This window comes from Carcharodon carcharias, chromosome 2 (assembly GCF_017639515.1).
Source record: "Carcharodon carcharias isolate sCarCar2 chromosome 2, sCarCar2.pri, whole genome shotgun sequence".
Classification (NCBI taxonomy): domain Eukaryota; kingdom Metazoa; phylum Chordata; class Chondrichthyes; order Lamniformes; family Lamnidae; genus Carcharodon; species Carcharodon carcharias.
Genome location: NC_054468.1, coordinates 191,765,204 through 191,837,292, shown reverse-complemented (window position 1 = coordinate 191,837,292; position 72,089 = coordinate 191,765,204). Strand labels below are relative to the sequence as shown.

The 72,089-nt window shown below is 41.9% G+C and overlaps 1 protein-coding gene across 1 annotated transcript; it reads right to left on the bottom strand.

Annotated features, from left to right (window-relative positions):
• Positions 1 to 16,766: 16,766 nt before the first annotated feature.
• Positions 16,767 to 69,523, bottom strand: lyplal1 (lysophospholipase like 1). The gene is made up of 5 exons (XM_041209196.1): positions 69,369 to 69,523; positions 39,525 to 39,624; positions 38,715 to 38,884; positions 18,433 to 18,548; positions 16,767 to 17,240 (listed from the first exon to the last, which is right to left on the bottom strand). The coding sequence occupies exons 1-5, from the start codon at positions 69,445 to 69,447 to the stop codon at positions 17,013 to 17,015; spliced, it is 693 nt and encodes a 230-aa protein (XP_041065130.1). The 5' UTR covers positions 69,448 to 69,523; the 3' UTR covers positions 16,767 to 17,012.
• Between the last annotated feature and the right edge of the window lie 2,566 nt (positions 69,524 to 72,089).

Sequence of the window (72,089 nt, the reverse complement as noted above, 5' to 3'; positions counted from 1 at the left end):
ACAGAAATGGGATAGGGACCTATCTTGGAGCTTCCTTAAAAGTGCTGACCTGGGCCTACACCATCAAAATAGACTTCCTAATCATTTAAAGCAATGCTGTTTCTGGGATCTTACTCTGTGCAAATTGATTACCATAGAGTATTTGTCTAAAACATGACTGTGACTACACTTTAAAAGTAATTTATTGGCTGTGAAATGCCTTGGAACATACTGAGGATGTGAATGGCACAGTATCAATGCAGGCTTTTTATTTTTCTTTACATAAGCACTGTTTATCATTGTTGCCAGGTCAAAATCCTAGAACTCTCTACCCGACAATACTGAGGGTGCACCATCACCACAAGAAGTGCAACAATTTAAGGATATGTCCTCCCAAATCTTCTCAAGTTCACTAGGTATGGTAAATATATTGGTCCTGTGAGTATTACCACGTCATCGAAAAGAGAAAAAAATGAAGCTTATGGAGCTGAGTGATGGAGGAGTGGCATGGAGGATAGCATAGTCAAGCATATTGCTTGCTGTGGCAAGAGAGAGGAGGGGTTAAATATCCATGATTACAGTAACAGAAGATATCATTCATGACTTTGGATAGGGCTGTTTCTGTGCTTTAATGAAGGTGCAAATGGATGGGAGGGATGCAAAAGAGTTTTCAGAGAAGTGCCAAGGAACTGGGAAACAAGAACGCACTTGAAAACCTTAAAGAAAAGTGATTGAATGTGTGTTTGTAGAAGGGAGAAAGATAGAGATTTATAAGGGGAGAGGATTAATACCAGAGAGAAAAGATTCAGAAGACTTTAAATTGAACCACATTAGCTCAGATTTTGTGGTTGTAATGGTGAAAAAATTATCAGTTTTTGTTGTCATTACAACTTGAAGCTGACAGAAACTTCTGGCATTCACTTTTGCACAATTAAACACAGGAATCCAGAAATTGCTGACAGTGATTCCCTATTTTTCCACATGGTTCACCGTGGAGGTTTCCATGGGTGGAATGATTAAAAATCATTTGAATTGATGTGAACTTCCATTTTCACACGATTAAATTCACTGTAAAAATCCTTGAAAAGTTACACCTTATTCAAGAAAGTGTAACTGTATTTTTGATGTCATTATAAATCCATTATCATTGTGAACAACCTCTCTGACCATGATAAGCTCATTTTATATTTGCAGTTTATTAAATTTCTTCATAATGATAATAAATTCTATGTATTTTTCAAATAATTTTTTTTTAATTCATTCACGGGTTGTGGGCTTTGCTGGCTGGGCCAGCATTTATTGCATATCCCTAATTGCCCTTGAGAAGGTGCTGATGAGCTGCATTCTTGAACCGCTGCAGTCCATGTGCTGTAGGTACACACATAGTGTTGCTAGGAATGGAGTTCCAAGATTTTGACCCAGAGACAGTGAAGGAACGGCGATATATTTCCAAGTCAGGTTGGTGAGTGCCTTGGAGGGGAACTTCCAGGTGGTGGTGTTCCCATGTATCTGCTGCCCTCATCCTTCTAGATGGTAGCAGTCGTGGGTTTGGAAGGTGCTGTCTAAGGAGCCTTGGTGAATTCCTGCAGTGCATCTTGTAGATGGTACACACTGCTGCTACTGTGTGTCAGTGGTGAAGGGAGTGAATGTTTGTGGATTTGGTGCCAATCAAGTGGGCTGCTTCGTCCTGGACAGTGTCAAGCTTCTTGAGTATTGTAGAAGCTCCACTGATCCAGGCAAGTGGGGAATATTCCATCACACTCCTGAATTGGGCTTTGTATATGGGCTTTGGGGAGTCAGGAGGTGAGTTACTCATCGTAGGATACCTAGCGTCTGACCTGCTCTTGTGGCCACAGTATATATATGGCTTTTCCAGTTCAGTTTCTGGTCATAGGTAACCCCCAGGATGTTGATAGTGGGGAGATTCAGTGACAGTAATGCCTTTGAACATCAAGGGGTGATGGTTAGATTCTTTCAAGTTGGAGATGGTCATTGCCTGGCACTTGTGTGGTGCGAATGTTACTTGCCACTTGTCAGCCCAAGCACAGATTTTGTCCAGGTCTTGCTGCATTTGGACATGGACTGCTTCAGTATCTGAGGATTCAAGAATGTTGCTGAACATTGTGCAATCATCAGCAAACATCCCCATTTCTGACCTTAGGATGGAAGGAAGGTTGTTGATGAAGCAGCTGAAGATGGTTGGGCTGAGGACTCTACCCTGAGGAACTCCTGCAGTGAGGTCCTGGAGCTGAGGTGACTGACCTCCAACAACCACAACCATCTTTCTTTGTGTTAGGTATTACTCCAACCAGCGGAGAGTTTTCCTCCTGATTCCAGCTTTGCTTGGGCTCCTTGATGCCACACTCGGTCAAATTTGGCCTTGATGTTGAGGGCAATCACTTTCACCTCACCTCGGGAGTTCAGCTCTTTTGTCCATGCTTGAACCAATTCTGTAATGAGGTCAGGAACTGAGTGGCCCTGGCAGAACCCAAACTGAATTTCAGTGAGCAGGTTACTGCTAAGCAAGTGCTGCTTGATAGCAAAGCTGATGACCCCTTCCATCACTTTACTGATGATTGATGATGGGTCGGTAATTGGTCGGGTTGGATTTGTCCTGCTTTTTATGTACAGGACAAACCTGGGCAATTTTCCACATAGCTGGGTAGATGCCAGTGTTGTAGCTGCACTGGAACAGCTTGGCCAGGGGTGTGGCAAGTTCTGGAACACAAGTCTTCAGTACTATTGCCAAAATATTTTCAGGGCCCATAGCCTTTGCACTATCCAGTGCCTTCAGCCATTTCCTCATATCATGTGGACTGAATTGAATTGGCTGAAGACTGGCATCTGTGATGCTGGGGACCTCCGGAGGAGGCCAAGATGGATCGTTCACTCGACATTTCTGGCTGAAGGTTGTAGCAAATGCCTCAGCCTTATCTTTTGCACTGATGTGCTGGTCTCCTCCATCATTGAGGATGGAGATATTTGTGGAGCCTCCTCCTCCAATGAGTTGTTTAATTGTCCACCATGATTCACGACTGGATGTGGCAGGACTGCAAAGCTTAGATTTGATCCATTGGTTGTGAGGTTGCTTAGATCTATCACTTGCTACTCTTGCTGTTTGGTACACAAGTAGTCCTGTGTTTTTTCTTCACCAGGTTGACACCTCATTTTTAGATATGTCTGATGCTGTTCCTGGCATGCCCTCCTGCACTCTTCATTCAATGTCTATGATATTTCAGCATCTACCTTAATCCCATGTGGATGTCCAAATTTGTACTGTCTATAAAATGATTAAAAAGTAAGTAGTAATTTTTCTTTATTGATTTGCTGTCTGTGAGAATTCTGCAATGAGATTGGCTACTCAGCCTGTTTGTTGACATCATTATGGTTGCATGCTGGAATTCCCTTTGAACTGGCGCAGGAATAAAAGTAATGCTGGGAAAGGTGAAATCCATGCTACAGAGATTGCTAGGACTTTGTGGGCAGCTTTCTTCATAGTCAAAGGTGACCATTGTCACTTCACCGTTGACTACAAAATGTAGGACATTATGACCAATAGAGGTTGAGATAGAGGAAACCTTGTAAAAAGGTAATAAATAAGAAACACAATGACTGATGAAAGGGCAAGTAAGATGATATGAATAACCTTGTCCACTAGTAAGTAAAGGAAACCCTAAGGCTAACAGCATCCTTAATGAATATCTTGAATGTCCCTTATTTTAGTACAACTTACCTGTGATGTGCATATGAAAATACATTTATTCAGTGCGGAAATAAATACCATCAATTAATCTCCTGGGATTTAGATCTGAATATTTGAAAGTAAAAGAAGCCCGTTATCTAATAATTTTGAAAATTATAAATTATGGAGACCATGAATTGTCTCTCTGGATTTTCTAAAACACAGAATCTTTACATTAACACTGATACATAACTTCTCATAACAATATTTGTGTTTGATGTCACACACAAAACTATTTCCATTTGTTTTAAAAGATAAAACCTGCACATTATGTTTAAATTATATAGGGCAACTTTCAAGTAGATACGGTAAAAAGACAACAACATATCTATGCTTCGACAGATTAAAATAAACTGCTCAATTTTCAGAATAGTATACCTACATCATACATTTTTGCACCTGTGTGTATTTCCTGTCCGCACCATTTGACTGCATGTTTTGCCACAGTTTTTTGGTCAATTTTTCCTCTTTATAAAGATCACGTCAATTTTTAGAAAACACCTATTTAACTTTTCATGCTTATTGCACAACCACGGGTGACTGTGAAACAGCTTTCTGAGCATCTGTGTCAGGTCAGCTTCTGTCTTGAATTTCTGCTTGCAGTTAAACAAGTTTCCAAGTAATTTTATGTGTGTAAACTTTAAAATTCTTTTCTCTCAAAACTTAAATTTGCACATTTTTAATCTTTTAGTCTTAAAATGAGCAACTCATCATTTTAAATTACTTGGTCGTTGTTTTTAGGTTTATAGATGGATAAATTTTTAATTTCATCTTTCCTGGCATAGAGTTGTCCAGCTACACCTTCATAATGCCTGTTTTACACCTACTTGGGAACCTGCTGTCATTTAACAACTGCACATTAGACCCGTATTGCTACATATTAATTTTTATACAACACATTCCTATTAATACTTATTTGACTCCGGGGGATATCTTGAAAGTTTTCTTTATTTTTAAATTGTAATTTTTCAGCCATCAGATAGTTACAATGTGCCTTTGTGATATTTGATGTTGATGCATTCATGAGCTTTCTTTCATGGTGGATGCTAAAGTAGGCTTGTAGTTGCATATATAAAATTTAAATTTTGAGCCTCTGAAGGACATCCCAATTCATTTTCTTCCCCTCTCCATGCACCTGCCTTTCCTTGTCTGCATTTACCCCCCCATCCTCATTTACTAATTGCCCCTCTTCCCATCTGCACATTCCTCCCCTTTTCCAGTAAGTTCCTTTCCCTCCTTCTCTCGCTCCACCTGCTCCTCTTCTACAAATGTTCTCCCTCCTTCTCCTGTAGACATAGCAAATCATGATGGAAAACAGAAATAAGAGCAGAATATACGAGTTTAAAATAGGAACTGATTTAGGTCTTTGCCTCCCAGTCCAAATATACCTCAGCTCCTTACACTGTTACAATAGAAGGCTTTTTTTGGCCTGGGATTTCCCAGTCCCGCTGAGGGCGATGTGGCAGGTCAACCAAAAGTCCATTGACTTTGGCCGGGCCGGATGACCCCGGCGGTGGGCAGGGCTGAATTTGGTCTTCACTCTTTTTGCATGATGCCATGAAAAACTGACTAGTAGTTTTTAAAATTAAAGTTACCAGCTTAGAAAAATAATTCCTCTGGGGAAAAAACGAATGCTAAACAATATTACTTTTTCCCATGTGGAATATTCAAATAGCTTCTGAAGTTCAGTACCTCAGATCTGGTTTGACTTTGGCAATTTTGGGAAAGGGATTAAAATCATATTTCAATAAGAAATCTAACATTCAATATGGCACGAGAAAGTCATTCACTCTTTATTTAAAAACCCCAAGGGTGAAACATTAGGTGGAAGCTCAAAAATGTAGTATGTAATTAAGATAATACCTGTCTGAGCTCTTGCCATTGTTGTACTTAACTTTAAGGCATCATTTAACATATCACTTCTTTCTGTCCCACCTGTATCTAATTTATGTAATAATAATTCCACTCATCTGGAGAGGTGTCTGGAATTGTTAAAATAAAGATAATTTGATATTTAAAACGCAAACTAATGGACTCACTGGTGAGCTAAAGACCTTATAAAAACTACTGTATTCTTCAAAGAGAACACTAGAAAAACAGTTGCTGCATAGATCTGATGACAAAGTCGATCGCCATGTGCAGCACACAAGTCCAAGAATACAAAGTGAAATATTGCATACAAAAGCTGTTTATATAATGAAACTGCTGGTATGTAGAAATATGTGCAGATACAAACTGTATTTTAACATGAAGCATTAGCTCAATCACATAAAAATGTTTCAAGGGCAGATCAAATTTTAAAACAATCTTTTCCTTTCTGAAGAAGTTTGAACAATTACTCACTTTTGCAATCATTTTGAGGCAAACCTGATCTTTAGTGGTAAATGTGGGGGGCAAAAAGCTGTTGCTTTGATGATACACTGAATACAATGACAAATTGGCACTTGGGATTTTTAGGTAATGATGAAAAAATGATAGAGCCGGCATACAAAAAAACCACATCACCACCAGTAATCCAATTTGACCCAGACCCAAAAGCAAATGTCAAAATGTTGAAATAGCATGACATAGAAGCTGTGTAATGTGCTTCATACACTGAAATCATTATTGGCACTACTGTTCTGGCTCCTTGGCAAAACTATGGGGGAAAACTATTTTAAAATGTTCACTTTTAGTAACTGTTAACTATAAAATGTAAAAGTCACAGTCAGTAAATCTTAAGAGATCACAATGCCATAATGCAAAGTAAGTTTCTGCATTATTAAAAAAAAACTCAGAAAAAATGTAAAAAGCTTTAAACAAAACTAAAAATGGATCAAAAAGCCGCACGGTACAGTTCTTGAACACAGGTGAAAAATGCTCCACATAATGGCAAGTTTTTGCTTTCAATAACCTAGTTACTCAACTTGAGTGGTACTACTGATCAGTTCCACAGGACTTCAGTTGGGTAGTCCATCAAGTCCTAGTTAGCCAATTCTATTTTGACAGTATGATGTGTGGTCTAGTGATGTCTCTGCCTATTACTAGTGCTCTCAGGCTATTTATTTAGATGTGCATTCATTCTGTGATTGATGGCTAAAAAATTATAAGCCAGGCGAAGCAAGTTGGACAGTCTAGATCTGGACCTGGTTGCTAGACTATGGAACAATGGCCTAGAAGTTCCTCCATAGGCACTATAGGGAAGTTATACCCCAAAATAGGCCCATACAGCTAATCTTATGACTTCAAATTTCTCTTGAATCTCATTAAAATATACCTGAATGTAAAATGAGTGTAAATCAGCATAAACAATTGGGGCCCAAGGAAATTGCTGAACTCACAATATGTTCCTTCTGTTAAACATGAAAATTAAGGTTTCAACTCATTCAACCACCATTCATGCATATAAGTACAATATTACATGTTTAAGAACCTCCATTTGAGGCTGTTTTTTTATTTTAATTTTAATATGATTTATAATCATTTCAAAGAAACAGAAAATAGAATGCCGGTGTCTGAGGATAATTTCCTTCCAAATGCTTAAAAAAGGTCAATAAAACACACAAAAAAAATGACTATTTCTGCTGTGACTGAAAATCTGGTCATAATTTGAAAAGCGCCTGTGAGCGAATGCAATTGTAGGGAACACCCATAGAAGTCTCTCTAAAATGAGAGTGGGGGCTATTATTTTGGACGGAGATGTGTTTGGACTGTGGCCTCAATAAAAGATCATAAAACATCAAGGAGGTTTTGGCCTATTAGAGTTGCACACAAATCACATCCAATATTCTGCAATTTTTTCAATCATATGGTTGATTTTACCCAGATTGACCTATATCTGGGTGCACATATGAAGGAAATTCCAGGCCTCCATCTACAAGTACACTTCTCCCTTCGGCATCCTCTAACTTTCACCTTTTCTTTCATCTTGACTTTTTGAAGAGCTTTGGTGTTCATTCAATTCTCAGTCAGTCATAGGACGGCTGACCTATATGGCTTATTAAGGTTTGCTGGGATATTGACCTTCACCTTCAGAAACATGTCCTTTGATCTGAAAAGTATATGGATAATTTAAGACCTTCCTTAGGTAATAGTTGCTTCTCAACCCTCCTTTGATCTGGGAAATCGCATGAATAATTTAAAGCACTAATAGGGACAATTGTAATCTTACCAGATTCCTAGGTTCCATTACGAAGCAAAGAGAGAACCATTTATTGTTTATTGTTTTTGTACCTCTAACTCTAACCTTTCTAAGTAAACATGGATCATCTTTTGAAAGGTAATTATTTTAGGAGTGCTTACCAATTTCTGAAACATTAATTTTTACCATTTATCTTACATTTAAAAATTCAATTCCCAAAACATATGAAACATGAAATTAGACATTTTTGCAACACATTGTATTACATTTCCAGAAAATGTCTCATTGTACAACACCTGGAATGGAGTAACTGTTATTGGAAAAAAAATGGTAGTCACATAACACAAAGCAGCCATGAGATGAATGACTAGGTAATGGGCTTTAGGTTCTGTTAATTGAAGGATTAATGTTGGTAAGGACTCCACTGTGAATTTCCTTCTCTTCACATTGGGCCAAGGGGTTTTGAATACCTGCCTGAACAGGCAGACCAGGGACTGGATTATAGCTACACAGATGGGTAGCTCAAATCGGAAAATTTACTGACTCGTAAGACCTGCTTCAGTAAAAAATGCCCTGAAACGCATGACTTTCGCTCCAGGGGAGGGGGAATGTTTGGGTGGGTGCCGGATAGAGTCCGACCTGGTGAACCTAGAAGCGTAAGCATCTATGGGAATGGGCAAGTATTGAGGTGGGCTGGTTAGAAGGCCCACCTTGGTCCTCTGGAACTTTATCCTAGCTGTTTGAGTAGTTGGGCCCTCCAGCCCTCAGCCACCTCCTATGGGCCCTCACACCCTCCAAGCCAACTCATCCAGTATCCACCATGGGCAAACCTCAAGAACCATTTTGAGATGAAAAAAATAAACTGTTAACAATCTAATAGAGATCTCACCCCTTCCTTCACACTTGAGAGTGAATACATAGAACCCATCCAAAGCTTTTAAATCTCAAGTGGTTACTCTCTTATAAAAACAAACAACTCAGACTCCACATCAAAGATAGCTAATCCTTTAATAAACTCTTTAACTGCCAAATCATGAACTCAGAACCCACTGCTGAGATAACTGTAGCTTTTGAAACTCAGCCAAGCACTCATAATAACATGATTACCCTTGGGGAAATGTCAACAAAGAGTTTTATTGAACTTTCTTGGCTGAGTATCTAGAATTGTTTAGTCTTTATTAGTCTTTACTGCAATGTGGAATTGGCAGCAATGGTGTTCTGTTAAATCTCTTCCGGATTTAACTAGTTTAGGATTCAATGGGCTGTCATTTTACTGCAATACATGCTCAGATGATCTGCACAGAATGCTCCTATCTTGCTGCAGTTAATTTCATGCAGGGTGGGAGGATTTGGGCCAGCACAACCTGATAAAATTGGAATTACTTGATAAGATTCACCCATAAGACAACGTTTCACCATACTACACAACATAAACACTGATAATTCGGAGTGGATCTCGAGTCAAGGTGACCAAATTACTATTGGAGGTGCTACTTAGATTGGACTCAAAGGGCGGAATTTTACCATCCCATCTGTGGGGGAGTTTCATGGTGGGCAGGGGCGGAGAATATAGTTGCAAGCAAAAAGTCAGAAAAGCCAGCATAAAAACAGCTTGCAATTCTCCCAATGGTGGGTTTATGGCGGGTCTGACTAGTGGTGTGAGTGCCATTTGCATTCATTAACATCTCATGAATGCTCATTAAACCAGCTGCCCACTGGAATCTTGTCACATCTTCCAACCTTGCGTCGTCAGCGGGAAATTAAGTTGGCCTCAAACTGTTTGAAAAGGGATGGCGTGCACAAGTCAGACCTCAATTCGCTGGTAATTTTGAGGTGAGTGCAACATACATGCCATCGCGCTGCGTCGGTCTTGTTGCGACGAACGCCACACTACTGGGGCTGTAGGGTCAGTCTGCTCCTGCTCTTTGCCTACATTGTCCCGAAGAACATCGCTGTGCTGTGGAACTCATGCAGGCCTCCACTTTCAGAAACTAGTATTTGAACTGGGGTGGGCTGTGAGGCGAGCGTGGGGTTGATGAACACAAGGGGGCCAATGGGGAGGGAAGGGTTGGAATGGCAGTGAGGGGGAAGGGTGAACACGAGAGGGGCAAAGGGGAGGGAAGGGTGTGGAATGGCAGTGAGGGGGAAGGGCAAGCACAAGGGGGGCAATGGGGAGGAAAGGGTGTGGGATGGCAATGAGGGGAAAGGGCAAACATGAGAGGGCCTTTCTGGGTCATCCTCTAACCTCTTGTTGCCACCTGAGTGAACAGGAGTCTACTTAGAAAGAAAGAAGGAGGATTTCCTTGTGATGAAAACCACTAAAAGTCAATGGCTTCTTTAACACAGTTAAGAGGCTACTCAGAACTCAGTGGCTTCACATCACAGTCACTGCATCTCAAGTATAACATGCAGGAATTTAGAATTTGGGAATGCAGGCAATCGTGAAGGAGGCACAGCTGTATCATAAATGGCATTCCATCAATGACGGCCTGTCATCTGTTCACCAGATTTGACCCTCCGAACAATCCAAAGGGCACCCACTCACAGCAGACACATGGGAACACCACCACCTGGAAGTTTCCCTCCAAGCCACTCACTATCCTTACTTGGGAATATATCGCCATTCCTTCAATGTTACTGGGTCAAAATCCTGGAACTCCCTTCCTAACAGCACTGTGGGTGTAACTACACCACAGGGACTTATCATGGTTCAAGGAGGCAGCTCACCATCAACTTCTCAAGGGCAATTAGTGATGGGCAATAAATGCTGCCCTAGCCAGTGACACCCAGATCCCATAAATGAATTAAAAAAAAAACTGGTCGTTAATATGCCATATCAGAGATTAGAGCACAGGGCTAGGTCGGGTCACTCATCTCAATTAAATTTTAGAAACTCACGCAGGGCTTAAGATGTTACATATCTGCGATGCCATCTTAGTCATCTTGATGTGTGTGCTAGTGTTTCAAGTACAAGGTGGCATCAGCCACCATGCAAGTAGGGCACAAAAAGCTATGAACCTTTACAGCTTCTATATGTTTCATCTTTGAGCTTCTCTTTCTTTCTCCTTGAAATATTAATGTCTTCAATGTTTCCTTTCAGAGAGAAGGCAAAGGCAGATATGGATCCAGGGCTCAATGTTGCCTTTGTCAGGCTAATGCAATGGGGGAGGTGAAGAAGGGAGAGGCAACTCTGCATACAGCTCCAGCAGCAGGGACATGGTCAAGCAGAGCCAGAGCATGAACAGGGAGGTCAGGAGGAGAGACCAACACAACAGGGGTGACTTGCCAGACATAGCATTTATCACCGAAGAGTTTCCTATTTACAAATAAGTGAGAGGCAATGCCGTGCATGTCTGTGCTTGCCCCAAGCTCTGGTACATCACATATACCACATTCTTCATGAAGACCTGACGCCATGTGGAGTTGCAGGGTATTCCCTGCCAGTGACTTTGAAGGAGACAGCAGTGCTAAATTTCTTTGCCTCTGGTTCTTTCCAAGGATCAAGAGGGACCCTGTGCGGCATCTCGCAGTCCACAACACATCAATGCATAAAGGAGATCACAGATGCCCTTTACAGGAAGGCTCATCATTATGTCAGGTTTGCTCTGGATGAAGATAGCCAGGCTGTGAGATTCACCGGCTTCACTGCCATCTCAGGCTTACCAAGACTGCAGGGTGCAATAGACTGCACCCACGTGGCCATATGGGCTCCATGGCAGCAGGCCCTAATGTTTATAAACTGGAAGGGCTGTCATTCCATTAAGGTGCAACTGGTGTGATCACTGGAAGCACATGCTGCACATTTATGCATGGTAACCTGGGAATTATGGCTCCTATATCTTGAGTCACTTCCAGGTGCCTGAGATTTTTCAGGGGCCATTACGTCTGCAGGAATGGCTGCTTGGGGATAAGGGGTACCCAATGAAGCACTGGCTGATGACACCGATGCGTTGCCCTCAGAGTTCTTCCGAGGCAAGGTACAACACTGCTTACAGCTCCTTATAGAGCAGACCATAGGGCTTCTGAAGATGCGCTTCAGATGCTTGGATGCTCAGGTGGCTCACTACAATACACTCCCAGTAGGGTTTCCCACAACATCACAGTGTGTTGTGCCCTTCACAATCTGACAATGCAAAGAGGTGAACCCCTGCTAGAGAATGAACTGGAGGAGGATGAGAGCTCATCAGAGGATGAAGATCAGGAGGCCCAGGAACCTCACGAGGCTGCTGAGGGTCAGCATGAGCACAAACACACCATAGAGGAAGGAAGATGTGGAAGACATGTCCATGGTACATTAATTGCTGACAAGTTCCAGGAAGAGTAAAGTTAAGTGAGGGAATATGGCCACATCTCTCTAGCCCTCAATGCCATTTACTTCTATTTCAGGGGATGTCCACCCACTTGCAGCGAGAATGAGTCTCACATTCACACTTGTGCATTCTGGCCTCATGAATCACCAGGCCATGATCTTTGCTTTGGTCCGTGGGGCCCTGTGATGGAGCTCATTGTGGGAACCGAGTTTCCTCTACACTGGAGAGACCAAACGCAGACTGGGTGACCGCTTTGCAGAACACCTTCGGTCTGTCCGCAAGCATTACCCAGACCTCCCTGTCGCTTGCCATTTCAACACTCCACCCTGCTCTCATGCCCACATGTCCGACTTTGGCCTGCTGCATTGTTCCAGTGAAGCTCAATGCAAACTGGAGGAACAGCACCTCATCTTCCTAGGCACTTTACAGCCTTCCGGACTGAACATTGAGTTCAACAATTTTAGATCATGAACTCTCTCCTTCATCCCCACCCCCTTTCCACCCCCCCCCCTTTTTCCCAATAATTTATATAGATTTTTCTTTCCCACCTATTTCCATTATTTTTAAATGTATTTCCATCCATTGTTTTATCTCTACCTTTTAGCCTTTTTCGATTCCTTCCCTTCACCCCACCCCCTCTAGGGCCATCTGTACCTTACTTGTCCTGCTTTCTACCCTTAATTAGCACATTCCTTAGGAAAAACACCACCTTCAACACCTCTTTGTCCCTTTGTCTGTGACATCTTTTGGTTATCTCCACCTATCACTGGCCCTCTATCCAGCTCTACTTGTCTCACCCCCCTTTAAAACCAGCTTATATTTCACCTCTTCTATTTTTACTTAGTTCGTTGAAGGATCATTCGGACTCGAAATGTTAACTGTGTCCCTCTCCGCAGATGCTGTCAGACCTGCTAAGTTTTTCCAGGTATTTTTGTTTTTGTTAAAGATTTAAACATATCTCCTTGACATCACACAACTGTGCGGAGATTGGTTCAACTGAGGTTGACGTCACAGGAATGTGAATCTCACAGTGGAACATTATCACTGAATGGGAGGAAGGCTAATCTTTGAAATAAGAGGATTTCAAAGAACAAAATCACAATGCCTTCAGCTGCCCAAAATGCAAAAAGAGAACACCTCATTGACATGTCCCCACAGCAGTCGGAGGCAGGGACAGCCCAGGTCTCCGGCACTCGAATGGCTGTTGGAGTTCAGCGGCCTGCTCAATGTCAGATGACGAATCTCTGAAAGTGGCCGCCAACTCAATGCTTGAGGTGCAACAACAGGCGGCAGGTGGAATATCAGGCAGAGATGTCCCTCAGCAAACTAGAGCGAATGATGGAGGAATCCGTCCGTTCTGTCTGATGTCATGGCTCCAACATGCGAGCACCTCATTGTCACCATGGAAAGGTATTTACAAAAGTGCAATTTCTTTATGTGCACAGCACACCATGACCCAAAAGCTATATTAATTTTTCTTAACTTTCCCAACTCTACCACTACACCTAGGTGCAGCTCTGACATCCGCAGCAGAGGTGGAGGCAGCCTGCTGAGGGCTACATCCTGATGTCTGTGATGACCTTAGCGGATGTCCTCTGGTGGCCCGAGGCCTGGAGGGCCCTGGCCTGAAAAGGGTAAATTGTGCAGGGGCAGAAGCACCCTCAGCGGCCTGAGAAGCTGTAGTGGATGGGGGCACAGGCAGAGAGGGCTGTGAGCTGCTGCACACCCTTAAGAGTGTCCTGAGAGGAGGCCCCAAGGTGCCTGAGAGTCCCACCTTTCACCTGCAGGAGATAATGCACCTGGAGGGAGGTCAAGATGCCTCGTCGCCATGTCACCTACATCTCGAAGGTGCCCATCAGGGTGTGTGGCCATGGAGTGCAAGGCTGAGCGCAAATCTAGCAAGACCTTCTGGACCAAGGCCTCCATGATGGTTGCCAGCCTTCCCATGGTGACCTCGAGGCGCTCGCATGTTAGAGCCGCGATGTCAGGCAGAATGGGTGGACTCCTCCATCATTCGCTCTCGACTGTTAAGTGACTGTTGAATTTCTGCCTGATGTTCCACCTGCCACCTGTCGCTGCGCCTCAAGCATTGAGCTGGCAGCCACTTTTAGAGACTCATCATCTGACTAAGACTGAGCGGATGGCTGGTCTCCAGCAGCCCTCTGAGTGCCAGAGACCTGGGCTGTCCCTGCCTCCGACTGCTGAGGAGACCTGTCAGTGGTGTCCCCCAGAAAGTGAGCTCAAGCCCAATCTACAGCTGTGTCCCACTGATGTGTGCATCCCTGAGCTGCTGGAGGGTGCGTGTGAGCACCGTGATAGTTCTTCCAGAGGTTCCTCTTCAGATGTGGTCTAGGGTTCGCACTGGTGCTCCACTGGCTTTGGGGCCTCGATCTGCTGGTGCCTAGAAAGTAGTAATTAATAAACACGAGCTATTAAGACTGCATGTGACTCACTGTGATTGTTAGGATTTGATGAAGTGATGGAGCTGTGATCCATACAAGGTTGCCGGGGGATGCCGATCTCCCCTTCCCCACAGGAGCGATCTTTGTCCTCCCCAGCCGGCTCGGCTGCAGCCTCCTCAAACTCAGTGAGGGCAATGATGTTGGCCATCCCTTCCCCAGTCTGTAATCTCTCGTGCCTGTTGTGTGCCAGCCTGGCCTGTAGAAAGGCATGTGATAGGAAGGGATGGAGCAGAGGGTGGGTGAGATGCATATTCTGTGTGTGTGGTGAGCCCTCCCCAGAAGGACTAGAGGATGGAGTGTGAGCAACATGATAGATAGGATGGTGGTGATACGCAAGTCTTGGTGAGAATGATTGTTGATATGTATCCTGTGCTAATGGTTGTGTGAGATCCCTGAAGAGAGTAGCCATTTCTATGGTGCCATGATGAGGGTTTGATATTGGAGGGAGTTGAAGGATGGCCTACCCTGGTGGAGTGGATGAGATCGTTCATCCTTTTCCTGGGTGGCATTTTGGGTGTGGTTGCAAGTAGCGCTGACCTGCTCTGTGACAGCCTCCCAGGCCAGAAAGCTGCTGCACTTCCTGCAGCCATCTCTGGGGTACAGGGCTTGCCTATGTGTCTGCACTCCACTAATCAAGGCCTGGAGGGTGAAGCGGGGTGCTGCCATTTTCTTGAGGCTCTCAGCTTTCTTCTTCTGGCTGCAAGACACCTCTGCACGTGACTGCAAGACAGGTGGGCTGGAGAGAGTGAGACTGTGTGTTGGACTGGCCTTTAATTATGGCGCCCGGACCTTCGACCCCACCAGATAACAGCGGGCAGACGAAGCAACTCCCAACCCGCCAGGTGATTCGGATCAATATGCGCCTTTGCATAATTAATAACCTTCCATGTGCGGACTTGGACCTGAATTCCCACCATTCCAGCCAGCAAGATAGGCACCGCTGAAACTCCCTCCCCTACCACACTTAGTTTTACAAACAGAAAATTCCACCCAAAGAATCAGAGGCATTGAAGGGTTACCAATTCACTCAATCATTTTAGCAAGATAGAGGGTGTGCATTAGAAAAAGTTCAGCAGTATTATTTAGAGTACAAATTTTATGCTTCTCATAAATTACGTACCATATTTGTGCTGTAATTTCTATTTGGTCCAACAGGCCTATGCCAGAATATGAATATTCTTCAAAATAATGTATATTTGGATAATGGGAACACTGGTTATTTTTCTATTTAATGCATTCTGATTCTAAAGGTCATTATTCAGGGTCCAGTCTAAAGACCCATCAAAGACCATAAAAGGATCAGTTAAGATGAGCTTTTTCAATGTACTTTGACTGGGAACGTGGTGGCCAACCTACTATTTTCAAAATATAATAGATGCTGCACCACAAGTTTGGGCATTTTCAAATATGGGTAGCTCTACAGGATCAAAGTTGGGTTAGTTCTAGCTTTTACATACTGAATCAGGGAGATGAAGAGAATAGTCAACTTTGGAGTTTGATAAATTGCAATGAAGACCACAAAAGACAATAGGAACAAGACTTGAGTTATCTTCTAAAAGAGAGATTCCTGCATCCCGTCCTTTTTTGCAACAAATATTATTTTAAGTAGATTATATTTGAGTAGTCTGGTATTAACATTTGTTTTTTTTTTCTTTATTCTTTCATGGGACATGGGTGTTGCTGGCAAGACCAACATTTCAGAGAGCAGTTAAGAGTTAACCACTTTGCATTGGGTCTGGAGTCATATGTAGGCCAGACCAGGTAAGGATGGCAGATTTCCTTCCCTAAAGGACACAGTGAACCAAATGGGTTTTTACGAAAATCAATGATAGCTTCATGGTCACGATTACTGAGACTAGCTTTATAATTCCAGATTTAGTAACAGAATTCAAATTCCACCTGCTACCATGGTAGGATTTGAGCCCATGTCCCCAGAGCATTACCATGCTTCTTTGTCCCCAGCGGCATTACCAATACACCACCATCTCCCTCTGAGGGTAACAGCAGGTTGACAATATTACAAAGTTTGCTAATAGTAATACTGTCTTAAAGTAAGAGATTTTAAATTTAAGCAATGTACACACAAGCAGTCTGGAGTGTATGCAACCAGATTGCCATGCATCAATAAGTAATTTTAAGAAAACAGTGATTAAGGTAAACTGTTTAACACAACAAAGTATATTCATACAACAGAATAAATCAAAAGTGCATTATGCAAAAAGTAGTATACATAACACTATACTCTAACAATGTGACTTTAAAACATATTTTAGTTATTTTATGAATAGCTATTTATAGATGCATCCATGACATTTTTATTCAAATTTTATTACTTAATAAATGGATTACAAAGTACATTAAATATACATGAAACACTATTTTATTCAGAATGAATAGCATTACTGTTCATCATTAGGTAGTTTATGTAAAATCCATGACTTCAGCTGTTCCAATTCTGATTTACAAAGTTCATGATAGAGACTAGGAAAAGTACTAAAAGTGGTTTTCACTCCCAGTGACTGTAAATGCAAACAGCTCTCTTTACCCCACTCATACAAAACTAGTTGGTCATTCTTTCCATGACACTGGAACAATTCAGGCATTGAGGTTTTAGTATTCTGGACAGCCTGGAGACAAAAACATATATTAGACAAACATTATCTATATAATATTTGAAATTAATTTCTACTCTTTCACATATTGAGCAAATTCTGAAAAAAATAGGAAACACAACATTTAACGAAGCACTAAAATATTTTTTCAAATTTCTACTCTAGTATAGGCACCTAGATGTATATAAATACTTGAAAACATTTGTTCAGGTATAAATCATCACCCACAAACACGGTGTTGAAATGCTACAAAAAAAGGTAGTGGATAATTAAAGGTTGAAGCAATGTTAAGGTCAAATTCACAGGCCTATTCGTGAACATGAACATTTAGGTTTAACCTAAACATTTGACTTTAAATGGAGCTAGGTTTGTGGCGTTGCAAATAAATGGATACAAATTATTCCATTTTGAGCTTCTTAACCTATTAAATGAGACAAATCAAGGAGATTTGAATGAGTGGGTTATTGCAACAGTAAAAGAATAAACTTCCTTAAATTTAAGATTATTCAAATAATTTTAAAAAGTAACTTACAATTATAACACATCATTGGCCTTAAATTGTGCTGTGCGATGTTATGGTGACATCATGTTCATGTGAAATTCTTCTATTCACTATTTTAGCATTGGTATTAAATGTATGGGTTAATGTCTTAGAGCTTAGCAAAATTTCTTATGAATGTATTGATGCATCATTAGTAATATTTCAACCCAGTCCCTGCCTAAGAATGTTGCTAAGTAGTTCTCCAGTTTCAGTCAAAATTATGCTAGATACTATCTACATAAATGCTTTACATCTTACCTTAGTGTCAGTTTATCTTATTTGGTAACTATCTCGAGTGAATGGGATAATAGTGAGTTTAAGCCCCACTTCAGGACTTCAGTATAATATTAAGGAACTGCTGCATTGTCAGAGATGCTGTATTTCAAATGTGACATTAAACCATGCCTCCATCCGCCTGTTAAGCTGTGCATAAAATATCCTACAACACTTTTTCCAAACAGCCGAATTCTCCAAGTGTTTAGCTAACATTGTTCCTTCAACAGTACTATCATCATGTTGTTCATATGACTTCTGTGCAAATCCACTGCCACACTTGACTGCAACAGAGTAGATACATTAAAACATTCATTTCCTATGAAGTTATTGGGATATTCTGAATTAAGGAAAGGTGTGATGTAAATACACAAGTTCCATCCTTCTGCTTACCTGGTAGACAACAGAATCTTTATTCAAGAAACTGGATAAAGCAAACACTCCTGCTACTTGTTGATGAAATCTGTAGGCTAAGTGCATAGCCATAGTCCCTCCCATTGAAAATCCCCCTGCAAAGCCAAATATAGATCCAAATCAATAGTTCTATAGAATATAAATCAAATATAATGTAATTCTGTAGATTGATGTGAAGTCAAACCAGCTTTGAGAATTTCATTAAATGAAAACTGGAGTTTCTCTCATTAGTGGCATGGACAATTAGTTGGTAGTACAGAATTTGAGTACTGCTGAAAGGAGAGACATGTCAAAGCTTTTTGTCTTGCTTCGCAAGAATACCAATGAGGGGAATACAACAATTTATACTGTATGTGAAGAGAGTGCTGATTGGTTGAGAAGTGGACTCTGATTTGTAGGGGTGTTGCTACGGAGAATGCAGCAGTGATAGTGATAGTTAACTGTCAGTCACCATTGGAAATGCTGAGAATCCCGGAAGTGTGTCCTGGCTGCCATTTTCACCCCTCCAAGGAATCTCCTTGACTTCATCAAAATCCAGTCCAAAGTTTCAAGTCAATGACCTTTCATCAGATTTGGCAGGGTTGAGATGAAGGAAGTGTGATAAATTGGTAGTGCATACTAGACACAAGACTTCTAATTATTAATCTCCTTTGGTGTTGTTCATGATGAATTAGGAATACACCATTATAACAATAAAGGTGTTTATGTCACAGAGATGACAACCTGAAGCCATGGATTTATGTTGAATGAATAAATCCTATTCTATTTTTATTAAATGCTGTTGTCAGATTTTTACTGGGGCTTTTGGGTTTGAATTCCACAACTCTACCCATTATTCAATGAAAACTATAGATAAGTGGAGATTTCTTATATACAATTTTACCTATTTTAATTTTTTCAACACTCCCAGTCTTAAAGCCAAGTACATAACAAGATGTTATATAAGAACCACAATTGAAATTAGATATCTGGTATATTATAGTAGCACACAGAAGGTAAGAGTGTAGCTGCACAGCAGATGGTCATATTTTGGTAGACCTGGGGATGGCCCTGAGCTTTGATAACACTGAGGTCAGGGTCCTGGAGTTTAGCAATACTCTACAGCAGCTGGGGTCTGATATCATTGTTCAAGGGACATTTGAAATTTGATTAAACTGGGATGGGGGATGGCCATGGTGTGCAGTTCACTGGTAGATTCCTGGTGTCACAAGTGAGGGGAATCGATGCGCATGGGCATCTCAGTTTGCCATTTTCTGCAAACGTTTAATTTGTTTTCTTGTGGACACAGGGACTATGTGTGCCTATTTGCCTCTAACATATTTGGTGCCTATCTCACAGATTTTAGTAATTAATTAAAGTACAGATGATATAAAAAAACTAAAGACTTCCTTGGTATGATTTACAATTGAAATATATTTTAAAAATGAAATCTCAGATTAGGATGAGGAAAGATACATTTTGCATGCGTGCGGGTGTCTCTCTCTCTCACACAAAATCAACTTCTGAAATTTACAGGGTGCTAGCTGATCGACCAGGCGTTATAAATGAGGGCCGTTAGTCTTCAGATGAACCAGAATAGATAGCACAGGATAAATAAACCCAACATGAGGAATAGGCTGTCTGGAGGTCTGAAGAACAGGAGTGGAAGATAGAGCAAGGTTAAATTCAGAGCAACGGGAGAAGTAGGTGAAAGACAGAGTTGGATAGTAGGAACACAGCAAAGGAATCTGATTTGATTGATTTATCAAAAAATCTTCTGGGTTTTTTTCCATCATAAAAACTTGCCAGAAGGAATAAATGTTGCCATATACAAACATTTTACTAAGTACTTATATACTTCTAAATCTCGAAATGACTATTCTCACAGGAGGCTATAGTTAGTCATCTCCTATTTGCTGTAAAGCAATGTCTCTGAAACAAGACCAGAAATATTCTAGTATTATGGACAGAATTTTGCCTTTGTCGGGAAAACTTGGTGGGGGTGGTCAGGAAGCTGACCGCCACCCCTGATCGAAGCCAGACCGCGATTTCATGCTGGCGGGCAAATTAAGATCCACCAAGCGTGAAACGCGAGCGGCAGCACTCAGCATTGTCTGTGTGGGCGGGGGAGGAGGGAAAGCATGAACATCACGCATGCGCAAGAGTGCGCACTTCAAAATCTCCCTGAGGTATAGAGCTGCCTCAGGGAGATGAACAGTTTTCAAAAACAAATAAATAAAGATTTTAAAAATGTTATAAAACATGTTCCCTCATGTGTCTGCCACATACGCAGGGACATGTTATAAATGAAATGTAAAATGTCTTATTTTATTTTTATTTGCTGTTGGAAACATCATCGCACCCATGGATGGGGTTTCCTAAAAAGTGCAACGGCTGCTTGGCCTTTTTGCCTGCCCACCAACCTTAAGGTTGGACTGACAGTGAAAAATTTAAGTTAATTATCTTTTTAATGGCCTTAAAAGGCCTTTTGTCAGTGGGCACGCTGCCGATTCCTGCGTGTGCCTGCTGACCAAAATATCGCGTGACTGCGGGTTGACGTTGGGATGCTTGCCCAATGTCATCATACTTCATATCACGCTCGAGCGCCGAGGTAAAAATTCTGCTATATGTTTTTTGTTTAAGTAACAGCATTACCACTAAAGAAAGAATCACAGCTTTACCCATTAACTTCAATGGACTGGAGGCACTACATCATAATTCAAGAGTGTTAATTTACCAAATGTCACAATTGTGACAAACTCCAAAAAACTCAAGGGGCAGAATTTTGCCCCTGTTGGGAGGGCTTGGTGGGGACGGTCAGGAAGCCAACCACTGCCCACGATTGGGGCTGGATCGCGCTTTCATGCTGGCGGGCCAATTAAGGCCCGCCCAGCGTGAAACACAAGTGGCAGCGCTCAGCAATGCCTGTGTGTGTGTGGGGAGGGGGGTGGTGGATGGTGAGGGGGGAACTTCGTGCACGCGTGCTTGAAAATCTCCCTGAAGCACAGAGCTGCCTCAGGGAGATGAACAGTTTTAAAAATTAGAAATAGATTTAAAATTGTTATAAAACATGTCCCCTCATGTGGTTCTGTCACGAGTAGGGACATGTTTTTATTTGATGTTGGAAACCTCATCCCACCCATGGATGATGTTTCCAAAAAAATGTAAAGGCCACTTGGCCATTTCGCCTGCCCGTCAACCGTAAGGTCGGATGGGCACCAAAAAAATTGTTTCAATTACCTTGTTAATGGCCTTAATAGGCCTCTTAATTGTCAGTAGATGTGCTGCCGACTCTGGTGCGGGCCCACCGACTGAAATATCGCGTGACTGCGTGTTGACGTTGGAACGTTCATCTGATGTCAATGTGCGCCATTTCACGCTTGAGCGAGTCGGGCGCGCGCCCGCCTGCCGAGGTAAAAATTCTGCCCTGGATTTTATTTTAACTTTTCTCACATTCTTAAGTAGATGTTACAACGAGACAGCTAATGGGTTAGAGGTATAGTTCGAATTACACATTCTGTCTTGTATTTCTTCCCTAGAAAAAAAATTGTTGGTCCTGTTGAAATGTTGCAGTTCCTAAAAATTCCAGTTATAATTCTCTACAAACAGTAACTTCCAACAACATAAGCATATCACAGAAACATGTCAAAACACAATGGGCTTTATTTATTAATTGCATTATTTTTGTAAAAGCAATGAAGAGATCAAAGGAAAGTTCCCACACAGCAATACAATGCCAGTAACAGTCTTATAATGAGTTACTTAAAAGGTAAATTACTGCATCTATTTAGTCACATGCTGGCAAGATTGCCTGCAGTTAGTCATCATGGCGCCTTTTATGTATATAAGCACCATGAGATTTGAATAACTATGTAATTACATATTTTATGTGGTTGAACAATTGATTTTCCCTTTGAAATGACAATACACAAAAAGGTTTGGTCTCTGATTTACTTTACTATGGAAAAATCCTGCAATTTGTCTGTCAGTACCATAATGCCTTCTGGTGAGTAACTGTAACTGTAATACCCTTGCTGATTTCAGCCAATATGTTTGATGACAAACTATTCTTATCTGAGGACCTGGATAATGTTTCAGTAGAGTCCAATTTTAACACATTAATTTTAATTTACTCCATAGCTAGTACAGTTTTAATTATTTAAATCTCAAATTTCTTAGTTTGTCATCAGTTGCTTCAAACATGAAACAACACAAAAAGTCTTTCAGCGCCAAGTGAGCTAGTCTAGCGATATCGAATATCCGTTAGTAACTAGCAAACGCATTTCCTTAATAGTGACAGTAAGTAGATTTTATCAGAGATTCAATAAAGCTTCTCCACAAAGCTGCAAATCCTGTTTTGTTTCCTTGTGAGGGTTCATTACTGTCTTCAATCAGTAACATGAATAGTGCTATTTTGAAATGTATGGGCCTTTAAAGGGAAATATACTCTACTTGACTGCTACATAGTCCAAAATATTACCAAGACGTAATGGTTTGATTCATTATCAGTTTTACGGTTAGGAGCATTGGAGCAGAAGTTTTTTTTATTGCAGGAGTAACTTCGGGGATTGTGAGTAATATCCAACATTTATTGAGTTATTGAAATAGAATTTTGATGCTATATCAGGGGAGTTACACATAAAATGGCATTGAAACATAAAGTACTAGGGCAAGAACCAACTAAAAGCACAAGGATACAGACATCTTATTGTGTATTTATAATTATCAACAATTCAATCAAATGCACTTCATTAATACTTGAATTTTAAAATCAATTGTATGGCACCGATACATAGCAGCTATACTCCTTTCCTATGCAGGTAAATTCAGATTCTGCTTTTGAGGCTAAAAAACTTTATTCCTCAAAGACCAAACCACATACTAGATGAGATATGCAGCAAATATTTATACATTGTTGAAAATGTAGAGATCGTTTCTTAGCTACTTCCCACGATATTTATGTTTCTTTCTATATTATTCACAGACAATAAACTTCAAACAGGCATGAAGGTTTCAGTCCTCATACAAGGCAGGTTTTAAGGCAGATGTAGATAAATTATTTTTAGGCAAGTGAATCAAAGGTTACCCAGGGGTAGATGGGAATGTGAAACTCAAAGCACAAACAGATCAACCATGATCTTATTGAATGGCAGAGAAGGCTTGAGGGGCCGAATGGCCTACTTCTGCTCCTATTTTGTATGTTCATATGTATCTCCACTGAATGATCCTGATAATTTGATCTGGTCCCTCAGCAGTTTGGTGTCCCTGAACATACTTACACTTAATTCAGTCTATGGATTCAAACAAGTCAATTCTCGGATGTATTTAAATCTATTAGTACAGAATTACTTAAATAACACATAATTCTGAATATAATTTATAAAACTACGCAGTATGAAGTTCTGATGAAAGGTCATAGACCAGAAACATTAACTTTGTTCCTCTCCTCATAGATGCTGCCAGGCCCGAATATTTCTAGCATTTTTTGTTTTCATTTCAGATGTCCAACATCCACAGTATTTGCTTTTGTATTACATGAAGCTTAACTACTGGATAACCAGTGTAATTGCAGCAGCTATAGACAGGTTTCTGAACTGGCCCAAGTTTGAAAACCTGCACAGCGAACCTTCTGTTGTGAAGCTTGACTAAGATCCCTACTCTCAAAGAAAAATCCAGGCTCAGACAGGATTCCAGGAGAAATTTACAAATCTGGGGACCCCAGCTAACTGTTATGTCAAAGAATGTGGAATCAACAAACCATTCCCTGGGAGATCAAGGCTGCTATGATTGTTCACATGTACAAAGAAAATGACAAAAATCTGTGTGTAACAACCATAGAGGAATCTTGCTGCCTAGCCACGTAGCAGGATGTGTACCATTAGAAAGTCAAAGTGGGTTCAGGAAAGGCAGAGGTACTTGCGACATGATCTTCACCTTTCGGCAAATATAAGAGAAAAGATACAAGATATGGATGGGTCTCTCCGGTGCCTTTGTTGAACTGACTAAGACCTTTTACACAGTAAACAGGGAGACATTGTGGAAAGTCTTAGCCAAACTTGAATGTCAAATTTGAGCTGTAAACCTGACAGAGCAATTTCTTTATGGATTGACGCCCTGAGTCACTGGCTGTGGTGAATACACTGACCCTTCTGACAAAACAAGTGGTGTCATGGCCTTTGTGCTCTTCAGTATATTCTTTGGCCCGGATTTTCAATGTGTTGTTCATACAAAATGGCGCCATGGCTCTGAATCCGGAAGTTCCACCCCAGATCCAGCACAACCTGAGGGGTTGGGACAATAGGGCAGGGCAGATTTTGCACATGCACACTTCGTGGAAGCTGCGACACATTTAAAGGTGCAGGCAACTGCAAGCAGAAGCGATTTTCATTGTTGGCATTTCCAGAACCCAACTTGTGTGACAGTTGACTTTGTGCAAAAGTCGTAATGGTAGTGAAAGGTCATTTCCGAGATTACGTACCCTTTTGGGGAGTGCAAAAGTTTCAAGAAGTACCACAGAAGTTCAACCATTCCAAACACAGGTGCAAGGTTGCTACCTAAGGGAGTGGGAAGGTGGGGCCTGTGGCCTTGGAAGGGTCTATCTCTTCAGCCCTCCTGACCTGGACATTGAAGTGGGAGGAAGGAAAGTGTACCAGTTAAGGCGATGAGCGTGCATAATGCCAAAGAAGCTGCAAAATGGGGATGGCACCATTGCATATTCGCACCATAGAGGCAAGTGAGCAGGAGCAAAGTGCGGCCAGTAACAGGGAACAAGGCCAGGAGTTGGAGGCAGCACAGTGTGCACTAGGCACGAGGAGGACACAAGGTTTTACCCTGAGCTAAGAGTACACTGGCTGTAGAGGTCTAATCTGGATATGACAGAAAACCAGTGCAGGAGGCGGTTCAGATTAACCCAGGAATTGGTTACCGAGATGTGTCCCATGGTGCAACAAGATCAGGTACCACAGTCTACAGATCAGAATGCCCCACCAGTGGCACTTAAAGTAAAGTCACAGTGGCTCTAAATTTTTATGCTGCCGGCTCTTTCCAGGGGTATATCAGTAAGCATATCAGCCATGCACAGGTGCATCAAGCCAGTTACAAATGCCCTCTTTGCTTGTGTGGGGGAGGACATAAACTTCCCAATGGATGTGGAGTTGTAGATGTACAAGGCCTGGGGGGTTTGTGAAATTGGCAGGTTTTCCTCAAGTACAGGGGCTATCAACTGCACCCATGTCGCCATTACAGCACTAAAGCATCAATCGGTCACTTTCAAAATTGGCAAATCCTTCAGCACCTTGAATGTGCAGGTGATGTGTGAACACACCAAGTTGTTCCTATACATATGTACATGGAACCCTGGAAGCCATGGTTCTTTCATACTGAGGAATTCTCAGCTGCCTCAGATGTTTCTGACACCAAGACAGGTCTGCGGTTGGCTTCTGGGGGACACAGGGGACCCCTTAAGCATGTGGCTGATGACCCCCTTTAGGTGGCCTCACACAGAACCCAAGAGGCACTACAACAAGTTATCTGCTGACTCGCAACACAATAGAACAGGCTATTGGCATCTTTAAGATGACCATTCTGGAGGAGCACTACAGTATTCCCCTGCAAGAGTCTCCAGAATAGTAGTTGTGTGCTGCGTGCTCCAAATATGGTGCAGCAGAGGGGCCTACAACTAGAGAGGGCAGAAGCCAACCCTTTAGTTATGAGATCTAGGGAGGGGGGAGATGAGGAAGAGGAGGTGGCAGCAGCTCCATTTAGGATCAGGGAGATGATATGGAGGAGGAAGAGGAGGAGGAAGTGGATGGCAATGGGAGACCAACTGAGGGGCAGGCTCATGTATACATGACAGATTCTTTACAGGAAGGGCTCATCACCAGAAGCCTGCTAATTCTCCTTGGCTCTTGAAATATTACCAAGTGCATCAGCCAGTCCCTTTTGAGAAACTTCCACATAATAAAGCTGTTAAAGACAGGAGAGGAGAGATAAACTGAAACCCCCAATTGCCTTCCCTTACTATCCATTGTCAGTGTGGTTTTGAAAAGCAGAGGCGCGTGTGATTTTTAACCAACAACCCCCCCCCACCCAAACCCCCACCACCCAACGAGTGAGTAGTCAATATGAATACCAGCAGCAAGCTTTCAGGGAATTAACTAAAGAGGATTATTTATTTATGCATGCAGGCTTGAAGTTTAAATGCTATGTCACTCACGCCCACACACACAAAAAAGAGAATAGTATACGTTTACAAGTTGCAAACCAAAAGGATAGTTGACAGTTTATTTGCCTGCCTGGCTCGTTGTCAAAGAATAGTCTTTGAGGGCCTGATAAAGAGTCTTTTCCAATCTTGAATTGTAGCTTACATGAGTTCAAATAGCTGGAGCCAAATATCAGGATTATTGCAGAATTTTCTTGAAGAGAAGGCTTCTCAGCAGATCACAAAGTTGGTTCCTTATGGCTACTTTATCAGGCAGTTGGGTTTTGTAATGATGGACTTTTGACAGAAAAAGAATCAGGCTGAGAGGTTTTTAAGATTTTCACAGCCTCCAGATTCTTAAAAGCAAAGATGACACTGCCTTTTACTGCTGCTGTTGTTGCAGCTTTCTGTGTTCTCTGCAGTCTGCTCAGATCTTTTTGGGTCTTCAGATAAAATATGTGACTGAAATTGCTGAAGTTAACACGACCAATTGTCACCTGGAATGGTTTAAGGCTATACCATTGCTATACAATGGAGATAATGGATGAGTTCTTCACATTTACTCAGAACGAACTGAGTTGTGCCCAGTTCTCATTGTTAGGGTTCCAAATTGGAGTCTGGATTTGTGTTTTAGGTAAATCCCCAGACACTCAGATTTGTGAATTCCATGGATAGTATTCATCTTGATATGTCCATTAAAGGGGGAGCCCCCCCCCCCCAGGATGATGCAATTGGGAATTTTCCAGAAGCTTCAGATAGTCCATGTTTAACTCCAATTCCAAAGGTCACATGACCCTTGACAGACATCTTAACCACTTTGTGAATGTCCATTTTAAAAAAAAATTAAAGACTGTTCCAGAATCTTCCATACGAAAACAGTCCCCATGTTTGAAGTCATGAATAGGATATGTCTTCACTGGGCATGACAAACATTTCATATGGAAGCCACACTTCTTCAGAGAAATACCCATCCCCAACAAGAAAGAAAACCAACAACACATACAAACTCAGTGCCATTGACATGGCTGAAACTATGACCATCATAATCCCTGGCCTCAACATATTGCACAAATAGACCTTGAGAAGATATTTACAACATGAACTGTGCACATAAATGTTAGAAGATGTAAATAAGCCAGAGAAATCACCACCTTGTGCCTACTCAAACTATGCCCACTTTGTGAAGAGTGCCAGTAGGAAACAAGACTTTTCACCCACAACCTTCAGATACGATTGTATGTTCTAACAGTCCTGCAGCGGCTACACATAGCGCATGGCACATGCTTGCCACTCCTTTTACTACCTTCTACATTATCTATCCACCACCAGCGTCCAGTGTTAGGAATGTGTGGCCTCTGCAATGTACAATGCTACCTAATACCTTGGCTCCCTGTGAACTCACAATCTCTACCTAGAAAATAAAGGCTTCAAATATTGTGGAGAAACAACACAATCAATCAAGGCATTCAAAAAAGAATTAGATGTATATCTGAAAGGGAAGAATGAACACGGTTTGGGAAAACAATGGAATGGCACCAAGTAAACTGCTCATTTGGACAGCCAGTGCAGACATGATGGGTCAAATGGCCTCTTTCTGTACTGTAACAATTCTTTGATTCTGTGCATGCTTACCTGGACATCTTGATATACAGGGAATTCACATAAGTCACTGTTTAACAATCACATGCGGATGACTCCCTTCGACACAGCACTCATGCTTGAAGTGCACCTGACAAGCTGGATTTGATCATTGAGTCTGATGATTGATCCTTCCTTAAAGGCAATTATTGATGGACAAGAAATGCTGCAAGGAACATCTCAATCATCAACCCTTGGTTTACTATTACCTTAGCTAGATGATGAGGATGCTGAGGAACTCCAGAATCTTCACCCGCCTCACTAACCTACAAATCCCTAGGTGGGCCTTTAGGTGGGTTAGCTGGGGCTGGCTGCTGGGGTTCAGCTGTCATCCATTCCAGTAGCTGTTGTGTCACAAGTGCAAACTTCCTGTTAAGGGAACACAGCTCATCATATATTCCATAGATGTCAGTACTTACACTCTGAGCAGACTGGTCCAGGCTACTGAGCGAGCCTTGTACCCTTGCAGGGAGTTACGCTACTCTTGATTCACTGAGTGATGCTGCATGTGTCTCTCCATGAGATTGGCCATTCCCCCATGGTTAGAGTTCACGTGGTCAAGCCAAGGCAAGGTAGAGCTCATCACCGTCATGGACTTCTCCACACTCAGAGTGTGAGCTCTCATTGCCTTAGGGAACTCTGCCAGATGTCCGCACATCTGCTACTGATGCTTCAAATTATGTGTCTCAGGAAGTAACTCCTGAGGCCCACCCTCCATGTCTACTGCAGCATCATCATGACTCCTCCATCCTCTGAGAGGAACTGTGCACAGCTGTCTTTGATTCAGACACTGCCTCCTGCACTCTGGTGAGGTGTCCTTCATCATGTGCCTCTGACTCAAAATGTACTGCATGCCTCCGATATACTAGTAAATGAGTTAGAAGAGTGTGGGCTGGTCAGATGTGACGCTGCCTTCTCCGACATCTCTTCCTCCTTCTGAGGCCCAAGGGATGAGGTGGCCCATGGGTGGAGGGTGGCGCTGGGTGAGTGCTGCAGGAACATGTGTGAGACACAGAAAGTGGTCATGAGATTTAGCCCTTTACATTATGAGTGAATGCATTTAGCCTCTAACCATAGTTGCTGTGCCCTTATCATGCAATCCAACCTTCGCACTCTCTCATATCAATGTTCCCTTCTGCTTAGTGAACTAACAAGATCACCTCCGCCATTACCACCTTGTTCCAAAGTGCCTCTACTACTGCCTTTAGCACCTGACAACGGGCCAGGTGGATACTCTAGTTAACTCCATGACAGTCTCCTCAACATTTCTGATCACCCATAGCCTCGCACACCCACCCTCAGTACAGGTCATCTCCCTGGCATTATGGGCCCATTTCTCCTGCAGATACAACATACAGACTGACGTTAGTCTCATATATTGTGTCGCTAGCAACAAATCTCTTGAATCTGGCAGTGCCATCACAATGTACATTCACATCTCCAATGTGTCCACCTACAGGAACAGCTTGGACCTACAAACTTCCATGCTATAGGAGAGGTATGTGCGACGTCTCCCAGTACAGGCACAGCATCCAGATGTGAACCATCACTTGGACCTCTGTGTGCTTCTGATGAACAACTCGCCTTGCTGGAGCGCAGAAGGTTGTGGAACCTATTTTGCACTGAATCCAAGTTCTGGCATGGTACCCTAATGAACTCATGGAAGAGGGTAAATCCTGCCATGCCCTCTTGGTTGCTGTAGGTGGATTTTGCTGGCCACTCCCATATAATGTGTTGTGATGTCTCTGGACCTCCTCGACCAGGATCTGCAGGTCCTGGTCACTGAAGTGGGGCACAGCCCCTCCTGATCTTTCCCCACTTGGCTTTCTTTGTGACATCCTGACATGACAAAAAAAAACATGGGCACTTAAGGTTTCTGGCTTTGATTGGTCTCACACAGGTACATCAGCTTATATAGAAAAACCATGTTCTCTAGCTCAGCAATGCCTGATGTTGGGGGGGTGGGAGGGTGCGGGAGGGTGCAAAATGGGGCTGGACGAATGTCCAGTGGGCTGGCATTTGTTCCTGTTACTACCAGATGGCATATTGTGCTTCTGAACACAAACTACCCTGCTGGCCTGATTCCCCTAAGTCACACTGTTTTGCCATGACAGGGTGCAGCTGTGAGGGTCTTGTGCAAGGCTCAATTGTATGGCTGCACCCTGAGAAATGGGTGGAAAGAGAGTAGATGGAAGGGCAATGGTTCTGCATGTTGTATCTATCAATCATCCCTGAGACATAATGAATCAATATAGAATATCGTGAGCAGCTGTTGATGCCAAGATGCTGACATCTCCTGTGGCTGTGTCTTGTGAAGCATTTCCAGCCTTAACTATATAGGGTGTGCTCCTTCATTACAGTATGAATAGGCAACAGTAATGTTTATATTTTCCAATGGAAAGCCCATGATGGGCCATCTCTTCCAGCGTCAGCAACCAGTTGGACAACTATGACAGTTAGTGCTCACCTCACTCTTGACCTGACTGGCATCTCCTCCCACAACCAGCAGCAATTCCATGCACTTGCTGCCTCACAGCAGGCATTCCTTATAGGCCCTCCTTTTATACTGTATCCAAGATATATTACCCTAACAGGGCCTGCCTCTGCAACTCTGCTCCTTCCAGGGTTGGTGGGCCCTGGGGTACAGTGTGGCGTGGAGGGGGCAGGTTGGTAGAGGACCTTTGTTTTATGGATGTTTAGTACGTCTTGGTGAAGGTGTTATCATAATCCACGATGAGGCCTTGGACAATGTGGACCACTTTCCAAACTTTGGGAGCCTACTGTCAACAAGGGCAGACATTGACTATGATGTTCAACACCATCTTTAGTATGCTAGCGTGGCCTTCGGCCACCTGAGGAAGAGAGTGTTTGAAGACCGGGACCTCAAACCCAGCCGAAGTTCATGGTCTACAGAGCAGTAGTGATATCTGCTCGCCTATATGGCTCAGGGACATGGATTATATACAGTAGGCACCTCAAAACTCTGAAGAAGTACCACCAGCAAGATCCTGCAAATCCATTGGCAGGATAGGTGCACCAACGTTAAGTGTTCTTGCTCAGGCCAAAATCCTCAGCATTGGAGCACTGACCATGCTCAATCAGCTCCGCAGGGCAGGCCACATCATGTGCATGCCTGACACGAGACTCCCGAAACAAGCGCTCTACTTGGAGCTTCGACACGGCAAGTGAGCCCCAGTAAGTCAGAGGAAACACTTCAAGGACACCTTCAAAGCCTCCTCGAAAAAGTGCAACATCACCACCAACATCTGAGAATCCCTGACCTAAGACTGCCCAAAGTGGAGGGAAGGAACTGAACACCTCAAGTCTCATCGCCAAGGGCTAGCTGAAGCCAAGTGTCAACAGCGAAAGGAGCGCGTGGCGACCCAGACATCCCGCCCAACCATTCCCCCTATCACTGTCTGCCCCACCTGTGACAGAAACTGTAGGTCGTGCATTGGACTCTTCAGTCACGTGAGAACTTATTTTTAGCGTGTGCACAAGCCATCCTCGACTTCAAAGGACTGCCTAAGAGGAGAAGGCGGGCCCAACTCCATCCTGCTTCTACCAGCCTGGTGCGAAAATCCAGCTCTCTGGGGCAGTTTCTTTCGAGGTGGGTTCAGCGAGTCAGGAAATTTCCCAGCTCTGTGAACCACCTCAGGAGTGAAAATCCGGGCATTTGCTGCCATGCTTTCTGGAGATTTGATGGAAATACTGATGGAATATTCATACAATTCAGATCAGATGGCAATCTCTTTAACTTTGGATGAATTGAAATCTTCAAATAAGGTATCAGTGATGACACTACAGGAATTGCTGTTTGGCGATGATTGTATCCTTGTCTCTGAGTATGGCCTTCGATGGATCATGGACTGTTTTGCAAAAGTGGCTGATCACTATGGGCTAACCATCAGCTTATGAAAACAGAGATACTCCATCAACCACCACCAAACTCTGACTATATCCCACCTGGTGTAATTATCAATGACACAACCCTGAAGGCTGTTATTTCAACTTTCTCAGAAGTACAATCTCCAGAAATATCCGCGTTGACAGTAAGGTGGTAAATAAAATTGCCAGAGCAAGCCCAGAATTTGGTTGTTTATGCAAGAGATTGTGGAGGAACCGGGATATCAAACTTATAATTGCTGTGTACAAAGCTGCAGGGACGAGAATGGCCAAAGATAAAAATGTTTGTTTTTTTTGTGTGACAAGGAATCATGTAATTACAGTAGTGAATTCACTAATTCACAATGCAAATGCTTCTGGGCTACTTTAAATCGGTAGAATTATTAGACTTCAGGCAGAAACATTAAGTGTTACCTTCTATTACCATCAAGTTTGTATCAAATCACCAAGTGACCCCAGCATTTCAATGTTCAATGCAGTTAGTGCATGGTTGAAATCCGTACTAACAACAGAACATGACCTTGCTGGATTATGTACATATGAAACCAAGCAAAGGGCTACAGCAAGATAAAGGCAAAATACTATGGATGCTGGAAATCTGAAACAAAATAAAATGCTGGAAAAACTCAGCAGGTCTGACAGCATCTGTGGAGAGAAATGGAGAGTTAACATTTCAAACCTGTATAACTTTTCTTCAGAGCTCTGAAAAAGCATCATTCGGACTCGAAACGTTAACTCTGCCTTTCTCTCCACAGATGCTGTGAGACCTGCTGAGTTTTTCCAGCATTTTGTTTTTGTGTAAAGGACTACAGCAGTGCTTTGCAAATTATTTTTCAATGCGACCCCATTTTATTTCATCACCAGCTTTTCAAGGATGATTAGGAACGGGTAGCAACTTCTGGCCTTGCCAGTGATGCCTACATCCCATGAACGAATATATTAAAAAAAAACTCTTTGACGATTAAATGACCTCAGATGCCTGCAGAAACAAAACAGCAATAAAGCAGCATTGTAACATTCAGTATATAATTATAATTAGGCAACAAATGCTGGCCTAGCCAGTGATGCACACATCCCATGAAAGAGTAAAAAAAAACTCAGCAGCCCGTTCTTCCCACCCACTCCCTCCCACCCTCTGCAGCCTGGCCTTTGCAACAGCCTTACAGCAACACCGAGCCAGCCTAAGGGCCCACTGGCGCTAATTCACTATAATCAACCGAGACTTGGTCTCCACTGTTCTTTCCTGGGTAACTATTGTACTGTATCAAAGTATGTCCCTTAACATGTCAGTTTTATCCTATGTTGCAAGAACACTGGTTCAGAACTGCTTCAATGAAGAACTCATGTTATAAACAAAAGTGTACCAATCTGAGTTAGCATTAGAGGAAGGTTGTCAAATTAGTTTTAGAAGACAAATGATTCTAAACAAAGTTGTTCTGAGTCTATTATCTAAAAGTACTTTGGTTAATAAATGACACTTTTACAATAACTACATATTTGATTCTCCATATGCTCATGTTGCATTGTTTAAGAATGATTCTTACATCTTGAGTTTTTTTCTTTTTTTGCAATGGATGAATATTGCAATTTCATGCATTCTAAAGCTGATTACATTATAACATCTCACTGAATGAAGAAAAAATGTTCGTGTCTTGAGAGTTTTTTAATGCAGTGAAGAATTCTGTAATTTATTTTTTTTCTGTTGGAGATCAGAAGTGATCAACCTTCAGTTTCCTTTCCCAAGCACAAATTTAAACATCTCATTCTTTTGGCTTGACAAGTAAATAATGCACATTGCAGTCCCTACTTTACTAATTAGGAAACTTCCAGTTTTGACTCATCCCCGTTTACATTCTCTTCAGCCGCTGTTTCCAAGTCTTCCAGAGAAAAAAAGACTTCTGCATCAGGTTTGGGCTCCGCTGATCTCTTCCTCTTTCTCCTTTCCCCTTGGTCTGCTGAATACTGCAAAGGCTTGGTCTCCCTCCTCTTTCCCTTCCACCTCATACCAGAGCCAGCTGAATAGTGTGGAGACTGGGCTCCACTACTCCTTCCTCCCCACCAACCCCTGGGCCTTCCGAACTCCACAGAAACTCGGAACTGCTGCAGCTGCCCCCTCGCCAGGGCTAATAAAAGACAGAGAGTTGGGATACAGGGGGCATTTTCAGGATGTCAACCTGGTGGAGTGCCACAAGGATCAGTGCTGGGGCGACAATTATTTACAATAGATATTAACGACTTGGCTGAGGGAAATGACTGTACGATCGCCAAGTTTGCAGATGACACAAAAATAGGTGGGAAAGCAAGTGGTGAGGATGACACAAAGAGTCTACAGAGGGATATAGACAGGTTAAGTAAGTGGGCAAAAACTTGGCAGACGGAATATAATATGGGAAAATGCGAGGTTATGCACTTTGGCAGGAAGAATAGAGAAGCTGAATATTATTTAAATGGAGAAAGACTGAAGAAAGCTGCAGCTCAGAGGGATTTGGGGGTCCTCGTGCATGAATCCCAAAAAGCTAGCATACAAGTGCAGCAGGTAATAGAGAAGGCAAACGGAATGTTGGCCTTTCTTTCAAAGAGAATAGAGTATAAAAATAGGGAAGCCTTGCTAAAACTATACAAGGCACTAGTTAGACCACACCTAGAATACTGTGAACAGTTTTGGTCCCCTTATCTAAGGAAAGATACAAAGATATAATGGCACTGGAGGCAGTTCAGAGAAGGTTCACTAGGTTGATCCTGGGTATGGAGGGATTTTCTTATGAGGAGAGGTTGAGTAGGTTGGGCCTGTACTCATTGGAGTTTAGAAGAATGAGAGGCGACCTTATTGAAACAAAAAAGATTCTTAGGGGGCTTGACAGGGTAGATGCTGAGAGGTGGCTTCCCTTTGTGGGAGAGTCTAGGACTAGAGGGCATAATCTCAGAGTAAGGGGGTGCCGATTTAAAACAGAGATGAGAAGAAATTTCTTATCTCAGAGGGTAGTCAATCTGTGGAATTCTTTACTGCAGAGGGCTGAAGAGGCTAGGTTATTAAGTATATTCAAGGCTGAGATAGACAGATTTTTAGTCAGTAAGGGAATCAAGGGTTATGTGGAAAAGGCAGGAAAGTGGAGTTGAAGATTATCAGATCAGCCACGATCTCATTGAATGGTGGAGCAGACTCGATGGGCTGAATGGCCTTCTTCTGCTCTTACATCTTATGGTCTTAAGCCTGTCGAACTCACTGGAGACTCAGGCTCTGCTACTTCCCCTCTCCCCGCCCTTGGTGCTGGATGGATAATGAGGAATGTAGTAGAAGGAGTGATTGCTTACCTGGCCCTACTCCCAGCCTCATTATTGGCAGAGATTTTCTAGGCTTTGAGACTCTCTCTTCCTGGCTTTGTCTACATTGGAGGAGGCAGTGGCTGAGGTCAGAAAAAAAATTACAAGGGCAGAATTCCATTATTCAAAAGTCGGAATTCCACCAAATGGCAGAAATTTCTCATCCCTAAAAGCTGTGGTAATATCTACCCTCCTATGTGCCTGTGGGATATGGACTACCTATTCCAGGCATATTGAGCAGTTTGATAAAAGCAAAATACTGCGGATTCTGGAAATCTGAAATAATAACAAAAAAATGCTAGAAAACCTCAGCAGGTCTGGCAGCATCTGTGCAGGTTCATTAGCACCAGAAGGGAAGAGAAAAAGTTTATTATTAAAGTGTCAGATGAGATGAAGAATAAAATGAAACTGGGGACAAGGACAGCTTTGAGGTAGGGTAAGTCGGTACTGCTGGAGAGTGAGGTCAAGTGTGTACATATGGTGGTACATGGCACTGAGTGTGGATCTCAGGAGGTGTTGAGAGCAGCAATCCTAGGAAGAAGAGTCATATGGACTTGAAATGTTAACTTTCTTTCTCTCTCCACAGATGCTGCCAGACCTGCTGAGGTTTTCTAGCATTTTCTGTTTTTATTATATTAAGCAGTTTAAGCACATGAGATACATTTGGAACATCATGGGCATCAAAAGCGAGGGTAAAGTGCCCAACATTGATTTACTTCAAAGAGCAGAAATGTCTGGAATTGAAGCATTCATTATCAGAGCTCAGCTCAGATGGATTGGACATGTAGTACGTGTGACTGATGATAAAATCCCTAAAGCGGTCATGTATTCACCACTTAAACTTGGACATTGCCCATGAATTAGGTTGAGTTTAAGGTTCAAAGATTTCTCGAGAGCAAACATCAGGAAATGTGGCATGTCCACCAAAGACTGGGAAAGAAATGCAGAAGAAAGGACTATCTGGGGAACAATCTCAAATATCGGTGTTGCTCCCTTCGAACAGCAAGGAACACAGACAGCTAAAAGGTCCCAGACCAAAATGAGACAATTCATCCTTGTCTTTACTGTGGAAAACCATGCAGGTCTGCAATTGGACTCCACTGTCATGTTAAAACGCCTGCCAGATGAAACGCAAGAAACACCATCTTCAATAATGAAAGGAAACCAATGACAATTACATGAAGTAACTTTGGAAGACATCTTCTTGCTAATCTTCACATTGAATGTTTTTATTATTTCAATAAGATTAAGTTTGAATTTGTTATTCAATATTAAATGTCATTGTAATCATTGTTGTTTCCTGATACTCCATAAAAAAATCTTCACTGATTGCAAATGTACACAAGTATGTTTTCAACTACCATTGATCAATTTAGTTTATTTATTAACATAAAAAATATTTCTGGACTTAATTATATTAATCAATGATGTCGAACTTTTGGTGTCAGTTCTATTTTTCAATGGATGAGTCATCGGCAGCAATAATTAAACATTCAAGAAAAGTAAAACACATATAGTGCCACAAATCAAATTCTGATTTTAATTTAACTTGTTAAAACCTAGAGAATTGGCTAGTACCTTAATTATGTGATCCCTGCACTTACCCAGTTGAGAATTCCTTAACTACTTCACTCCCTCCCTGTCTGACCCTTGTTCCTTAGTTTCCTCAACATTGCATGCGGTGGCAGCTTCCTAGCCAATCCTACTATGTTGGTGATCATTCTGTGTTTACACTGCACTTCCAAAAAGGATAGAGCTAATGAATGGTTATATTAATAAATTAGCAATTATGACAGAAACACAGTGAAACTGGGAGACATACAGGAGGCTGGAGACTTAAAGGAAAAAGAGACTTACAAAAAGAAATATAGAGAAAATTGAAGTCAAATACAAACAGACAACATAATCAATGTGAACCATACAAAGAAATGGCCCTTTGGCTACTCAGAACGTTGGACTCTAATACATAGTACGTCACCTAGTTCAAAATTTCAATGAGCATCTAAGCTTTCCTGCTTTGCATCTGTGTATAATGTCTGAATCAGAGAAAACAAATACTGGGGCATAGTTTCACTTCCTACACAGCTGGTAATTTAATCTTTCCAATGACTGTGGTACTAAAATTTTTCCAAATGTGTTTTTAAATATTGCAGTGTTAATTGCAGCAAAAATGTACAGCTGAGAATGAATTAGTCTCAGACCTCATTACGCTGGCCATTTTGAATTTGCATTGTCTCAATGTTAGCAGAATTGTAGGACAGCAATGTGCTAAACAGCAACAAAGAAAGCTACATTGTGAGGTTAATATGTTTCCAGTCCCTGACAATTATAAATTGGGTAACTCGAGGCTGTGTTTTTAACTCTGATGTCAATAATGCTGCTTGTAGCGCTCAAGATTCAGACTACCTCATAAAACAGATATTCTTGCTGCAGGCAAACATTACTATATACAACAGCTACAGGATGGGTGAGCTAACTACCTCGTTATTCTTGTTCCCTCTGGGCCAATTTACTAATAGTTTCATTCCGAATGATAGCTGTAACTTTTCAACAGCTATGAACTGCAAATATATCACTTAACAAAAGATATGTTTGTCAGTATGAATAACAAGCAAGAATACACAATTGCCAAAATAAATTTTATCATTATGTTGGAAATATAGCTGGTGGTTTTTTTTTTGATCTTTCTAAAAGCAAACTAAAATACAAAATCAGAAGTATATTGCCCTTGGTTTAATTTACCACTTGCTGTGAATGTTAAAAACCACCAGATTCTTTTGAGTAGTTAAATGTGTGAAGTTACAGCAGGACTAGATTTAATAATCCACTGCAAATGTGCATTTTCTCCCGCCAGAGTTGAAATAAAGGTATCAGGTTTCCCCAGTATCAAGCAAAGAAATCATGTTGGAAGGAAACTGATTAGACAAGTACACATACTTTCTAAGTAAAACAATCCTCTTTTGCCCAGGAGTTAAAAAATGATTGACTTCACAAACTAAATGATATGACCAAAATTATAAGTGCAAAAGGATATGATCAACCACATGCATCTTTATTTTTAGACAGTGAATCTGTGATACAATCCAGAGACTGTGCCAGGATAAACATACTTGATGGAAGGATAGCAGACAGGAAACAGGAATGGGAAAGAAAAGGTAGATTCTTAGATTACCGTGTGTTTTGTTTAAAATATTAGGAAAACTGATAACATTTTTACCTAAGATTAATCTGTCCTTTGCAACTCCAGCTTTGACCTCTTCATCCACCAACCTACCCAGTGTATGGCACATTGAATCCATCGATTCAAGATGTTCCGGACAGTTATTGGAAATTTTGTACCTGTCAAACCACACGTTTGACAGGGTTCCATTCATAGGTGTATATGCTCTGAAAAAGTGATAATAAAAAACAATCAAGTGTGCAAATCAAATTTAGGACAGTTAACTCGTAATTTGAAATTAAGACCACTTAAAAATATGGCAGAACAAGAAAAAGGGTAAACCGGCCATGGTTTAAATGTTGGTACAAAGGTATAAATTTAAATAGTTAAAAAGCTGACTTTTGCATTGTTTACTTTGGCTGTACTACAAAAACGTTAACCTGAAGCCTACTAAATAACTTAGTTATGTTAGAACTTGGCTACAACTGCGAACCAATTGTTCCCATCTCCTATTATCTCTTTTCTGCAACTCACTATAATAAGTGCATGGGAAATACACTGCTATCTCTGAATAGATATATCCATAGCAGAATTCAGAAGACACCAGAAAGTTGATACTTTATCCAATTAAATATTTATATTTAAGATAACAGTGTCAAATATAGAGGTCAAAGAACAGTAATTTCACAAGATTATCAGAGTTGGGTGATTCAGAAAAAATGAATTACAGTATTTATAATTCATCTCTCTTATAAACAAAATGTTACTTAGTAATTTTCTAATTCTGGCTGAGACAATGTGGTTCTAACTTACTGGGTCTTAGGCATATTTGCATTGAACAATTATTTTCAGATAGTTAAATGATACCTTAAAGATGCTGTTGGATAAATTACACGTATGTGTTGAAAAATCAGATCTTGTTTCAGTACATCTTTTATCCATTCTCTTATACCTTGCCCGGTATCACCTAAAAGACAGAAAAAATAAATACCATACAGAGTGTTATGCATTTTTAAGGCCACTACTAAGGCCCAGAACTGTCAATCCATAATGATCTTCAGAACCTCCTGAATATGACTCAATTCACACAAACCTTTCTGGAGCTCTGTGAATGCTTTTAGCGTTGCAAGTTTTGAGAGAAAGGACAAATGGCATGAACATCATCAAAGGGGTGGTGGTGAGTGATCTGACAGTGGAACCTTCAGGGTATGACCTCCCTTGAAAACAAGAGGTCCACACGCAACAGGATCCACACTCTCCCTGCAATATCACTATACATCCTTCACAAATGGAATTTGAATGACAGTCCAGTATGTGACTGTGGTCACCTGGATCAGACTGTTTACCACTGTGAATAAGTGTGACCTACAAAAGTTTGTCGCAAGGTTCAAGACAATCCACCTAATACACAGTGCTGTGACCTGGTTTTCCAACTTAGACTCGTAAAGCAGCAAATTGTCATACAGAACACACAAGTGGCATTTTATCATCATTGGAGCAATGTTTTAACAAGGTTATAAAGCCTTTCAACATAACATGGTTGACAAACCAATTGTCCTTTATGTGCAAGCTCAAAAGATTTCTTACAGTCAATTTAATGTAACAGCAGGGATGTTGGAACAACTTAACATGCTAATTTACCAAGATGTTGTATCTTAATTCAGTGGCTGTATTTCCACATAAATGGAAATGGTTCCACTGCTGAAGCACCAACTCGAACTAGTTTCCTCATAGCGAAGGAAACTCAAAAAAGTTGAGCTAACCTGATTTGCTCCCATCAACAACTAGTTAGAGAACAGTACTGCCAGAGGCAGTCAACTGAACTCATCCAGCATTTTAGTTGGAAATGTGCAGTGGGAACTGAGTAAAATATCTATATTTATAAATATAAAAGCTATTCATATACACACACACTAAAATGTTCACATATAATCAGACAATTCCTGGCATAGGGACATTAGAAATAGGCGCAGGGGTAGGTCAATACAGCCAATTCAATCTGCTCCACCATTCAATAAAATTATGGACAATTTATTGTATTTACATTTCTAACTTTTTCCAGTTCCAGTTTCCAAGCCTGGCCTGCTTAGTATTTCTAGCATTTTCTGTTTTTAAATCATGGCTGAACTTCTACATCAACTCGACTTTCATGTCCTGTCCCCATATCCCTTAATTCCCCTCTATCGAAATCTATCAATCTTAATCTTAAATATACTTATCGCCTGTATATCTACAGCCCTCTGGGGTAGAGAATTCCAAAGATTCACAACCCACCGAGTGAAGAAGTTTCTCAGCATTTCAGTTCTAAATGGTTGATCCCTTATCCTGAGATTATGATGCCTAGTTCTAGAATCTCCAGCCATGATTTACAGCCTATCAGCAGCTATGCTGTCAATGCCTCTTCCAACCTCCACAGAATACGAGTCTATTCTGGTCAATTTATCCTCACTGATTCCTGAGATGACAGGGCTGCCCAATCTAGCAAATCTTTGTTGCACCCCTCTAAGGCAAGTACATTTTTTAAGGAGATCAAAACAGTACATAGTACTCCAGGTGCAACCTCACTGAAACCTATGATCTTGGACTAGATCCCCAATTTTTGGTACGATCCTGTGAGGGACCAGTAACTTTCTGTTTAAAGTAGACTAAGCCTGAGATCCCAGGTACTTACTAAGAGAATAAAGGCACAAGATTCCACAGTTGTTAAACCATGGAATAAACTTTACCAGTTGAAGTGAGAAAAATAAAACAATTTACAATATCTATCTTACACTCTAACATTCAGAATCAACATGAAGTACATGTGAGTTAACAGGCAAACATTGGTTGAAAACACTATACTGCATAATAAATGGCAGATGTGACCAAGACAGATCTCTGCAACCCACCCAGATGTCAGTGTCCACTGTTAGTTACACAATCTTGTTAAAACTCTGCCTCCCCAACAAGGGATTTCCAGTCCTCACCTGCAAAGATCTAGCCTCTGAGTGCCTTCCAAAAATTGCTCTGATTCAGACTGCCTCAAATACTGCTGACCTCCTAATAGTTTACTCTCTTCTCCTGAGACTACATTCCACTGGCTTCCCAAGGCCAAACGCCAGCACCGACTCACAGGCACAACTCCAGATCTTTGGCCAGGCCAATCAGAACACCACTGCTCCAAAGGGTTACCTTTGCCCAAAGGGCCCACAGCACAGGCGTTTCTGCAGCCGTAGATGTGAATTCAGGATGGTATGTTGCCTCCCTGGTGCCAGGGTCAAGGATGTCACTGAACGGCTGCAGGGCATTCTAAAGGGGGAGGGAAAACAGACAGAGATCGTGGTACATATTGGTACCAATGACATAGGTAGAAAGAGGGATGTGGTCCTGCAAGCAGAATTTAGGGAGCGAGGAAACAGATTAAAAAACAGGAACTCAAAAGTAGTAATCTTTGGATTACTTCCGGTGCCATGCGCTACTGAGTATAGAAATAGGAGGTTAGTCCAGATAAATGCGTGGTTGGAGAGATGGTGTAGGAGGGAGGGCTTTAGATTTCTGGGGTATTGGGGCCGTTTCTAGGGGCGGTGGGACCTGTACAAGGCGGACTGCTTGCACCTGAACTGAAATGGGACCAACATCCTTGCAGGGAGGTTTGCTAGTGCTGTTGGGGAGGGTTTAAACTAACTTGGCAGGGGGATGGCATCCTGAGAGGAGGTTCAGCAGGGGGAGATGCACAGAAAAAATTAGAAGAGAGAGCAAGTGAGTCTGGGAGGCATAGAAATTATAGGCCAGTTAAGGCACAAGGGAGTTTGGCAAGGATGGATGGCATTTATTTTAATGCAAGGGTCTGAAGAATAAGGCAGATGAGTTGAGGGCACATATTAACACGTCAAAGTATGATGTCATTGCTGTCACAGAGACATGGTTGAGAGAGGGGCAGGATTGGCAGCTCAATATTCCAGGATTTTGGGTCTTCAGGCAAGACAAGGAAGGAGGTAAGAGGGAGTATTGCAATATTAATCAAGGAATCAATTAAAGCAGTAAGGAGGGATGACATCTTAGAAGGCTCCTCAAACGAAGCCATATGGATAGAACTGAAAAACAAAAAAGGAGCAATCACATTGCTGGGAGTGTACTACAGGCCCCCAAATAATCAGAACGAAATAGAAAAGCAGATATGTAAGCAAATTTCAGATAAGTGTAAAAATAATAGGGTAGTAATCGTGGGGGATTTCAAATTCCCCAACATTAATTGGCTTAGTCATAGTGTAATAGGTTTAGAGGGAATGGAATTCTTAAAATGCATTCAGGAGAACTTTTTAAGTCAGTACGTAGAAGGTCCTACAAGAGAAAGGACGGTCCTGGACTTAATTTTAGGGAATGACGACGGGCAAGTGGTAGAGGTATCAGTGGGGGAGAATTTTGCAGATAGTGATCATAACTCCATTAGATTCAAGGTTCTTATGGAAAAGGATAAGGATGGGCCAGAAATCAGAGTTCTAAATTGGGGGAAGGGCGATTTTAATAAGATCAGATATGATTTGGCCAGAGTGGACTGGGAGCAGCTACTTTTAGGTAAATCTGCGTCAAAGCAGTGGGACTCATTCAAGAAGGAAACAGGGAGAGTACAGAGCCAACATATTCCAGTAAAGACAAAGGGTGGGACCAACAAATCCAGGGGATCCTGGATGTTGAGGGATATACAGGATTGGATAAAGAGAAAAAGGGAGGCATATGGCAGACACTGAGGGTTCAAAACAGCGGAAGCCCTGGAGAAGTATAGAATGTGTAGGGGGGAACTTAAAAAGGAAATTAGGAGAGCAAAAATGGGGCATGAAAAAACATTGGCAGGTAAAATAAAGGAAAATTCAAAGTTATTTTATAAGTATATTATAAGTGGATAACTAGGGAAAGAATAGGGCCATTAAGGACCATAGTGGTAATGTGTGTGGAGCTGGAAGACGTAGGTAGGGTTCTAAATGAATACTTTGTGTCGGTGTTCGCAAGTGACAGAGACGATGTGGGTATGGAATTCAGGCAGAAGGACTGTGATATAATTAAAGAAATTAGCATAGAAAGGGAGGAGGTTCTATGTGGTCTGGCAGGCTTAAAAGTAGATAAATCTCCAGGCCTGGATGAAATGTATCCCAGGTTGTTGAGTGAGGAAAGGGAGGAGATAGCAGGGGCGCTAGTAATAACTTTCAATCCCTCTCTGGCCACAGGAGAGGTGCCAGAGGACTGGAGGACAACCAATTTGGTACCGTTATTCAAGAAGGGAGGAAGGGATAAACCAGGGAACTACAGGCCAGTCAGTCTAACCTCAGTGGTGGGGAAACTATTGGAAGCAATTCTGAGGGTCAGAATTAATCTACACTTTGAAAGGCAGGGATTAATTAAGGACAGTCAGCATGGATTTGTTAAGGGGCGGTCATGTCTGACCAATTTGAATTTTTCAAAGAGGTGAACAGTGTGTAGATGAGGGCAATGCAGTTGGCGTAATTTACCTGGACTTCAGCAAGGCTTTTGATAAGCTCCCACATGGGAGACTGATAATGACGGTAAGAGCCCATGAGATACAAGGCAATTTGGCAAATTGGATCGAGAATTGACTGAGTGGCAGGAAGTAGAGGGTGATGGTCGAGGGGTGTTTTTGTGACTGGATGCCTGTGCCCAGTGGGGTTCCACAGGGATCGGTGCTGGGTCCCTTTCTGTTTGTGGTATATATAAACAATTTAGACCTGAATGTAGGAGGGTTGATCAGTAAGTTCGTGGTAAATAGAGAGGAGGATAGCCTTAGATTACAGAAGGATATAGACAGGCTGGTCAGATGGGCTGATCAGTGGCAAATGGAATTTAATCCGGATAAATGTGAGGTGATGCACATGGGCAGGACAAACAAGGCATGGGAATACACGATGGATGGTAGGACTCTGGGAAGCACCGAGGATCAGAGGGACCTTGATGTGCACGTCCACTGGTCCCTTAAGGTAGTGGGACAGGTAGATAAGATGGTTAAGAAGGCATATGGGATACTTGCCTTTATTAGCTGAGGCATAGAATAGAAGAGCAGGAAGGCTATGCTGGAACTGTATAAAATACTGGTTAGGCCACAGCTAGAGTATTGCGTGCAGTTCTGAAATCCACATTATAGGAAGGAGGTGATTACACTGGAGAGAGTGCAGAGGAGATTTACCAGGATGTTGCCTGGACTGGAGAGTTTTAGTTATGAGGAGAGATTGGATAGACTGGGGTTATTTTCCCTGGAGCAGAGGAGAATGAGGGGGAACATGATTGAGGTGTATAAAATTATGAGGGGCATAGATAGGGTAGACAGGAAGGATCTATTCCCCTTGGTGGAGGGATCAATAACCAGGGGTCATAGATTTAAGTAAGGGGCAACAGGTTTAGAGGGGATGCGAGGAAGAATTTTTTCACCCGGAGGGTGGCGGGAATCTTGAACTCACTGCCTAAAAGGGTGGTAGAGGCAGAAACCGTCATAACATTTAGGAAGTATTTGGATATGCACTTGCGATGCCATGGCATACAAGGCTATGGGCCTAGTGCTGGAAAATGGGATTAGAATAGGTACTTGTTTGACCGATGCAGACTCAATGGGCCGAAGAGCCTTTTTCTGTGCTGTAGACCTCTATGACACTTTGACACAGAGTTACCATCTTTTCACTGCCTTTTGAGCTCTCTAGAGCTTCTCCCGAGCCCTTACTCTATGGAGCCTGCCATCTGAAGCACTACTGCTACTTGGAGCCTCTTTCTTAGAGACCTTGGTCTTTCTCCTTGGGTCCCCTCTCTCTCTGGGACCTTTCCCTGGGTTCCCTCCTCTCAGTCTCAGGATTCCCCTAGTTATTTTGCCAAACTTCGGTCCCATGTTTGCACCATGCAGACACACTTCTGATATCCCTGATGCCTTCTAACTCAAAAACCCTTGCGATGAAGGCCAACTACCATTTACCTTCCTAATTGGTTGTTGCACCTGCATGCTAGCTTTTAGTGACTCATGAACATGTTCCTTTGGACATTAACATTTCTCAACCTCTCACCATTTAAGAAATACTCTGTATTTCTGTTTTTTTCTACCAAAGTGGATAACTTATTCACATTATATTCTATCTATCATGTTCTTGCCCACTCACTTAACCTGTCCAAATCCCCTTGAAGCCTCCTTGCACCCTCCTCACAATTTACATTCCCACCTAGTTTTGTGTCATCGGCAAATTTGGAAATATTGCATTTACATACATTGCGGACAGCTCTGGCCCCAACACTGATCCTTGCAGTCCCTCACTAGTAACAGCTTGCCATCCTGAGAATGACCCACTTATTCCTACTCCCTGTTTTCTGTCTGTTAACCAATTCTCAAACAATATCAGTGAATTACCCCAAATCCCATGGGCTCTAATTTTGCTTGCTAATCTCCTGTGTGGGACCTTATTAAAAGCCTTTTGAAAATCCAAATACACCAACCCACTGGTTCCCCTTTATCTATGCTACAAGTAACATCCTCAAAAAACTCTAAAAGGTTTGTCAAACATGATTTTGCATTCATAAATCAATACTGACTCTGGCGAAACGTCATTATTTCTAAGTGTCCAGTTATCAAATCATTTATAATAGATTCTAACATTTTCCTTACTATTGATGTTAAACAGGTCTGTAGTTCTCCGTTTTCTCACTCCCTCCCTTCTTAAATAGTGAGGTTACAATTGCTACTTTCCAGCCTACAGGAGCTTTCCAGAATCTATAGAGTTTTGCAAGATAACCAATGCATTCACTGTCTCTATAGCCAACCCCTTCAACGCTTTGGGATGTAGCTCATCTGGTCCAGAGATTTATCAACCTTCAATCCAATTAATTTTTCAAGTACTACCTCTTCATTAATATTAATTTCTTTCACTTCCTCATTTTCACAAGTTCCCCTTGGTTCCATAGTATTTCTGGGAGATTTTCTACATTTTCCTCTGTGAAGATAGGCACAAAGTAATTGTTTAGTTTCTCCATCATTTCCCTGCTCTCCATTATAAATTCTCTTGTCTCTGCCTGTAATGGACCCACTTTTGTCCTTGCTAATCTTTTCCTTTTCACATACCTAAAGAAGCTTTTACAGTCCGTCTCTATGTTTCTTGTTAGCTTATTCTCTTTTCCCTACCTTTTTCAGTTTCTTGGTCCTCCTTTGTTAGATTCTAAATTGCTCCCAATCCTTGGGCTTACGACCTTTTCCGGCAACTTTATAAGCCAATTCCTTTGATCAAATGCAATCTTTAATTTCTTTTGTTAGCCAGTTATTTAACATTCCTGTTCTGTTTTTGTGGATTAGAGAAATGTATATTTGTTATAGACTATGTAATACTTCTTTAAATACTAGTCATTGCCTTTCTACTGTCAAATGTTTTAATGTATTTTCCAAATCCACTATAGCCAACTTGCCCCTCATACCTTCATAGTTTCCTTTGTTCAGATTTACAACCCTAGCTTCAGAATGAACCATATCACTTTCAAATTTAATGTAAAATTCTATCATATTATGATCACTATTTCCTAAAGGGTCATTTACAGCAAGACTATTAATTAGTTCTTTCTCATTACATAATACTAAATCTAAAATATCCCGATCCCTAGTTGGTTCTTAAAATCTACTGCTCCAGAAAGCCATCTTCTACATATTCCAGGAGTTTATCCTCTGCAGCATTAGTGCTGTTAAGATTTACCCAGTCTATATGTAAATTGCAGTTGCCCATTATTACAGTATTATCCATGTTACATGCAGCTCTAAATTTTTCCTGATTGATACCGTGCCCAACATTACCACTACAGTTTGGTGGCCGAGAAACAACTCTCACCAATGTTTGCTGCCTCCTGCTGTTTCTTAGCTCCACCCAAACCTGATCCTTCGATCTAGGATCCTCTCTTACCAATGTACTGATCTCGTTCCTTATTCATTGCACTACCCCACCTCTTTTTCCTTTTTGCCTATCCTTTCTAAATGATGAATATCCTTGAATACTCAGCTTACAGTTTTGGTCACCATGTAACCACGTCTCCATAATGGCAATTAAATCATATCCATTTACCTTTATTTGTGCTTTCAAATCATTTACCTTGTTGCGAATGCTGCGTGCATTCAAATAGGGTGCTTTTAACTTTGCCTTTTTAACATTATTCTGCATTCTAATCCTTGTTTAAAATGCTTGTTTAAAATTAATTTTGTGGGATGTGGGCATTGCTGATTAGGCCAGCATTTATTGCCCATCTCCCTTACCCTTGAGAAGGTGGTGATGAGATGCCTTCTTGAACCACTGCAGTTCATGTGGTATACCCACAGTGCTGTTAGGGAGAGAGTTCCAGGATTTTGACCCAGCCACAGTGAAGGAACGACGATATAGTTGCAAGTCAGGATGGTAAGTGGCTTGGAGGGCAACTTCCAGGTGGTGGTGTTCTCGTGTGTATGCTATCCTTGTCCTTCTAGATGGTAGCAGTCGTGCGATTAGAGGGTGCTGGTGGAGCAGCCTTGGTGAGTTCCTGCAGTACATCTTGTAGATGGTACACAGTGCTGCCACTGTATGTCAGTGGTGGAGGGAGTTAATGTTTGTGGATGGGGTGCCAATCAAGCAGGTTGCTTTGTCCTGGATGGTGTCAAGCATCTTCAGTGTTGTTGGAGCTGCACTCATCCAGGCAAGTGGAGAGTATTCCATCACAATACTCCTGACTTGTGTTCTGTAGATGGTGGACAGGCTTTGGGGAGTCAGGAGGTGACTTATTCGCTGCAGGATTCCTGGCTTCTGACCTGCTCTTATAGCCACAGTATTTATATTTGTCCAGTTCAGTTTCTGGTCAATGGTAACCCCCAGGATGTTGATAGTGGGAGATTCAGAGATGGTAATGTCCCTCAATGACAGGGGGTGATGATTGGATTCTCTTATTAGAGATGGTCATTGCCTGGCACTTGTGTGGCACAAATGTTACTTGCTACTTGTCAGCCCAAGCCTGGATATTGTCCAGGCCTTGCTGCATTTGGACATGGACTGCTTCAGTAACCGAGGAGTGGCGAATGGTGCTGAACATTGTGCCATCATCAGTGAAAAATAATCAGTGAACACCCCCACTTCTGACTTTATGATGGAAGGAAGGCCATTGATGAAGCAGCTGAAGATGGTTGGGCCGAGGACGCTACCCTGAGAAACTCCTGCAGTGATGCCCTGGAACTGAGATGATTGACCTCCAATAACTGTAACCATCTTCCTTTGTGCTAGGTATGACGCCAACCAGCAGAGAGCTTTCTTCCTGCTTCCCATTGACTCCAGTTTTGCTAGAGCTCCTTGATGTCACACTTGGTCAAATGTGGACTTGATGTCAAGGGCAGTCACTCTTGCCTCACCTCTGAAGTTCAGCTCTTTTATCCATGTTTGAACCAAGGCTGTAATAATGTCAAGTGCTGAGTGGCCTTGGCGGAACCCAAACTGAGCATCAGTGAGCAGGTTATTGCTAAGGAAGTGCCACTTGAAAGCACTGTTGATGATCCCTTCCATCACTTTACTGATGATCAAGAGTAGTGGCGGTAATTGGTCGGGTTGGATTTGCCTTGCTTTTTGTGCACAGGGCATACCTGGCAATTTTCCCTAATGACGGGTAGATGGCAGTGTTGTAGCTGTACTGGAACAGCTTGGCTAGGGGCGTGGCAAGCTCTGGATCCCAAGTCTTCAATACTATTGCCAGAATATTGTCAGGGCCCATAGACTTTGCAGTGTCCAGTGCCTTCAATATGTCTGCCTTACAATTTTGCTTACTACTTTTCTACTTCCTGTTACCAGTTTTGCTTCTCTCCAATCTGAGCTCCCTCTCAGGTTCCCACCCCACTGTGAATCTAGATTAAACCCTCCTCAGCAGCACTAGCAAATCTCCCTGGGAGGGAGATTTAGTTCCAGTCCTACTAAGGTGCAACCTGTTCATTTTATACAGGTCCACCTGCCCCAGAACTGGTCCCAAATCCTCAGAAATCTGATGCCCTCTCTCCTACATCACTTCTCCAGCCACATGTTGAGTTGCTTAATTCTATTCCTACGCTCACGAGCAAGTGGCACTGGGAGTCATCCTGAGATTACTGCTTTTGAGGTCTTGCTTTCTGATTTCTTTCTTAACTTCCTAACATTTGCTTTCAGGACCTCATCCCTCTTCCTACCTATGTCGGTGGTACCAATTGTACCATGACATCTGGCTGTTCATCCTCCCCAAGAAGAATGTCTAGCAGCCATTCTGTGACATCTTTGACTCTGGTACCAGGGAGGCAACATGCCATCCTGGAGTCATGTCCACGGCCACAGAAATGCCTGTCTGCTTCGCTAACTAACGAATCCCCTATTACTATTGCTCTTCCAATCTTCTTCCTCCCCCCCTGTGCAGCTGAACCACCTGTGGTGCCACGGATTTGACTCTTGCTGCGCTCCTCTGAGGAACCATCATCCTCACCAGCATCCAAAATGGAAAAACGGTCAACAAATGAGATCAATTCAAGGGACTCCTACTCCACCTGCTTGGTTCTCTTAAGAGTGCCCATTCCTCTCTGCCTACAGGCTCCTAACCTCCGGTGTGACCACTTCCCTAAATGTGCTATCCATGTAGCTCCCTGCCTCATGGATGCACCACAGTGCCTCCAGCTGCTGCTCAAGTTCTGAAACTTGTAGTTCAAGCTTCTGCAGCTGGTGACATTTCCTGCAGATGTGTTTGTCTAGGGCACACGGTGCTTCCATGACGTCCCACTTGCCACAGGATGCACGTTCCACTCGGTTGAGCTGACCTGCCATACCTTAACTTTACATACTATTGATTATAAGTAGAATAACTTACCAGTTACTCAGCAATCAGCTTCTTCCCCTGTACTGAAGAAAGAACCAAATACTGGAGGCTGAGAAAGGTAGAAAAAGGAGCACCTCCTTCACCTATTCACCGAATTCCCTCACTCCCCAAACTCCCAGCTTCTCAATCTGTTCAAGTCACACTCAGCTCCTGTGTAGCCTCTTTGCCTCCTCCTCATAGCTTACTTCCCATCTAGCTTTGTGCCGTCAGGAAACTTGGATGCATAAACTTGAACTCCTCATCTATGTCATTGATACAGGTTGTAAATCGCTGAGGCCCAAGGATGGATCTTTATGACATTCCACAAGTTACATCTTGCCATGCCGAAAATAACTTGACTATTCCTCCTACTTTCTTACCATTAACCAATTTTCAAACCATACAAATATTACCCCCAATCTCATGAGCCTTATTTTTGTGCAACAAGCTCCCCTGTTGCATCTTATCAAATGCCTTCTGAAAATCAAAATACATCCACTGATTCCCCTTGGTCTACCCGGCTAGTTAAACTGTGCAAAATACTAACACATTTGTCAAATGTGATTCTCCTTTCAAAAAAGCATGTTGACAGTATCTAATCATAGTGATTCTCCAAGTGCCCTAATACCTTGCCCTTAATAATAGATTCTGTCATTTTCAAGTGACTTTTCCTTGGCACTCAGGTGTTTCAACAGGCAACTTGATTTCTGGGCTCTCAGCCAAGTATACGTAATGAGGCTTGGCTGAGAGCCCAGAATTCCTTTAGCCTGTTGAAACACCTGAGCTTCAGGGAAAACGCTGCTTGATTTGAGAGCTCTGGCTCTCAGATCTATTTCACAATGTTTATTTACACAAGATAAACAGTTTCAAGTGCTTACAGTTTGATACATTTAAAAGTTTGGATGACTGATACTTTTATTGAGCTATGGTAAAAAAGAATACTTTTTAAAGAAAGTGGAAAGTCATCAATGATTTTTTTTAAACACAACCTACTTTCACTATAGGGTTTGTTGCTTCCAAAGTGTATAGTGGGTAAATGGACATGGAAGTGCCATAGCTTGGGGTGGGGACATGAGGGGCCATGAGGTGGGTGGGGTGCATACCTTGGCATGGGGGGGGGGGGGTGCGGTCATGAGGGTGACCTTTTGAACTTACCTTTCAAAAGGTTCCCTTATGCAGACTATGGTTCACAACACCTCTGAGGTGCCGTGAACCGCGGCTCTTTGAAAAGCTGGCTTGACTCCATGAAAATTGCAGAGGACTAGGACATGCCTATCATCACAATGGAGAAAGCCAGGTCAGGAATGTAGGATGCAGGCTCAGGACCTGAACTAGCCTGCACCCTTAAAACGCACTCCCGAAAATCAGAAACCTTGGGAATGCAGTTTGCATCCCAGAATAGGGACCCACCCACTATTTTTAAAGGGCTCCAAAGTCTTCCCGACTTGGTGAAAATCCAGCCCAAAATATTTGCTTGACAGCTCTTCTGTTTCTTCTTCCTGTTATTTCTCTTGTCTCAAAGGGACTCGAAGTGTCCTTTCATTAACTTCTTCCTTTTTATGTACTTATGAAATCTCTTACAATCTGTTTTTATATTTTTTAATGAATCTATTCTCACATTCTATTTTCACCCTCTTTATCAATTTACTAATCATAGCAAATATATTTCTAAGTTTTTTATATTCACACACTTCGTATTTTATATAAAACTGCATATTAATTCTTGAAATTAATATTTGTGCTATTTAGATTTTCCTATCCTGGAACGTAAAGCATTATTTTTCATTTACTGTTTTTGACTTGTATATCTTTCCTTTAATTTGAAAAACAAAATAGTTCATCATCAAATACAATTACTAATTTTATAAATACTTTTGAATAATGTTAATTCTTCTGTAAAATGAGGTAAGCATTGAAAGCCATTATCCTTTGACCCAGAGAATCATGCAAATATTATACGCCTTCATAACACACATACAAAAACATAAATAAAGATAAGATGCAGAATTTTTTCTCCCTGTAAACCATGCATTCCTGAACAAAGATATTATAAAATAGGAAATATTGCAATTAAATTTGGAGTGCGTATTTAACACAAGAGGAACATGTTAATGATTTATCAATTCATGCAACGGATAAAGCTATGGTTAAGACGTGCGGAAATCAAAGGAAATTCGAAACATCCTTCTTAGCTAAAGTTAAATTAGAATGCTAAACACATGTTACTGTAAGCTCTGTCGATGGTGGAAAGGCCCCAGGGAGTCAGGAACCGAGTAAGTCCCCACAGAATAGGCAGCCTCTGACCTGCGTTTGCAGCCACAGTATTTATGCAACTGGTCTAGTTATGTTTCTGGTCAGTGGTGATCCCTGAATGATGTGGGGGATTTGACAATGGCAGTACCATTGAATGACAAAGGGAGATGATTATACTCTCTCTTGGGAATGGTCATTCCCTGGCACTTATGTGATCTGAATGCTACTTGCTACTTATCAGCCTAAGCCTGAATTTTGCCCAGGTATTGCTGTATGCAGACACAGAATGTTTCACTATCTAACAAGTTGCAAATGGAACTGAATATTGTACAATCATCAGTGAACAATACTTTTAATCTTACAATGGTCATTATGAAACAGCTGAAGATGGTTGGGCCTAGGAAATTGTTCTGAGGAACTCACCTTTTCTTGCTATCACATAGTGTGACTAATTTGATTGAAGGCTGGCTTCTGTGTTGATGGGGACCTCAGGAGGAGGCAGAGATGGATTGTCTACCTGTCACTTCTGGCTGAAAATGGTCAGAAATGCTTCAGCCTTGTCTTTTGCACCTACATGCTGGACTCAGCCATCGGAGAAGATGGGACATTGATGGACCCTCCTTCTCCAGCTAGTTGTTTTAATTGTCCACCACCATTCATAACCTGATGTGGTAGGACTCCAAAGCTTTGATCTGACCTATTGGTCATGTGATGCTCAGGTCTGTCTATAGCATTATGCTTCCATTGTTTAGCCTGCATGTAGTCCTGTGTTGTACCTTCACACAACACAATGGAGGGGGCCTTCAGTATGAAGGCAGGACTTTGTCTCCGCAAGGACTGTGAGGTGGTCATTCCTACCAATACTGTCATGGACTGGTGCATCTGTGACATGTGGACTTCTAGGTGAGAAATAGGTCAAGCAGGTTTTTCCCTTGTGTTGCTTTTCTCACCACCTGCCACAAGCACAGTCTAGCAGCTATATCCTTCAGGACTCAGTCAGCTTAGTCAATAGTGATGCTACTCAGCCACTCTTGCTGATGGAAATGGAAGTCCCCTACCCAGAGTCCATTATATCCTCTTGCTTTCCTCAGTGTCTCTTCCTAGTAATGCTTAACATGGTGAGTACAGATTCATCACCTAAGGGAGGACTATAACCTGTAATCAGCAGGAGGTTTCGCTGCCCATTTTTGACTTTCTGGAATCAATGTTAAGGAACCTCAGGCATTCTATGCCAACTGTATATCACTGCACTATCACTTCTGGTGGATATATCTTACAGGTGGAACAGAGCAAACCAAGGGATGTTAACGGAGGAGTCTGGGGCGTTAGCTAATGGGTATGATTCTGAGAGCATGACTATGCCAGTTTGTTGTTCGACTGGACATTACAAGTCCCTTGGCGCTGATAAAGAGGACTTTGCAGAGTTGACTGAGCTAGGTGCGAGATGCTGTGCCTGAATCTAATGCTAGTTTGATGCTGGTTGGTCTGTTCCTCAAAGGAATGTAGACCCATTGAGGGTCATGATTTTTTAAAATGCTTTCCATTGCTTATCTATTGATGTATCCTTTAATCTAATTCTGGCTTTAGTTACAGGGAGACACTAGAGAAACTGGGACTTCTTTCATTAGAATAAATCAGGTTGAGAAGGGATCTGATAGATATGCTAAAAGTTAGCTAGTTTTGTGAGGTAAGTGAAGACAAACCATTTCCTCAGGTTAATGAGTTAGAAACTAGATGGAATTAGTTCTCACTAAAAGAATGAAGAGAAGTGTTAGGACAATCTCTTTTGTATTCAATGAGCTGTTCAGTCATGGATGTTCCACTAGAAACAGTGGTGGACGCAGATTTCATAATAGTTTTTATAAAGGAAGTGAATAATTATTTGAAAAATATACATTTGAAAGGTAATGGACAAAGGGCAGAGAATTAGTGAAATTAGTAGCTCTTTGAAAGCTGGCACAGGCACAATGGCTCTTCTATGCTATCAAATTTTATGATGATGCCAAATTTAGCCTTGCTGCGTTACTCTGGATCTGAGCTGAGAAGGAACAAAGAACACGTTAATCTTTCATTTTTCTTCAATTGCCATAATTTGGGATTTTACACTGGAGATATGCTGAGGTCCATGTCACAGCCACTTCCATAAGTGAATTACGAGTCCCCTATGACCTGGGCCCAGATTTTCACGAAGTCGTGAAATGATGCTGGGACCCCAGATTTGGAACTCCCACCTCAATTTCCAATAAATCCTATTCTCGCTGGGGATGGTGGGGTGGGGAACGGGGGTCGGATGTGATTCACATATGGGGGAAAACGGAAACCCGAACCCAGCAGGGCCATTTGAACTCAGTGCTGACTTCAAACCAACCCCATTTTTGCTGGAGCAAGATCAGTTTCCCACAGGGTGATTTAAGATTTTTAAGAGTAGACGTGCATGTGCAATAAAAGGTGGATAAGGTCTGTGGAACACTCAAGCTATTTATAAATACCCTGCTCTTTAAATTTAGGAAAAAAAACAGCCTGTTGCTTTTCTGGAGTTGAAAAAAAATCAGTGTTTCCAATTCAATAGCTGTTTTTTGACATAAGCCTATGGACTATCATTATAGTATTATTACTGTTTGACTGCTTCCACAACCTATCATTATCACAGTGGTGAGGGGGGGGGGAGGGGCCTCTAAGTTCACAGTTTGATTGCTAAGTCAAATAAGTTATGAAAGCATTACCTATCTTTGGTCTGAGGCTATGAATACAAATGTTTGTTTCTATGAAGAATTTAAATCTATTGAATGCACTTTTATCAATTAAGAATATTTTCACATAGTGAAGTCTGTAATAGATACTTAGGCCTTACGTTATTTCATCTCAGTCTGCCCATATTGGATACGGTGTGAGTTGGCAGGGAGGCTGTAAGCGCAAAGGGCGGTGGGATCATGGGTTGGCACTAAGTTGGCATAGCAACAATAAGGGGCCATTGGGTGGCAGAGGGGCATAGGTTGGCATGGAGGATATGAGGGACCATGGGGATGGTTATGACGGGCGATGCGGAATGAATTGGCATGGATGGGGCATGGGCAATGTTTTGGGGGGATGAGGAGTAGGGTGAGAGCCAGACAGTCTAATTGCTTTCATTACAACAGGAATAAAGTCCTGGAGAAGTGAGGAGGGTCTTATACCAGCCTGTCTCGGAACTCAACAGCCCGCATGGCTGCCTCTGAACTGTTTCTGGGGGGAGCAGGCCTGACTCCAGCATGTCCCCCACCCCCACGGAATGAAAATCTGGCCATATGGAGTTGCTCCTCCTGAAGAGGTGCACTAAGCCAGAAAATCTCCCAACTCTGCGCACGTGCCTCAGCGGTTTCTTTCCCCAACATCTAGATAGCATGACTCATGATTGTAACAGAGATCCTTCAGTCTGTTAACCAACCACTGAAAAGTATTGTGCCCCATCAATAAATTCACCACTCTTTATGGATAACGGACTCGATAAACAATCTCTTACCAAATCAACATAATGGCTTTGAACCAATAAATGTGTTAGACAAGATAGATGAACAAACTACACAGTTTTGCATGGTGAACTATATTTTTTCATTCACTCCTTATTAAATAAAATGCTGCACTGTTTTTCTGTGAACACGAGTTCTAAAACATACCAATAACCAATTTAATTCTTCTTCACTATGTTGATTCAGGATTTAAAACTGTCTATTGGCTGCCAACTGGGAACTTCTCACACTCTTTTACTGCCTTGACACCTATCAATATCAATTCCAGAAATCAAATCACTGTCTACTGGGTTGTCATTCACAAAGCACTCCTCTCAATCAAGACTCTAAACCTGTTTTCATGACAAAGTTACTACCTCCAAACTGAGGGATTATTCTTTCATGCGTTACCATGAGCTTCCAGGGGTTTCTCTGGCTGCCTGTCACATTGTGTGAACTGAACAGAATGAACCTCAGAGTGTTGCAATGATATTTCTGTGGACCAAAAGTGCGATTTCTGACAATAGAATGAAATATTTGAGAATGTAAATAAGGATCCCTTTATTCCCTCAGATTATCAAACAATTAACACTTCAGACCAGCTTTGTTTGGTTCAAAAAATTTCACTCCTTCCCTGACAAATGTCTGATCAGTGATGCTACTGACTTGCTGCCACTGGTGTGATACTTTGACAGACTTTGGGTGTTAACCCTTTACATACTGATTCTAGCATTAAAAAATACAAGTTAAAAACAATCAACACAGGCAAAAATGCTTTTTGACACATTCAATAATGGCAAAGGTCTAAAACAGAATACATTTTTTGCAAATAGAGCAAATGCCAAAAAGTTATTATTTATCCTTCCTAATGCTTATCCATGCAATGGAGGACTTTCTTTTGTCTTTTTGCAAAATCCAGGGCTAAACTGTGACATGGAATTGTGCCAAAAAAGGAACAATTGCGAGGGGTGAACATACAAACAAGATGCTGTAGTAGGCCACTCGGTCCCTCGAGCCTGCTCCACCATTCAATAAGATCATGGCTGATCTAACTGTAACCTCCCGTCTACCCTAGATAACCTTTCACCCCCTTGTTAATCAAGTCTAGTAAAACTTCTCTGAACTGCTTTTAACGCATTTACATCTTTCTTTAAATAAGGAGGCCAATACTGCACACAATACCCTAGATGTGGTCTCACCAATGCCCTGTACAACTGAAGCATAGCCTCTCTATTTTTGTGATCAATTCCCCTCACAATAAATGATAACATTCTATTAGCTTTCCGAATTACCTGCTGTACCTGAACCTTTTGTGATTCATGCACTACAACACCCAGATCCCTGAATCTCAGAGCTCTGCAATCTCTCACCATTTAGATAATAAGCTTCTTTTTTATTCTTCCTGTCAAAATGAATGATTTTCCCACATTATACTCCATTTGCCAGATCTTTGCCCGCTCACTTAACCTATCTATGTCACTTTGTAGCCTCCTTTCGTCCTCTTCACGTCCTACCTACCTGTGTCGTCAGCAAATTTAGCAACCGTTCCTTCGGTCCCTTCACCCAAGTCATTTATGTAAATTGTAAAAAGTTGAGGTGCCAGCACTGATCCCTATGGCACACCACTCGTCACATCCTGCCAACCAGAAAAAGACCCATTTATGCCAACTCTCTGCTTCCTGTTAGCTAGCCAATCTTTTATCCATGACAAGATGTTATCCCCTACACCATGAGCTTTTATTTTCTGCAATAACCTCTGATGTGGCACTTTATCAAATGTCTTCTGGAAACCTAAGTGCAGTACATCCACCGGTTCCCCTTTATCCAGAGCACATGTGACTCTTTCAAAGAACTCCAATAAATTGGTTAAACATGATTTCCCTTTTACAAAACCATGTTGACTCTGCCTGATTGCCTTGAATTTTTCTAAGTGCCCTGCTATAACATCTTTAATAATAGCTTCTAACTTTCCCTATGACAGATGTTAGGCTAACTGGTCTACAGTTTCCTGCTATCTGTCTCCCTTCCTTTTCGAATAAAGCAGTTATATTTGCTATTTTTCAATCTAATGGAACTTTCCCCGAATCTAGGGAATTTTGGAAAATTAAAAGCAATGCATCAACTATCTAATGAGCCAGTCCTTTCAAGACACTGTGGTGAAATCCATCCAGACCTGGGGATTTGTCAGCCCACAGCCCCAACAATTTGCTCAATACCACTTCCCTCGTGATTGCCATTTTCCCGAAGTTCCTCCCTCCCTTCCATTTCCTGATTTACAGCTATTTCTGGGATGTTACTTGTGTCTTCTATAGTGAAGACCGAAGCAAAAACCTGTTTAAATTATCCACCATCTCCCTATTTTCCATTATTAATTTCCCAGACACACTCTCTATAGGACCCTCACTTTGTCAACTCTTTTTTTATTGAAATATCTAGAGAAACTCTTACTACCTGTCTTGATATTACTAGCTAGCTTTCTCTCACAATCTAAGTTTCCCTTCCTTATTAATCTTTTTGTCATTCTTTGCTGTTCTTTGTATTTTTCCAATCTTCTGATCTCCACCCACCTTTGCATAATTATATGCTTTTTCTTTAAGTTTGATGCTGTCTTCAACTTTTTTAGTTGACCACGGATGGTGGGCCCTCCCCTTGGAATTTTTCTTTCTCATTGGAATGTTTATATTCTGTGTATTCTGAAATATCCCTTTAAATGTCTGCCACTGAATTTCTATTGACATATCCCTTAACCTCATCTGCCAGTTCACTTTAGCTAGCTCTGCTTTCATGCCCTCATAACTGCCCTTATTTAAGTTTAAAATACTTGTCCTGGACGCACTCATTTCTCCCTCAAACTGAATGTAAGATTCAATCATATTATGATTGCTGCTACCTGGGGCTGCCTTCACTAAGAGATTATCAATTAATCCTATTGTGTTGCTCAATACTAGGTCTAGTATAGCCTGCTCTCTGGTTGGCTCCAGAACATGCTGTTCTAAGGAACTATCCTGAAAACATTCGATGGGCTCCTCATCTATGGTACCTTTGCCCATCTGATTTATCCAGTCTATATGTAGATTAAAACCCCCCATGATTATTGCTGTTCCTTCTGGCAAGCTCCCATTCTCTTCTTTTATACTCTGTCCTACTGTATAGTTATAATTAGCGGGCCTGTAGACCACTCCCAAAATATCATTTGTCATCTCAACCCAAACCGCTTCTACAGCCTGGTTACCTGAATTTAGGTCATCCCTCTCTAATGTGCTAACACCATCATTAATTAACAGAGCCACCCCTCCACCTTTACCTAACTTCCTGTCCTTCCAGGAGCATATAAATTCAGCTAGCAAGCTCAATTTAACTGAGGACTGAGTGCATGCAGTTGTTGGGTAAGAAAGTCTAAATTTTTATTTTGTACAAACCAAATTTAGTTTGTAGTTGGCATTAAACTGAAATCTATAGTTTAAATTCTGTAGCTGCCAGCCTTAAGCAGGATTTTTTCAAGGGTTCCAGTGAATGAGCAGCTTAATTAAGAACCAGCTGAAACTGGATCCTCATTAAGTGACTCAGATAGGCCTTTCATGTTAGGAGCATATATGAGTAGCCAATTTAGTGCAACTTACAATAAAGTGCTGGAGTTAAACGCTTCAGAGAGTTAAGTGGAGGAAAGGGAAAAGGTGTTTGGTTGCTTTTGCCTAAACTATTTCAGCCTCTAGGAGTTGATTCTTGTTCTGCTACAGGAGAAGAAGCTGGTTAATTGGTGAGTATCTGGTAAGTGATTAAGGTTTATTCTATTCCTAGGGCTCAAAATAGTATATTTTGACAAGAGGTGAGTGGGAGAGGATAAAAAGTGTAGATTGAGAGGCCTACCTGCAGAGAGACCAGTGGTGGAGTGATGTCACAAACCACAATGAATGCAGAGAAAGCAGCTGTTGGAGAGTAGGACTGGAGAGTATTTCTAGTCTTTCAAGTAAAAGTAAGGTTTTTAATTTGTGCTTAGGTCTCTAGTCTTTTTTCTCTCTTAAAAATAGCTTAAGTATAAGATTGATACTGTTATAAAGAAATTAATTACAATAAAGTGTGAAGTGCAAGGATACTAGAGTAATTAATTAAATTAAATGCAATAGTGATGGCCAGACAGGTGATGTGGTGCTGCTGCAGTATGTGGGAGCTGCTGGACACCAAGGTGAACCGGAGCGAACACATCCGTAGTAAGTGTTTGCAGCTCGAGGAATTTTAGATCTGAGTTGAGGAGCTGGAATCTGAGCTGCAGACATTGTATGTCAGGGAAGGGGAAAGTTACCTGGACATGTTGCTCCAGGAGGTGGTCACACCCCTCCGATTAGGTAATTCAAATTTGGCCTGTGATCAGGGACAGGAGGGTGTGACTGCAGGTGAGGCAGATATGGGGACCCAGGGTGTAGCGTTTGAGGAGTTTCGACCCTACAACTGTCCAACTGTTACGAGCTTCTTGCAAACTGTGGACAAAAGCAGCGACTGCAGAGAACATGGGCAAAAATACCATGATGCTGTGGTATAGGGAGCCATTCAAGTTTGTTGGGGGGGGGAGAGAATGTAGTAATGGTAGGGGACAGTATAATTAGGGGGATAGATATTGTTCTCTTCAGCTGTGAACGTGAGTCCTGATGGCTGGGTTATCTGCCCTGTGCCAGGGTTAAGGGCATCTCCTCAGAGCTGCAGAGGAACTTGGAGTGGGAGGGGAGGGATCCAGTTGTCGTCCATGTTGGTACCAACAACATTGATAGGACTAGATAGGAGGTTCTGCTGAAAGAATTTGAACAGTTAGGACTAAATTAAAAAGCAGAACATCCAAGGTAATAATCTCAGGATAGTTCATGGGGCACTGGCATTAGTACCGGGGTAGAAGGGAGCTTTTTGGTGGAATGGGCTTCACTTGAACCATGCTGGGACCAGTGTCCTGGTGAATCGAATAACTAGGGCTGTACATAGGGCTTTAAACTAAATAGAATGGGTGTGAGATGGTTCTGGAGAGGGAATATGTAGGCTTACAAAGCAAAAGGATTTGGCAGCATTGTAGGGCAGCTATTTAGGTAATGATACCCAGAGTGTGACAGGAAGGGACAGTGTACAAATGTTTAAAAAAAAGCAGCAATAAGGGTCAAAGGGGGGGAAAATGGTAAAAAGGCAAAATTAATGGTTCTTTATTTAAATGTAGTATTCAGAACAAAATAAATGAATTGGGGAAGGTGATGGTGTAGTGTCACTGGACTAGTAATCCAGAGACCTAAGGTAATGCTCTGGGTACCTGGATTTGAATCCTGCCATGGCAGATGGTGGAATTTGAATTCAATAGAAAAAATCTGGAACTAAAAGTCTCATGATGACCATTGTCAATTGTTGTAAAACCCCATCTGGTTCATTAATGTCCTTTAGGGAAGGAAATCTGCTTTCATGGCATGGTCTGGCCTACATGTAACTCTAGACCCACAGGTCTCTTAAATGCCTTCTGAAATTGCCTAGCAAGCCACTCAGTTGTATCAAACTGCTACAAAGCCTCAAAAAAGGGGACGAAACTGGACGGACCACCCAGTATCAACCTAGGCACTGGAAACAACAATGGCAAACTCAGCAAAGACCTCCTTACTAACTACTGGGGGCAAGTACCAAAATTGGGAGAGCTGTGTCACAGACTAGTCGAGCAACAGCCTGACATAGTCATCCTCATGGACCATACCTTACAGACAATGTTGCCGACATTGTCCATCGTCCCACCGGCAGGACAGAATCAGATGTGGCAGCACAATGGTATACAGTCAGGGGGGAGTTGCGGTGGGAGTTCTCAAAATCGAATCCGGACCCCATGATATCTCATGGTATCAGGTCAAATATGGGCAAGGAAACCTCCTGATTACCACGCACCAACCACACCCCCCCCCCAGCTGTGAATCTGTGCTCCTCCATGTTCAGCAACACTTGGAGGAAGCACTGAGGGTGGCAAGGGCACAGAATGTACTCTGGGTGACGGACTTAAATGTCCATCACCTAGAGTAGCTCGGTAGCGCCACTACTGATTGAGCTGGCAGAGTCCTGAAGGACATCGCTGCTAAACTGGGTCTGTGGCAGGTGGTGAGAGAACCAACAAGAGGGAAAAACATACTTTACCTCATCCTCACAGTGGCAGCATCTGTGTACCATCTGCAAGACACAGTTCAGGAATTCATCAAGGTTTCTTAGACATCACCTTCCAAACCCACAACCACTACCATCTAGAAGGACAAGGGCAGCAGATAGATGGGAACACCACCACCTGGAAGTTCCCCTCCAAGTCACCCATCCTGATTTGGAAATATATATATAGCCGTTCCTTCACTGTCGCTGGGTCAAAATCTTGGAACTCCCATCCTAACAGCACTGAGGATATACCTACACCACATGGACTGCAGTGGTTCAAGAAAGCAGCTCACCCCCACCTTCTCAAGGACAACTAGGGATGAGCAATAAATGCTGGCCCAGCCAGCAAAGCCCACATCCCGTGAATGGGAAAAAAAGAATCAATGGCGCAAATAGAGGTTAATGGGTATGATCTTATAGCCATTGTGGAGACATGTTTACAAGGTGATTAAAAGCTGGGAACTAAATATTCAGGGGTATGTGACTTTTCGAAAGGACAGGTAGGAAGGAAAGGGTGTTAGGGTAGCTTTGTTAGTGCGAGATGGAATAAGTACAGTAGCAGGAAATGATCTTGGATCGGAAGATGTAGAATCCATATGAAATACTTCCTACTCCAATCTCACCAAACTGCAAGTCTTCACTCAGGTAGTCAGCTGCCTCCATTTGCCAACGCTACACTAAAGAACCACAAATTTATAGTAACTCTTTCGAGTACAAACATGTTTCCATCTGTTCCTATTCAGATGAAGTTACATTGTTTCATAGTTTGCCATTGTGAGACTTGAACTCTTGATAATCTTGCAACATTGTAACTCTTTCGAGTACAAACACGTTTCCATCTGTTCCTATTCAGATGAAGTTACATTGTTTCATAGTTTGCCATTGTGAGATTTGAACTCTTGATCTTGGGGTTACAAACCCAGTACCATAACCACTTGGCTATTTAGGCCAAGCAACACTTTTTTTCCATCTGTTCCTATTCAGATGAAGTTACATTGTTTCATAGCTTGCCATTGTGAGATTTGAACTCTTGATACTCTTTCGAGTACAAACCTGTTTCCATCTGTTTCAGATGAAGTCACATTGTTCCATAGTTTGCCATTGTGAAATTTGAACACTTGATAGTTTTGCCATCGTGAGATTTGAACGTTTGATCTTGGGGTTACAAACCCAGTACCATAACCACTTGGCTATTTAGGCCAAGCCCAAATTGTTGGGTAACTCTTTCGAGTATAAACCCATTTCCATCTGTTTCAGATGAAGTTACATTGTTTCATAGTTTGCCATTGTGAGATTTGAACTCTTGATCGTAGGGTTACAAACCCACTACCATAACCACTTGGCTATTTAGGCCAAGCCAAAGAAAGTCAACAGGCAACTCTTTCGAGTACAAACCTGTTTCCATCTGTTTCAGATGAAGTTACATTGTTTCATAGTTTGCCATTGTGAGATTTGAACTCTTGATCTTGGGGTTATAAACCCAGTACCATAACCACTTGGCTATTTAGGCCAAGCCCACAAATTTATAGTAAACTGAACCGGGGCAACCAGTAACCCGATTCAACCAGTTACCTAATTAACTAAGTTCCTACAGCTGAGCGTTTATCCTGTCTAAACTGCAAGAATGAACTTAGTCTGCTTATACAGTACTTTACAGTTACTGCTAATTACAGACTAGATTAGATTTTAAGAGCAAAATTTATTAACAAAATTAATACTTAAAATTCTAAGTCTTCACTCAGTAGTGGGGTTTTAGCTCCAGCCTCCACCAGTGAATGTCCTAGAGAGATGGCATTACAACAGCAACAACTCGTAATTATATAGCAACTTTAATGCAACAAAACATCCCAAGAAGCTTCACTGGAATGTTATAAAGCAATATTTGACAGGTCACATAAGGAGGTATTAGGGTAAATGACCAAAAGCTTGGTCGAAGAGGTAGATTTTAATAAGCCTCTTAAAAGAGGAAAGAGAGGTAGAGAAGGTAGGAATTCCAGAGCAAATGGCCTTGGCAGCTGAAAGCATGACCACCAATGGTGGAGCAATTAAATTAGGAGATACTCAAGAGGCCAGAATTAGAGGAGCTGAGAATTGTAGGGCTGGTGCAGATTACAGCTATAGGGAGGGTGTGAGGCCATGGAGAGATTTGAAAACAAGGATGAGAATTGCTTAACCAGGAGCTAAGCTGATTTTGTGAAACTTAAAAGAGGGCTCAGAAGGGGGTGTTTTCTCCCCAGATTTATTTAATTTGTATAGTGAAAATATTCTTAGAGATTGAAGACCTTCCTGGATAATTAGTTGGAGGTTACAATTTTAATAAGATAAGATCTGTTGATGCCACCTTTCTTATTGCCGACTGATGAGAAACTGCAAAAGGATTTGGATAGACTAGTGAATGAAAGTGAGAAGGGCTGAGCAGAAATTGTAATAAAATAAAATGTCTAGTAGTGCCAAAAAGAAAATCATACCAGAATGTAAGATCACAGTAAAGAACGAAAATGTCAGACAGGTAGACAAATGTTGTTACCTAGGAAGTATGTTGACATTGGATGGAAAGTGCAACCAAGAAATAAGATGAAGGATTAGAATGGCCAAAGATGAATTTCACAAATGAAAAAGATTATGAAACTCAATTAGCCATGAGAACAAAGCTGAGAATCCTCAAATGCTACATCACACCAATTTTGACATGCAGAAGCAAGTGTTGGACGATCAATGAAGCACAGCAAAGCAGAATTGAGGCTGCAGAATTGTGGATTTGAAGCGAATAATGAAGATATCTTGGATAACTCACACAAAGAGAGAGAGAGAGAGAGAGAGAAAGAGAATGAAGGTCAGTGACCAGGATGATGGATGAACAGGCTCTGGCACAAGTAAGAACATGGACAGCAGAGTTTTGAATGATTTCATGAACTAGAATTCAAAAAATCAGCCAGGAATGTGTTGGAATAGTCAAGTCTAGGGGCAACAAGGCATAATGAGAGTTTCAACAGATGAACTGAGGTGGAGTCAAGCAATGTTTTGGGGGTAATCCTAGGGAAATCACATATGTTTGAAAGTACATATCAGGGTCAAATATGACACCAAGGTTACAACCTTTTCATGGCAGCCAAAGCTATTTACCAAATCCTGTCACACTAGGATTAGGCAGTTGATGAGCAAGTCTGATACTTGATAGTGGACTTGGTCATTCTGAACATCAACATGACTGAAATGATCGCAAACTGTGCTGCATATTTATTACATTGTGCTGCAGCTGTATGTCCTTCATACAGCTAATAAGGAAGCTGAGAGATTTAGGATGACAACTGCTTAAAGCATTACCTGGAGGCCATGTATCAACAAAAATTCATTTCTCAGTTTAAGTATGTACCATGAATGGATTGTATCTGCTAAAGTTCAGCACCTTCAGCTGGTGGAACCATGACTCAGGTACTTCTATCAATAAAATATCATCCGGATGGTGGCAACGTTCTCACACATTTTATAAGTATAAAACATACCCATGAGAAGCTCCTCCTATTTGCTGTGTACCAAGTGAGGCCTTAAACCCACACTTGTACATTATCTAATAACCATCTTGGGGTTGGGCATACAGTGGTGGTGAAAAAGGGTTTCTTTAGTGTTGCGGTGGCATAAGCACAAAAAAAAGACAAGGCTGACACTCCAACGCCGTACAGAAAGAGTTTTTATGGTGCTGCTTTTGGGTGGGATGTTAAATCGGGGCAAAAACAGACTTTGCTGCCAGACTTGCTGAGTTTTTCCAGCTTCGGCGGAGAAGAAAAGAGTTGACGTTTCGAGTCCTCATGACCCTTCGACAGTTCTGTCGAAGGGTCATGAGGACTCGAAACGTCAACTCTTTTCTTCTCCGCCGATGCTGCCAGATCTGCTGAGTTTTTCCAGGTAAGTCTGTTTTTGTTTTGTATTTCCAGCATCCTTTGTTTTTTGTTAAATTGGGCCCCATCTGCCTGCTCTAATGGATTTAAAAGATGCAGTGGCACTATTTTAAAGACGAGCATTGGAGTTTTACCCAATGTCTGGCCAATATTTATCCCTCAAGCAACATCACAAAAACAGGTTTCTAGTCATTATCACATTGCTGCTTGTGGTGCACAAAATTGGCTGCTGCGTTTCCTACATTACAATAGTGACTCCACTTCAAAAGTACTTCATTGGCTGGAAAGCACTTTCAGATGTCCAGCAGTTGTGAAAAGCACTATAGGGAGGCCTTACTTAATGTAGTTAATTGGTTCCTGGAAAATGCAACATTATGAGAAATTATGTTTTATAAAATAGTCTGTTTGAGGCTCCTCACCCCTTCCAAAGATTGCCCGTTCCCTACCTTACCCAAGAGCTGACGACCCATATCTTGGAGGCTCAATATGGGATTTACATGGAAATTTCCGGGCATACAGCAACGTTAACATGAAACAGCAGCAATGTAACATGGAGAGCCACATGGTGAGGGTCAATGTTAAGTGAGACTTTTTGTATATAAATGCAAGTCTGTCCTTCTGACAAGTTAAATGCTAATGGTGTGGTTGACAAACAACAGGCAGATTACCAGTTCTTTGCACTTGTCGGCTGCATGATTTAAGTGACTTAAACAATTGCACACTGGTGCCCCTGAATCCTTGGCTGTTATCAACCTGTTTCCAAGCTCTTGTATTTCAGGAGTTCGGTGCATCTCTACAAGGAGATGCATACTGATGCATGACTTTGGGCATTCACCATCAATAACATCCAGATGACCAAAAAAAATTATTCATTGTGTCACTGCTAACTTATTGAAAAATTATTTGAACCAATCACATTTTATTGCCCTACCAAGGCATAATGGTTGAACGATATCTCCAAGATGATGTCCTTAAAAGATGTGACATTACATACTATTATTCAGGAAGGGCAGTAGGGATAAACCAGGGAACTATAGGCCAATGAGTCTAACATCAGTAGTCGGGAAAATTGTGGAAAAAAATTGAGGGACAGAATTAATCTCCATTTGAATAGGCAAGGATTAATCAAGAATAGCCAGCATGGTTTTGTCAGGGGGAGATCGTGTCTAACAAACTTGATTGAATTTTTTGAGGAGGTGACTAGGTGTGTAGATGAGGGTAGTGCAGTTGATGTTGTCTACGTGGAGTTCAGTAGGGCTTTTAACAAGGTCTTGCATGGGAGACTAGTCAAGAAGGTAAGAGCCCATGGAATCCAGGGCAATTTGGCAAATTGGATCCAAAATTGCCTTACTGGCAGGAGACAGAGGGTGATGGTCAAAGGTTGCTTTTGTGACTGGAAGCGTGTGTCCAGTGGCATACTGGAGGGTCCAATGTTGGTTCCTTGCTGTTTTATAGTGTACATTAATGATTTAAACATGAATGTAGGAGATATCAGTAAGTTCACAGATGACACAAATTGGTGGTGTGGTAAATAGTGAGGGAGGAAAGCCTTAGACTACAGGATGATATAAACGGGCTGGTCAGAACAGTGGCAAATGGAATTTAATCCTCAAGTGTGAGGTAATGCATTTTGGGAGGACTAATAAGGCAATGGAGTACATAAATAGGAAGTACAGCAGATCAGAGGGACCTTGGTGTGCATATCCATAGATCCTTGAAGGCAGCAGGACTGGTAGAAAAGGTGGTTAAGAAGGCGAGATACTTTCCTTTATTATTTGAGGCACTGAATACAAGAGCAGGGAGATTGTGATGGAGCTGTATAAAACGTTAGCTAGGCCACATCTGGAGTAGTGAGCAGTTCTGGTTGCCACACTAGAGGGTGCAGAGGAGATTCACCAGAATGTTGCCTTGGCTAGAGCATTTTTTCCATGAAGAGAGAATAGATAGGCTGGAACAAAAACAGAAAATGCTGGAAAATCTCAGCAGGCCTACAGTCATATGGAGTCAAAACTTTAACTTTGTTTCTCTCTCCAAAGATGTTGCTAGGCCTGCTGAGATTTTCCAGCATTTTCTGTTTTTGTTCCAGATTTCCAGCATCTGCAGTATTTTGCTTTTATCCTAGACAGGCTAGGATTGTTTTCCTTAGAGCAGCGAAGACTGAGGGGGACCTGATACAGGTATACAAAATAATGAAGGGCATAGATAGGAAGAAACTTTGCCCCCTAGTGAAGGGGTCAAAAAGCAGGGGGCATAGATTTAAGGTAAGGAACAAGAGGTTTAGAGGGGATTTGAGGAAATTTTTTTCACCCAGAGGGTGGTGGGAATCTGGAACTCACTGCCTTAAAGGATGATAGAGGCGGAAACCCTCAACATTTAAAAAGTATTTAGATGAGCACCTGAATGGCCTGTAGCTTTGTATGCTATGGCAAAGTGCTGGAAAATGGGATTTGGGTATATAGGGGCTTGATGGCCAGCGTGGACACGATGGGCCTATTTCTGTGCTGTAAAACTCTTATGAATACACTTGGAAAATATATATATAGGTAAGTGAAAAGGACAGAATAGTTGTTGGAAAGCGATTTTAACGTCATTCACCAGTGTTGCAATTTTCTACAATTCAGGTTAGGACAGTTTATTATAAGAATGGGGGGAGAGAATTGGCTTATAATATATGTATAATAATGACGAGGATGATATAAAATAGCCCACTGATAGTTAACGACCTAGCCTCAAACGTTGGCAATATCTGCTGCCAGGATGAGGTGCCAGAGACAGCCCAACAGCAGCAGAAAAGCATCGCAACTTAAGATCAACATCTTTTAAGGAAGGTCGGCTGGGAAGCGAATGGGGAGAAACCCGAATATGAGTGTTTTATTTTCACACACATTGGAGATAATCTAATGTGAAAGTGGCACAATTTAATGCTGGCCATTTACTGTTTGGTAGCTCTCGGCTGGTCATTTTCTTACATTTAAATTAGGAATGGTCACTCGAATCTTCCGCGGTACAAAGGGCTGAACGTTGAGGTTTGAGAACACAGGCGGAGGTCATCCCGTCCATGTTTCCAGACCGATTCAACTAGCTGATATAAATCACTGAGGTCTAACCTGAGCCGTGAAGGAAAATCACACTCGCAGTGTGTTTCTTAGTTTGAGCAACGATGCTTCTTTGTAAATTTGTCGCCATGATCACATCTGTTGCCCAGCTCCGGCCGGGAAGAGTCAACTGACCACACGCTGCTTGACGCCTCCTGACGTAACGAGGCGCGCTGACGTTTCGCGCACAGGTTGACGCTCATCGTTTGCAGACGATAACGCGCATGCGCATACTCACCCACGAAAAAGCAGAAGGTACCCACGAAGGTGGAAGTTGGTTACGTCTTCTAGCATTGTGTTCATTTATTACTTATACAGTTCCAAAACGTAATTTTCTTTATATTTGTATGTTTTCCAGCATTTTTATTTTCTTTATTTGTGTTTTGGTCATAATATTGTAGAACTTGAGCACCAAAATCCAGGCTGACATTTCAGTGCTGTACTGTCAGAGATGCTGTCTTTTGGATAAAATGTTAAATGAAGGCCTGTCTGCCTTCAGCCAGGCCCCAAAGATCCTATTACTCCATTTTGAAGAAGAACGGCAGAGATATTCCCAGTGCTTTGGCTAATATTTAACCCTCCAAAGACATCACAGATTATCTGCCCGTTATCACAATGCTGTTTATGGGAGTTTGTTGTGTGCACATCGGCCAATGCATTTACTACATTACAACAGTGACAAATTTCAAAAGTACGTTATTGGCTGTGAGGCTCATTGAAATGTCCTGTGGTTGTGAAAAGCACTATATAAAATGCAAATCTTTCTCTTTATACCAACCTTCCAAGATGCACTCTAAATCTGGCCTCTTGTGCAGTCCTGATTTTAATCAGTACAGTGCTGGTTGTGCCACTTTCAGCAGCCCAGGTCTTGAGCATTGGAACTTCCTCCTTATACCTCTGCACCTCGTTTTAAAATACTCCTTGAAACCTATCTCTTTGACCATGGGTCTTGGTCATTTGACCTAATCTCCTCCTCTATGTGGCTCATATTTTGTTCTACAATGCTCCTGGAAAGTGCCTCAGGCCATCAATGATGTTTAAAGACACTATATAACTATAAGTTGTTTAAGCTAGGTCAATCTCGAGCAGAATTGCCTGGACAAGTCCAGACAAATTGTAGCCTCCAATTCATGGTGAACTCTCTGTGAAAATGCAGGTTAACAGCAATACACCACCATATAACCATTCGCGAGGACACTCGTAGACATGTCAAGACTCTTAAAAATCAGTAGATTTGGTATAAAACTCGTTGCTGATTTTTCCAAACATAAACCAAGATAGATTGACAGTTAGTTTATAGAACCTTATCGGTGGTTTATTTAATCTCTAACAGGTCAGAGCTCTTTGCAAAAGCTAAACTACTGCATCTGAAAATGCTTTACAACAAGCTTTAAAGAACCTAAGATAAAAGCAAAATACTGTGGATGCTGGAAATCTGAAACAAAAACAGAAAATGCTGTGGAGAGAAAAACAGAGTTGACGTTTCGAGTCAGCATCACCCTTCTTCAAAGCCTTCAGACCCTTCCTCTCTCCCTCATGTTGTCTCTGGTTCTTTTCCAATTACCTTAAAGCTGTGTCCCCTGGTTACTTACCCTTCTGCCACTGAAAATAGTTTCTCCTTATCCTTATTCTCCTCTATCAAAACCCCTTACCAATTTGACCAACTTAAAATGTAATCAACTAATTAACCCAAAGACTAAAGCACATGAGCTTAAACTCATTTCCGGTATCATGTCTAACAGGCACATGGTCCAGCTTTGGAAGCTGTGAAGTCTTCTTTGGAGACCTAGTGATGGACTAACTTCCCTCCAGCCCTCCCCACAGGGTACATGTACAGGCTGCTAACCCAGGCCCATCCTTCCACCAGAATCTCGTCCAAGGCCATGAGTGTTATGAATTCCTTCATTGTCAACATTTTCGAGTGCATCGCACCCAAGGCTTCGCACCTCATTCACTACAACAAGCGCCAAACTATCTCAGCCAGGGAGATTCAGAGTGCCATCCGCCTCATGCTGCCAGAGGAACTGGCCAAACACACCATCTGAGGGCACGAAAGCAATCACCAAATACACCAACTCTGTTTAGGTCGATCATTCTAAAGATTATAAAATCTCAGAACTATAAGCAGAAAGCAGCCCTGGGAGACACTGAGGTCATTACAAAAGATTGGATTTGTTCTACTAATAGAGACGAGTTTAATTCTCTCCCTGTCCAGGAGCTCCAGGACCACCAACAAATTCTCCAGCTTCATGTGGCAGAAGTTGGGACGTGAATGGTACTTTCTGCTCATCATCTTCTGCCTCAGCCTTTTCAGGATCAGTTTTAGTCCACTGCTCAGGCCTTCTGCAGATCTCCAAACTGCTTGCTCGCACTTTTGAGGTGCTTGTTGCATCAGCAGATGAATGCATCCACCTGGATCTTTTTCCAGGTCCATCCTTGACTGGACACTAATGGTCAGGAGGACATCAAAATGCCAGCCACCAAGAAGGACTTGGCAGATCTGCTAAGACTATTAGTGTCCAGTTCTTGCTGATCCATGGAGTTTATTTTCCTTGGGGATGGAGCAACCAGGCTATGCCAGGTGAGGCTCCCAAACTTGGGTGAGTGTGCTGGAGTTGGTTCTGCAAGCTGAAAGTCTGGGCTCAGTGCTGCCAGGTACTGAGTGCCAGGTCCACCAGCTCCACGCCCAAGGCAAAGTTCTCTAGCTCCCACTTGCAATCTTGCTACACGTCT

Bases quoted from the DNA above. Each gene is read 5' to 3' on its own strand.
- lyplal1 (XM_041209196.1), bottom strand. From the start codon at position 69,447: ATGGCGACAAATTTACAAAGAAGCATCGTTGCTCAAACTAAGAAACAC. The intron at 38,885-39,524 runs GTATCATTTAAC...TCACTTTTTCAG, and splicing joins TATCCAACAGCATCTTTAAG to AGCATATACACCTATGAATG. The intron at 18,549-38,714 runs GTAAAAATGTTA...TTGGCTTTGCAG, and splicing joins AAAGGACAGATTAATCTTAG to GGGGATTTTCAATGGGAGGG.